The 72,089-nt window shown below is 34.0% G+C and overlaps 2 protein-coding genes across 30 annotated transcripts; one reads left to right on the top strand and one right to left on the bottom strand.

Moving 5' to 3' along the window:
- Positions 1 to 22,407: 22,407 nt before the first annotated feature.
- On the top strand, positions 22,408 to 25,545 carry LOC18436835 (Protein kinase superfamily protein). Its single transcript, XM_006847057.4, has 2 exons — positions 22,408 to 23,439; positions 24,620 to 25,545. Exons 1-2 carry the CDS (start codon positions 22,882 to 22,884, stop codon positions 25,178 to 25,180), a joined length of 1,119 nt encoding a protein of 372 aa, XP_006847120.1. The 5' UTR covers positions 22,408 to 22,881; the 3' UTR covers positions 25,181 to 25,545.
- Positions 25,546 to 34,762: 9,217 nt separating this feature from the next.
- On the bottom strand, positions 34,763 to 71,530 carry UBP27 (ubiquitin-specific protease 27). Of its 29 annotated transcripts, none has more exons than XR_016044158.1 (12): positions 71,314 to 71,520; positions 69,782 to 69,926; positions 69,543 to 69,639; positions 62,986 to 63,109; positions 62,369 to 62,469; positions 62,035 to 62,268; positions 61,392 to 61,460; positions 60,555 to 60,686; positions 59,999 to 60,136; positions 59,519 to 59,600; positions 59,114 to 59,422; positions 34,763 to 35,446 (listed from the first exon to the last, which is right to left on the bottom strand). XR_016044158.1 is itself a non-coding variant. In XM_088851584.1 (12 exons), exons 3-12 carry the CDS (start codon positions 69,633 to 69,635, stop codon positions 35,414 to 35,416), a joined length of 1,296 nt encoding a protein of 431 aa, XP_088707710.1. In that variant the 5' UTR covers positions 69,636 to 69,639; positions 69,782 to 69,926; positions 71,314 to 71,524; the 3' UTR covers positions 34,763 to 35,413. The 29 variants fall into 29 exon arrangements, 18 of the variants coding, with proteins under 18 accessions (XP_088707710.1, XP_088707711.1, XP_020524496.1 ...); XM_088851584.1 differs by having other exon boundaries at positions 59,519 to 59,581; positions 71,314 to 71,524; XM_088851585.1 differs by having other exon boundaries at positions 59,519 to 59,581; positions 71,428 to 71,515.
- Positions 71,531 to 72,089: the final 559 nt, after the last annotated feature.

Genomic DNA, 72,089 nt, shown 5'->3' with positions numbered 1-72,089 from the left:
TTCTTTATATGCTTTTCATATTTTACTAGATTTTTTTTTGGTACCTTTTTTATTTTTTTAATATTTTTTTATCGTACGGGACTTGCTTGATTGGAGTAGTTGAATCAGCCAGTTTACTGGTTAGGCCGGTTAAATATATTCCGAGCCCATGTCCGATTGACCGTTCTGATTTGATTTTGCAAACACTGATCTTAAGGTTATATGAGATAAACTTAAAGGCAGTTTATATATAAGTTTATCTTTGTAAAAGGCTATTTTTCCTTTATTCAAAGTAACTTTTTGAACATCAAATGTTATTTTGCCAGAAATAGCTAAAAATAGTTATTTATTATTGATAATATAATATATTTATTATTAACTTTATGTATAGGATATTAATTTAGTAAAATGTTTATATAAGGTTGCAACAATAAAATGAAGAATTAAGGTGCACCTAAAGAATCTATAGTAAAAGGCTTGTTTGAAGTTGGGACCCCTCTAATTGACCATTTCGATATCAAGATGTATGAGTATAAATTGAGTATCAAAATTAGTGCATCTTGCAACACATTATCCAAATAGTCTATTTTTAAGATTTTCATATATTTATAGATATGTTTGATTTAAACTATTTTTAGAGTTTAAGTTTTTTAATTAAAATAAATTATCATACCATCATAGGACTTTTCGACACAAAAATTGTATCTCATGACAAAGTTTGGGTATGTACCGTAATTTTATGCAAACCACACCCATTAACTTTAGATCCGATCATATATCTCACATGCAATCGGTTGTCATCCAAACATGCCCCAAAGGAATTTAAACCACCATGTATTTATTTACCATGACTAAACAACTTGCTTCTATTTCCAATTAGAGGAATAGTTTGATTAAGTTGGTCAATTTAGGGCCTGTTTGTGTACCTAGATGGGACTCTCCAGGATAAGACTTTTCAAGTATTGGGCCCTTGTTTGGATAACACATTCACACATGGATAGTTGAATCCCAGAGAATGGCCAATCCACGTTTTTGGGCCAAAAGGGTGGATAATGCTATTCCATAGTTTTTTAGATTGACCAATCCATGTTGGATCCGAAATTTTACAATTCATTTAAGTTAATTTGAACCATTGAGGTCCACAAATCACAAAGACATCTTACTTATATTATATATTACGTATAATATAATAAATATTTATATTATCTATAATAAAAAATATATTAATAACATAAATATATAAATATGTAATATATATACCACAATATAATATGTAATATAATGTATTTTATATTCATTTTATTAATGTATACTTCTCACACTCCCTAAAGAGAAAGTAGTTTTGTTACATAATATAGTATTTTTCTAATATAATATATGATATTTTTTATATCATATATGATACAAATAATAAATAGATTATATAATGTATATAATATGTATATTATATATATATATATAAATATATAATATTTATATGATATTTATATCTTGTATGTCATATATATATATATATATATATATATATATATATATATATATATATATATATATATATATATATATATATATATATATATATATACACACACACATATAGTAGTATATAAATATCATATATTATATAATACAATTACATTAATAAAATAAATATAAATATATAATATATATACTAAAATATAATATAATACAAATTATATTATACATAATGTATACTATTATATATTAGTATTATATTGTACTATTATATTATATACATTATATCATATTATATATTTTCTCTAATGTTATATACTATAGTATAATATAAAATAATATATAATTTATATAAAATATTGTTTATATATTATATATTAATTATTATTGCAATATAATTTATACATTAAGGATAAAATGGAAAAGAATATGAAAAAAATAAGGATTTCATATTTGTTAAAAAATAATATTGAAGTTTGGTATCAATGAGAGAAGTAAATCAGTATACAATTAAATGTAGGGTAATAATATAAAAACCGCAACTGAATATCTATGGATTCACATCTTTCATACAATCCAAACAGGGGACAAGCATATTCCATGTTTTTTATCAGGTGCTACCCAAACAACATACAGCCACATCAAGGGACAAACCAATTGCCAGGATAGGCTTCTCCAAGTACGCAAACGGACCCTTAGTTCGCTTGCATGATAGTGGTTTTTTTCTCCTTAAAACATTAGCATGATAGTGGTTTTTTTCTCCTTAAAACACTAGCCATGCTAATCCCTAACGAAGATTTAAAAGCCACCTGAAGTTTGGAACCATTTGAAAGAAAAGCATAAATATTGTCCTAATTATTAATTCGACCAAGGGTTTAAAAATACGGTTCGGTGTTGTCCCTTCAAAATTCAGTTCGGATTAGCTATTTGGCCTAGTGAACTGGCGAATAAATTTTTTAATAAAATTGAAAATAAAAAAATTGATTTAGGAAATAAAAAAATTGATTTAAGAAATAAACAAATTGTAAAAACGTATCAAAAAAATAAAGTGGTCTGATTCTCTAACAGAACCAACCCATTTTGTCAGAGAACCGACCAGTTCACAGGGGGATCGGTTGGCTCCTGATCGGCTTGACCGATTTCCATTTTAGATTGGCCGATTTTAATCCATATCACCCGTTTTTAAAATATGATTTAAACATTAAAATAATCACTTGCACATCCAAATCTTAATCAAGTTGAAATTTATTGAAAAGTTTGAATAATTGACAGAAAAGCGGATGACATTATGGAAGGTCATCGTGACTAATGCCCAAAATGGTTGGATTCAGACCCTTGTATGTGACACTGCCGGCCTATTTATCAGTTTTGAAATAAGTAAGACTAGAGAGTGGATATAGCATGCCCCTATGGGATCCCCTGGACAAAAAGAAACACTTATGAAGATTTTTTCAATACGAAATTTTGGGATCTATCTAAGAATTGTCAAATAATTATTTTAAAATATATATTTAAAGTTTGAGGTTTTAATAATTAGATTCTATTGTCCAAAAATGGGATGATCTTTATTCAATCTTAGAATGTTATTTCCCTATACATTGTTAGACTTTCTTTTTGGATATTGGCATTTAGGCTGCAAAAATTATAGGGAAATTTCATATAAAACCTTAATTCCTTGTATTATTTCATGATAGATCCTCTTTCTGTTTTTCTTTCAACGGCATCAGAAAATCATAAAAATCATATTTATAGAACCCTAAGTCCTCATATTATTTCATGATAGATCATCTTTCTATTTTTCTTTCACCAGCATAAGAAAATTCTCTTTTACCGTACCCCCTCATCTCTTATCTCCCTCTGTTATTGACATTTAACTATAAAAATTAGCCACAACAAATCTTTTTATACCATTTCATCCCAAAAAAAATTTTAACCCTCTTTTTCCTTTTCCACTCATGAAAAAAAGTTTTGGGTTGAAATACTATAAAAAGATTTGCTGGGGCTAATTTTTATGATCAAAAGTCAATGAAAGAGGAAGATAAGAGATGAGAGAGTATGATGAAATCTTTAAGGGTTTTCGTATGCCGCTTGAAAGAAAAACGGAATGAGGGGGTCTTCTGTGAAATAATATGATTAATTAGGGTTCTATACGAAATTTTTCTAAGATCATATGCCCCAATATTTGGGGACCAAAGAATACTCCAAAGTGGGTTTCAACAGAAGAAACAAATGAAGGAAATACTTTCGCATATAATCCTTTGGCAAAATAAAATAATGATTAGCTCTAAAATATTTTAAATATATATATATATATATATATATATATATATATATATATATATATATATATATATAATCTCTTTAAACTAGACTTTTCATTGATATTGCATTTCGACTCACGCTAAATATGGTCATAGCTTATTTGGAGGAACCATGTAAATCTTTATGTTTATATATATGGGTTTGTCTAGAGTTAACAAACCCTAAAAATACAAAGATTAAAGTTAGAAAGAGTTGTGATGGGTGTTTTTATCAAAAAGATAATTACTTTTTGTTCAAAAAATTATTTTAATAGGTAACTTAGCCATTAAGCAATGACAAATTTGAAATTTTTACAAAAGTAGAATGACATTTTGGAAATTAATGCTTTGGAATTTTGTTTGTAGAGTGCCATTGTCTTTTAATAAAAATTTTAACCTTATCTTTTATGAAGATGACAAAAGTACCATTTGCCTTGTAATAACATTTATAAAATTACTCTTATTTAATGATAAAGATATGACTAAAAGCAATTTTTTTAAAAAATAAATTATAAAATTAGTAAATTCACCCTTCACAACTCTATCTATCTTTAACCTTTGTAATTTGATGGTTGTGAAGTTTAGATTATCCTATATATATATATATATATATATATATATATATATATATATATATATATATAAAACAAAACAATTTATATAAAAATGCAACCTTAAAATGTAGAATTAAATAATAATTGAGATTTGAATTTCGGATCTAAAACCTAAATCCATACCCAGATCCAAATAGGATCTGAAATTCGGATTTCAAATTTGAACAGGGTAAATTCTCAGCCTTAAGTAAAACATCTTCCAAAAAAATTTTGAGGTGTGCCTTAATTTTAGATTCTCGCACTTATATAAACTATTCCTTTTTCATCCCCCAATCTCACGTTCCAATCCACGTAAACTTCGTCTCTCTCTCTCTTCCCGATCCACTTACTCCCCAGTCTTCATTGTCCAAACCCATTTTTATAAACTTGTCTTTAATTTCAAAATTGAAACCACATAAAATTCCTATTTCTCTCTATCTTCAAAATTGAAAACATGTAAAACTTTATCTCACTTTCTCATCCTCATCTACTTAACCCTCATTTTAATGTTAATCTCTCTCTTAAAACAAGGGCAAGAATCAAGATAACAAATTGAGATGCAGCCTGAATCAAGATAACAAATCGAGATGCAAAAGGCTGCATCGTTCGAATACGAGGGAGAGCATCAACCGTTGGATTTGGACATCTCGATTTCGTGTCCTGATCTTACGATAAGTTTAGACCGCAATACAATACGTACAACGCCCTATTCCCGGCTATATTCCTTAAGACTTTGGTTGGAGAGAGACAGAGTGGAGAATTCAAAAGGTTTTTTGTTCTTTTCTTCTTCTGCAGTGGTAGGAACAGTTTTATTTATATATTCTTCACCATCCATAAAATTAAGCGTTCTTTTTGCTACCCCTTCCTCTCTGGTTCTTGTTTTTTATATATTTCTTTAGGTTCTTGCTCTCCCTTTGATTTTTTCGTCCACCCATTTCTTTATTTTTTTTCTCTCTCATTTAAATAAATAAATTTCTAAAATATGGCCACACATAGAATTAAGAAACTTATGCAATTGCTATTGTTGCAGAAAGTTCTCAATGGGAAAGGTAGTGAAGAGAAGGTAATGGATCAAATATTTCAGCTCAAGCTCACCTCCAAACCTCTAGTTCGCCAAGCCAAGCAATGCGAGCTCGATGAGAAAGCAGAGAAAGCGAAGATAAAGAAGGCAATTGAAAGGGAAAACACAGATGGTGCTAGAATCCATGCCCATATTGCTATTAGAAAGGAAACAGAGCAACTCAACTACCTTTGCTTTGCCTCTCGACTCGATCTCGTGGCCTCTCGTCTTTGTAGCCAGATCAAGCTCCAAGTGCCATCAAAAACCAATGGCGATCTTTGTAGCCCAGCTCCAAGTGCCATCAAAAACCAATGGCGAGCATTGTTAAGTCACTTGAGGGGCGTTGTGAGTAGGAAACATGCAAAAAATTTCTAGACATGTTCGAGAAGCTTTTCATGAACATGGAGGTAGAAGCAATCTTGGTCGAGTATTTGATGGTGGGGATTTCCTCTCTCTGGTAACTGGGTTCTCTAATGCAACAAGTTGGAGAGGACAGTGCCATTGAAAGGAGGAAGTGAGATAATCAACTCATCGAGATTCTCAACTCAGTAATGCTACTCTACCTCCAACTGTGCCTGACCTTGTTGAACATTAACCTACCTGTGTTGTGGTGAACCGAATCCATCATAATGGGCACCCATGCTCAGCAAGGCCTTATGAACCGCACGCCACAAGAACCACATCTTCAATTCATATAAAAAGCCCGAGAGCATCATCTTTCTAATTTTGTTATGGTTATGCATTTCAGCGATGGGCTCCAATTTCGCTGAGTGAAAACATGTCATTGAATAATGGAAACTAACTAATCCATTGGTTATCTCTAAAGTTACATAGACTGTTGATACTTCTACTCAGTTAGAACCATGCACATCCATTGGTGACAATAGACACTTTAGTGCTACCAATGAATATGGGTCATATCCCTGGATCTCCAACGTAGGTGGTGATCCTGTTCTGAAATCTCTCTTTGGCCCTATGGGAAAGAGATCCCGACTTTCAAAGTTTGGGATTTTGATTCCCACTATTAGGGATCCAAATTCCTGCTGTTAGGTATCTCGATCTCAACCTTAAAGACAAGTAAAACAATTAATCTGACGATTTTCTTTATTTATAGCCAGCTAGCAACACAATTATAGTTTTAATAATTGTTAACTTCATTAAAAAAAACACAATTATCTTTTTAATATAATTCAATTGCTTATTGGCTGTAAATAATGACATATTTAAAATATATACATATAGCTCATGCTCACATTCCTACTTCTTGTTGCTGATTTGACATTTAGCTGACCATGAATACAATCTTGGGCAGGAACCTAAAATTTGAGGTTCCTAGTTCCAAATGCGAGAAGGTTCTTAAGGACACTATAATTGGTAGCGACCCAAATGTGCATATGGGAGTGAAAGTTTGTGTTTTTGATGAAGAAAGTTACATAAAGTTGGATGGATTTTGCCACAAGGTAGAGCTTTTTAAGCATGTTGATAGCCGAAATCACCACCCATATATTTTTCTAAACACATTAAAGGTATTATGATATTGGAAGAAACAAAAAACTTAAGTTTTCTTAAGGAGCAAGTACAAAGCTGTAATGGTATCCGTATGTGGGGCTAAATTAGAGGTAATACTCATCCCTCTAGGTTCATCCTATAAAGAGAAGCACTTCCAAAGGAGAAAGGTGGTTTTCCCGTGGGTTTTGGGTGGAGAAATGAATTCTAGTGTTGCTCTTAATATTCATCTAGTAGCGATGTAGGGGTAGGAAAAGAGAAGCTGATCGGTGATGTTGTTCGATCAAGAGAGTGGGTTTAGAAGAGAAAATCAGTGAGATTTGCATATGGAGATAGAGGAATTTTTCTTGTAAGCCAAAATTAGTTTTAGTTGACAATGGATTTTGATTTGTTAAGGTTGCGCAGGGTCTCTTTTGGGAGAACCATGTTAACCTTCATGTATTGTAGTATGTCCCATTTAGCCTACTATATACCCAAACTATGTACTCAATCTTGGATGGGCTTTTGAGATTCCTTCTCATAAGCAAGGGCTTCCTAAGAATCATACACAAATAAATTTAATCAGCGGAAAAAAAAAAAAAAATAGAGAAAAAAAAAATGACCCAGTAAATTATGGTTCCATTATGATCTTATTCCGATTGTTTGGAAAAACTTTGAAAAATTTCGTGAGGCTTCACATCCTTTGAACAAGGTGTTTAAAAGTGACATTACACCATTATAATAGCCAAAGGCTGTTACCATTACAAATTTACAATTGCTTTCGTAGATTGATAATGACCATTATATTAAGGTTGCGTTTCACCATAAAACCTCGTCCAAAAAATAATTTGGATTTGAGAAACTCCTCTAAAATCTATTTTGCGCACTGATTATGAAATTTATAAAATGGTATAGATCTGTGAACACTTGAAAATAGACGGTCTAGATAATATGTTATAGTATGCACTATTTTAGGCTTGAAATCATTTTTTCTTTTCCTTCTACATCCATAATAGTCAAAGTTGAGATAATAAATTTTAAGTTTTTCAATACCAAATCTGCAATATTCATGAGATTTCCGATGGCGCTTTACTTTTTTTTTTGGCCTTATTTTAACCTTCTTATTATAATAAAATATCATAATATGATGTAAGGGCCAATGCCCATTAACTTTTGTAACATTGAAAATTTTCAAGACCTTGTTTTTAACAATCTTTAAAGGCAAAAGTTTATATAGAGTCGAGGCTCTAAACAATCAAATTATAACCCACATAAAAAATTTCACTAGAAGAGGTTGATTTGATGCCCAAATATCCTCAAATTCATCATCTCAATATCAAAATACATGGACATGAGAAAAAAAATAGTGCATCTTGTAATGTACTTTTGAACTGTCAATTTTCAAGATTTTCAAGTTTTCATAGATCTGCTCGATCTACACTATATTTGAAGCTTTAAATTTTATATATAAAGATGAAAATGTATTTTAAAGCTATCACAAAAATTTTAAGTATTAAAACCACTATCATCGATACTATTTGAAGGTATGATCTACTTTGATCGTTTAGAGCCTCGGCTCTATACAAACCGCACCCATCTTTAAAAAGCTCTACATTTTGTAAAACCAACTGTTTAGAAAAAAGTATTCAAGGAGCAAGCACTTCGACAAAAATAAAAAGGCAGTGTTCAAGAAATGACTCCTAAATTTAAGTAAAGCAAAAGTGAGGGAGCCTTTTTAAACAACATCCACAAGTTAATTGCACTCCAAAACTTAAAGACTAAACAGTTTCCATGGAGTCTTTTTGTTAATGCCAAATATGTCCCGAGGCCATACATGTACATGTTTCCATCTATTTTACAAAGACATTGTCCACTCACCTAATGGCCATTTATACCATTGGAACTCTAATCCCAAAGGAAAAAAATTAAATAGGGGTATGGTTTGCATAAGGTTTCAAACTTAAATAATTCAAGTAAGGTGTATCTCCAAACTTTGTCATGGGATGTGTCGAAAATTATTAAGATGGCGCAAGAATCTATTTCCATATCTAATTATAAAATTTTAAATTCAGAAAGTGGTTCAAATCAAGCAAATATCTAAACGCATGAAAATCTTGAAAATGGATAGTTTAAAAAATGTATTACAAGATGTACTATTTTTAGGACTTGAAATATTATATATATATATATATATATATATATCGATGTTGAGATAATCAATTAGATATTTTTCCAACATCAAAACAACCTTTTTCAAAGGATTTTTGAGGTGTACTTCAATTCTATATTAAAATTTCAACCTTATATAATCTTTTCACATTACGTATTGCTTTCTATATGCCTTTAAAAGAAAGAAATATTCCTATTAAAATAAGTAAGGCTTCATGTCAAAATTCACCAAAGATTGTAGTTCTAATGTCGAAAAACCTTCAAATTGACCATCTCAACCATGATTGTTATTGTTGTCAAAATAAATTTGGATTTCAAGCCCTAAAATATTGTATATTGTAACACATTATATAGACCTTCTATTTTGCCCTAAAAATAAGTGAGTCGGTGTTGAAAATTGATTTTAGAACCATCATGGAGATTTGTGATGCCTAAAGTGCTTTACGGATGAGGATTCAAGGTGAGACTTTACTTTGTTTTCATAGAGGCTATGCATTGTAGAACCTGCACGCTTAAAAGAAAGGAAAACGGTTTGATAGGGTTGCAGGCCTATCAAAGTAAGTAAAGCCTCAACTCATAACTTATTGAAAATGGCAATTCAAGCATTGAAAAACCTTTAAATTGATCATCTTGGCTTGAACATTATGGTTGTAAAATAAAAAAAGATTTCAAGATCTAAAAATATTGTATATTGTAACAAATTACATAGCCCATCCATTTAGCACTAAAAATAAGTGTTCATAGGTCCAAAATATCTTATAATTTTTTAGTTTCAAATTTACCGTCAGTGTTCGAAATTTATTTTTGAGCCATTAAAGAGATTTCCATTGCTGAAAATTATTCCGGACGAGGATTTGAGGTGAGCCTTTATGTTGTTTTCATAAAGGCTAGCATTATAGAACCTTCCTCCTAAAAGAAATAATGCCCTAATATTGAACAGAGATCATCCCATTTTTTGAGGGTGAGTTCTAAGCGTCGAAGAACTCAAAATTCAAATCCTTTTAAAAACTAATCTTGTGATTCATAGGTAGATCTCAAAGTTTCAAGGGATAATTATACAATAATGCTCCCACAAAAGCCTAGTGGAGTGTTTTGCTTTTTAGCATTATTCTATATTTTTACTAGCTTTTTTTTAACATCATTATGAAGTGTGTTTTGCTTAATCTTACTTCGACGATACATTTCTCTTTTTATTAAAAAATTAAAATTAAATTTTTTTAATAACTTTTTGACTTTTTTTTGCTGCCACAGTGCCCGACACCAATCGGGCTGAGTTTCTCAGACTTGGCCCAAATAACTAGCTTGGGTTAAGACCAAGTACTTTGTCCGAGCCGCACTTCCTATGACGGTGAGAATAAAACTATGGACATGCGCCGTTCTATATTGAAAAATTGCATCTTCTTATATTGAAAAACATTTTATATTCATTCCTAACCCCATCGCATTTGCCATTTTCTTGCACTCACCTACGACCCTGCGCCAGATGCAACCTCTTAAGCTGTCATTTGTTCAACGCGTGGAAAATATCTCTCTCACATATGGAAGGTTACGATTGTCTTTCTTGGCTAGGCCTGCTCTCAAAGTCAAGTGAGAGCATGCAAAATTCTTACAGGAAATGTTGAATGGTGGAGTTTATCATATTGAAAGATTTTCACAAAATATATGCTATTCTTCTAAAAAAAATTTTAAAGCTCGAATTTGTTACGTTGGAAGAATTTAGGGGTGGCAATAGACCCGCACCCAACTCAGACCCGTAGGCTATACCTCAAACGGGTCTGGGTATGGGTCCAACATTTGGACCCGGTCTGGGTCCAAAACCTGGTCTTGAACACTATTCGGGTCTGGTTGGACCGACCTATACTTGACCCGTACCCATAAACTGTTGGAGATAAAATATTTCAAGCCCTATTCATTTGAGTGGGTTAAAAATTGTGTACAATAAGAATTCGTAGTCATCCCTAACTATTAAACGACAAATCAGATGGCTTGAAATCTAATGGCGGATGACTGTGATCTACTTGCCTATAATATAGGTATATGATGGTAAAAAAAAAGCAGGAAAAAAAACGACACTCATAGTGATGGTGGCAATGGACCACCCAGTCAGACTCGGGATCCGACAGAATAAACCCGGGATCCGACAAGCACGGGTATGGGTCCAACTTTTGGACCCGACGGGTCGAGTCTAGGTCCAAAACTTGGACTCGAATACTATTTGGTCTGGGTCTACCCAAACCATTGCCACCTCTAATTTTTCAAGAAAATTTTTAAAGATGGAATTTGTTACATTGGAAGAATTTCTTTAAAACAAAAGTCATATTTTAAGGTAAATTGTTTCATAAAAACCGTGTCCATATTTTTAAGCCATCAACAAAATAAAGTAACATTTTGCTCGAAAACTAAAACATTTTACTTTTACTTTCAAAACAATGGATGTTCTGGAGCATATAACGCCCCAGTCACCTCCACACCATGAGAATATCCACAAGAATATGATCCATACAGCTTGGACATTTACCCCATTCATTTCGATGAATGATCGAGAGCTTGACCAAGTCTACTTGGACCCCACTGAGTTAATCGGAATCAGCTCCTTGCCAAGCCGAGTAATCATGTGCGACTTAGGCCATCTACAAAATTAATAAAAATTGTAAAATCCATTTACAAAAATTTTGAAAATAATATTTCTATGTTTTTCTAGCCTTTGCACACTAAAATTTCTAATTCAGGGATTACAACAGACATGATTTCCATTGAGAACTTGGGAAGCTCAACCCCACTTGCATATGACTCCAAATTAGGCATCAAATTTGTTCTTTGGGCATGGGGTCCGATTTCCGACGAAATTCAACAAGCCATGAGTGTTGGGTGAGTGTGCCCATTAAAGGCGAGTACTTGTAATAAACATTTTGAAATAATAGAACATGAATTCAGTGGGAGTGTGGTCATTCATGGACTATACTAAGCAACTAACATTTTCTAATATCTAACTAAGTTTTACGAACTAGACCAGACGGTTGGAAAAAACCTATGTTATCTGAGCATAGAAAACTATGTAATAAGGGTTTTAATAGGTCATCCCTTGATGAAGTCGGAGTATGCCCGGATGAGCGAACCAAGAGACAATGTTCATTTATGTGTGATGGTGGCATTTAGAGACGGCGGCTAAAGCCTCATCCGCGTACCATCACATGACATGCCTATATGATAGTCGTTTCGAGAAAACGAACCACATTTCAGGATGAAGCTGAGATACCCCCTATGTATCATATGAGCTGTGGTTGCATTAGGTCTGGGTGACCGTGATACATCTCTAGGAGAGAGTTAGAAATCCACAAACTGAGATTACGACCCTTTGCCATTTCAAGGTGAAGCTGATGCATGTACGAGAGATACCTCGTATGCGTCATATGAGTTGTAGTCGCATCAGGTCTAGGTGACCCTGGTACATCTCTAGGGGAGAGTAAGAAATCCACAAACTGAGATTACGACCCCTTGCCCATTGATTAGACTTCGGTGACCCACTAATGAGCTCTTACATGGACTATAGGTCATGGGTAACACTAAGTCGATTTGAGAAAGCAAGTGTGGACTGTAGTCGATAGTTGAAGGTGGAGTGCCTCAATATTTATTTATTTAATTCTTAAACCATATGGATCATTTTCCCATCTCATAAATTTAATTATGTTTGTTTTAATGATATATGATTTTTAGAATTGTTATTTTAACTTTTTTAGATCTCTGGACATTTTATTTATCGAATTTGAATTTATAAAAATAGAGTTATTGATTTTAGAATGATTTAATTATTTAAATTGAGGTTTCATGAATTTCTAAAAATCATATAACATTTTAATTAATTTGATATTACATGAGCTGCCCAATAAGTTATATGGGCCTACTAGTGCATTGTGGGTGGGGCCCATGAGTGCCATCTTGGGTGGCACGCCCCACTCTTAGGACTTTCCTCATTTTATGAGATCAAGCTTTGGCTTGAAGGAAAAGGTTTTTGATGTTTTAGAAAGCCTTTGCCTTGAGGAAGCTTTGAATGGATTTTTGGAAAACATGAGAAGGTTTGTGCATAATTTAGGTAAACACACAATCTTATGAAATAAATTATTTTATTTAATTTTTATTGATGGGAAAATAGTTTAAGAAGTGGGGCATAAATGTTCTAGCATATTCTATAAGATGTTGATGACCCATCTATGGAATGAAGGGCTCAAATCTCTCACCCCAAAAGTTACCTAAGATCAATGGTGCATATTCAATCTCACACGATGAGGCAAGCCATGAGAACCCTAAAAAACCCTAATCCTATTTTTACACTATAAAAAGAAAACCTATGCCCATAAATCTCTATACCAAAAAGCTCTCTTTTTTCTCTAATAATTCTCTCTATCTAGAATGCCAAAATAGGGGGCAGGCCCCATTTAAGAAAGAAAGCTCTCTCTCTCTTCTGGAAAATTAGGGAGCACTCCCTACTTAGATAGAACTCTCTTTCTCATCTTGCTTTGTGATGATCTAAGGGTTGTGTAGAAGTAAATAGATGCACTCTCTCTCTTAAACTAGATTTTATGGGGTTATGCCTAAGTTTGAAATTTGTCATTAAGAGGAGTTCAAAGTTCTATTAGTGTGCTTTCTTTAGATTGAGATTGAAGGTTAATCATTGATCACGCGTCATCGGATGGTGGTAAATCAGTGTGGGGTGTAATAAGTCCGGTTGCGGCAAGCTCCGATACTTTTGCTTTGTTTTTTGTCATATTTAATTATATTGTCTTTATATTCACAAGAATATGAATTGCAGTTATTTTTTTTTGTTTAAAGAAAATTGGTTAAGTGACATCAAGGTTTTAAGAGCTTAGATTTGCTAGTTTTATTTTCTTTGAAGCAAGAATTTATTGTAATAAGACTACTAGTAAATGATCCTTACCAAAAGAAAAATAAAAAGAAAAAAAAATGGGTGAAAAAAAAAGAAAAATAAAAAATATATATATCCCGACAAGATCACATTAGTCTTTCTTTCAATGAGTATTAACGAGATTTTATTCCAACTTAAAAACAGGGAGAGAAATAGTGAAGCTGTTCAACTAGCAAGATTGGAGCTCTCAGCTGCAGGCTCTCTCTTTGAACTAATTTTGACTTGCACCCCTTCTCATCCGTCCTGCTATGGTTTTGTTACTGTTCGGGGGATGCGATGCGACTGGATATGTGTTCTTGTATATCAAGATTGTACACCTCATTCTGTAACTTCGAGCTTATGGTCGTCACTGTGTGCAGTGAAGCTATTTAGCTTTAATTTCGAGTGCAAAGGTGTATGCTTACATCGTTCTGTACATCTCTCTCTCGTTGTACAACAATTTGACATTATGATGATTTTTCAGCTAACATTCACAGTTAACAGAAATAATTCAAATTGCAAAAGGGAAAACTTCAGAAAAATATGCCTTGTTTTTCGATTAAATGGTACTAAATTTTCTTCATCATAGTGTTAGGGACGAATTGGGTGGCCTGAAATCCTTACCAGGGCTTTGTTTTCCCCTCCTCAAACAGGAGCCTAAAAGGGTCCATATTGGTCAGCTCATGTATAATGGGCTATGGACTATGTTAAGCCCTTGTTGAAGAAAAGTAGCTAAAACCACCATGAACATTGAAAAAGGGAAATTATGTAAATATCTCTTATATATTCTGAAATTTTAAACATCTTTAGTTTTTTGTATTTTACATTTAATGTCTCATCCTTGAAGAGCACATGTAGTATTTTAATTTTATCCTTTTCTCTATATATTAACAATTAAAGAACAAATATAATTGTCAAAAGATCTATACAAATTTTTTAAGGGCATTTTAGTCATTTTATTTATTTACAATTATTATTTTTATATTTTTTACAAGTACACTCAAATTTTAGGTTCAATCCAATTTATAGAGAATAACTAAAGTTAAAATACAATAAATGCTTTAAAAAAGATATGAGCGTAAAATATGAAACATTGAGAATAATTTTAAATTTCACAAATAAAAGGGATATTTACATAAACTTCCTTACAAAAATAATTTGAAAAGGGTGAAGTTTCTATAGAGCTTAGGCTATATGAAAACAAAATAAAGCCCCACCTCAAATCCTTGTCTGGAATGCTATTGACAACGAAAATTACCTTGATGGCTCTAAAATCAATTTTTAAGATCAACAATAAATTTTGAAATTAGAACAATGGCATAGATCTTGCGGATCTATGAATACTTATTTTTTAGACGAAATGGGCGGTTTAGAAAATTTTTACAATATACATTATTTTTGGAGTTAAAAATCCTTTTTTTTTTTTTATAACCATAATGTTCAAGTCATGATAATCGATGTAAAGATTTTCTAATGCCTGACTACCAATTCTTGATGAATTATACGATAAGGCCTTACTTATTTTAATAGGTATGCAACCCTATTAAACCATTTTCCTTTAAAATATGTGCAATGACTAACTCCACTTTTTTTTAATAGAACTGTTGGGCTGTCCAACTCCAAACAAGGTCTTAATGCATCTCCATCTCAAGATCCAAAAAACCGTACGAGTACTTCTATTTTAAAAGCCTATGTATGATTTGAGCAACATATGTATCTTTAGCCGTCGATTAGATTGCATCCGAAAAGACTGCATGTCTAAAGAGACTGCCATCTAATCGGCCGTCATAGAAATGCCAAAAAAATGAAAAGTTTTAATGAAAGACTGCCATTTCGGAAAGGGACAAAGTTTCTATAGAGCCGAGGCTCTAAACAATCAGATTAGAGCTTCCCTCAAAAATTTCACTAGAAATAGTTGTTTTCATGCCCAAATATCATCAAATTGACATGAGAAAAAAAAGGATGTTAAGTTTTGGAAATAGTGCATATGTAACGCATTTTTGGACTGTCAGTTTTCATAGATATGCTCGATCTACACTATTTTTTAAGCTTTAAAATTTATAATTAAAGATGAAAATACATTTTAAGGTTATCACAAAGATTTTCAGTATTGAAACCACATTTCGCAACAAGGTGCATTTTACTTTGATTGTTTAGAGCTTCGGCTCTATACAAACCGCACCCTAAAGGGAAAAAGTTTATAAAGGACTAAAGCTCTAAACAATCAAATTAGAGTGCACCTCAAAAACTTTCACTAGAAGAGGTTGTTTTCATACCCAAATATCCTCAAATTGATCATCTCCACATCAAGATGCATTGATAAGAGAAAAAAATGGATTTTAAGTTTAGAAATAGTGCATCTTGTAATCCATTTTTGGATCGTCAATTTTCAAGTTTTCATTGATCTGCTCGATCTACAATATTTTTAAGCTTTAAATTTTATAATTAAAGATGAAAATATATTTTATGGCTGTCACAAATATTTTCAATATTGAAACCACATTTCTCGACACTAGGTGAATGTGCATTTTACTTTGATTGTTTAGAGCCTCGATTCTATACAAACCGTACCCATTTTGAAGAAACTGTCATCTAATTGGCTTTTATAGAATGGGATTGTATACTATGATGCCAAGGCAGTCATATTTGTCAAATTGAATGGCTTGAAGTGTGACACAAAGTTTGAGAATTTTTTTAAAACTTTGTGTATAGTCAATTACATACTCATAATTACTCGATTCGAAATATAAAGGACAAAAGCAATTGTGTTCTCCGCTAAAAGTAAATAGTCTTGGGCCACAGATATAATGACTGAGTAACACAGTCAAGTCATGTACATAGTCGGACAGACTTAAAAATTGGAAAAAAAAAAAAAAAAAAGTTTAAGTAAAGTACATTAACGAAAACTATAAAAGTGAACCAAAACTAACATGAATCCAAAGAAGCTGAAAAAATATAAAAGAACATGGATCTAAAAAAAAATTGATTTATGGTTAGAGATGTTTAAGAAAAATCCAGAAAAATAAAAATATAGTATTCGACAATAAAAACTCACAAATTATTAAAAAACACATCTAAATTGCATGTATAGTCTTTATACATCAATCCTACGAGTTTCTATATTTTTATTTTTATTTAGTTTTTAATAGATCGTTGATGTCCCAAATTCGTATTATGCAGCCAACTAAGGGATTCAAAAAAAAAAAAAAAGTAAAAGAAAGAGAAGAAGAAGAAGAAGATATATGGTTTTGGTTAAGCACTTGTGTACAGTATTCTTTTCTCAAATTTGCATATCCTTGGAGAGTATTTTGTGGGCTTTTTTTTAACCAGTAGGAAACTTATCCGACTCTTCCAATTTTCCTATCCTATTCGAAGAAACAATATATATATATATATATATATATATATAAGAAAGGAGAATAAATAAAATACTAGCTAATATAAAATTCCGAAAAAAAAAATTTGAATCCATTCATGAAAGCCCACCGACAAAAGTTGAGAGGCTTTACTTTTTCTTTGTATATTTTGTGAGGTGATCGAAGAAAATATTATTTATATATATATATATATATATATATATAGGGGTTTAAAAGGAAAACTGTGTTGGGAATCATACATGTCATAACTGACCAATTATTGACAATCCAGATTGAAAATCACCAGGTTTAAGAGCATTGCTTTGATAGCTGAGTACAGCACATATGACGAGTATCCATGCTTAAACATAAAAGAATTTCAAGTATGTTATGGGTTAACAAATTTGTTTTATCCATTTGATAGCATAGAAAGCCTGGGTCACTAAATCTCTATGTATATATTAATATATGAATTGTTATTATCGTCAAAGCTATTTTTCAACTAATTACGATTGGTTACATGAATTTTAATCCGTTATTCTACTTTATTAAGGGTCATAACTTCAGTGAGGCCATAAATTAACATGTGTATACAAGTCAATACACTATGATAACACGTATGTTATGTTTGAATATTTGTCATATGGAAATTGGAAGTTACAATTCATTTCCACCGGTGGGGCACAAGATCCCTTGATTGATGCATAGCATATACTTTGCCTTTCCAATATGGACGATTAAGATGCTCCGCGGCATCCATATCAGCCATCTCATATTGTGTACTCCATATTAATTGTGGAGTATACTATTTGGAAGCCACCCCACTCCATAAATGTATTGAAAGGTTTTATGGTCCCATAGGGTATTTCCCACTTCTCGCAGTTTATTAAAACCACGTGATTTCCTATTTAAATGGATGATCCAAATGGGGAATTGTTCAAGACCCAATCGCTTTTGGTATGGTATGGGTTTCAACCTAGTTCCTTCTAAAAACTCATTTTTTTATTTTTTTTATATTTAAGGTTTATCTAATATATTTTTAGGTACTCTCATAAATCTCCACTCCATAAACCTTCATTGTAATTTACTTTTATTTATTTATTATCTGATACACTGATTTGGATCGATTTAAATCCAAATATCCAACATGGACTTGTGGGGGTAAATGATCCATCTTATTGATCCTACACTGCTTGCTGAGGTAAGTCTAAGCGCATGAGTATTTTTAAGCTCTCAAATTTGGATTTTAAAGAAATTGGATTTTATAATTCACAACACAATTTCCTTTAAAAATAATATTTTTTTAAGGGAAAAGTTTATATAGAAGCTAAGGCTCTAAACAATCAAATTAAAACCTATCTCAAAACATTCACTAGAAGGGGTTGTTTTGATGCCCAAATATCATCAAATTGATCATCTATCTCAAAACATTCACTAGAAGGGGTTGTTTTGATGCCCAAATATCATCAAATTGATCATCTCGACATCAAGATGTATGGACATGAAAAAAAAAATAGATTTTAAATTTTAAAAATAGTGCATCTTGTAATGCAATTTCATACTATCAATTTTCAAGTTTGCATATGTCTACATTATTTTTTTTAATTTTAAGTTTTTAAAGTTTTCTAGCTTTGAATTTTATCCCTAAAGATGAAAATATAATTTAAGGCTATCATAACAATTTCTAATATTGAAATTATATTTCTCGATAGTATTTGAAGGTGGGCTCTAATTTGATTGTTTAAAACCTCGGGTCTATACAAACCGCACGCGTTTTTTACTTCTTAGGTAAATCTCAGAGTCTCAAATCCAAAAAATCCTCCGTGATGACTATTAGATCTGAAGGAGTAAGTGTACATTATGATCTGCGGGAGCACGGTAGACTCATTTTTAGTGACCAGGTCGCGCAGACAATGGGCCCAGACGACTGAAATGTAATAATTTAGAGTGTGACATCATGGATCAATTGAATAAAGAGTACGTCCCATTACAAATAATTCTACATTATTATAATATAATATGCGATTGAAACTCGCTGATTAATTGACGATTTCATTGCTTATAAGCCGAGCCGAGCCAAGCCGGAGCTTAACGGGGCCTATGTATTACTGAGGAGAGCACAACTCTCGGTTCTTTCCAAAAGCGAAAAGATATAAGATAGTATTTAATTTTGATACAATGAGCTCATAATTTTTATTGACCGTTAGATTTGAAATTAGGTGGTTGATTATGTGTCATTATTAAAGCAAAGTTTCAAAATAAAAATTTCTCGAATATTATGATTCATGTATTGGATTTCACATCCAATAGTTAAAAATAATTGTGACATTCTTGTACAAAAACTTAATAGTTTCATAAAATCCCTTAAGATATTCTACTTGAGCAGAAATAGGGTACTTATTTACTCTTGTGAAACCTCACTTATAATTAATTTTAGGGCATCAAATATTGAGGATGTTACATTCAATTGATAGATTAATTTCAATAAAAAAAAACCTTTTTAATTGTATCCAATCATTATCATCTGAGCATTTTTTCAACTAATTAAAGTCGGCTTCCTAATTGTATCCTATATGCACTTAAAAAAAACAATGTCTCGAGATTGAATAGACCATCCAGTTTTTAAATGGTAAAGTCTATGTCTTAAAAAACTCCAATAATATTGTTTGTTTTTTTGAAAATAATCAATTAATAATTCTTTAAGTAATTTCTAAAATTTCCGAATGTAAAATCTTCCGAAATAAATAGTCTGACCTAGGGAGTAGAAATAAACTATGCTCCCGAAGGAGCATAGTACACGTGCTATTTCCATAATTACATACCATTTTTTGGTCCACAAAATACATTTCTTATGTATTCCATTTGTAAAAGTCGATATGGTCACTTTCAAAGTTTGACCACGAATAGAATAAAGACTTTAGAAGAAGTATTTTGGAATTTTATTTAAATTTTTGGGTATACGAAGATTAAAAGTTGACCCCGCTTCTCTTGAAATATCCTTGATATTGGTTTGGATAATCAAAATCGGAAGGTGAATCGTAGGCTAACTAAAAGTGCCCCCGAAAATTTTACGACCAATCATAGAATTGTTTATGAGATTTTATACAATGAGATCATTTACTTTTGGTACAAGAAATTCACAATTACTTATACCCATCTGATGTAAAATCTAATATTTAAAGTGTGCTACAAAGTTTTAAAAAAAATTCTTTTGAACTTTGAGTTTGATCAACGGAATAACTATAACCACCCAATTTCACATCTAATGATCAAAATTAATTGTGATTACTTTCTATCAAAGGTAAATGATCTCATCGTATACTTTTCATTTGCTGTATTTTATTTTATGAAATAACTAATGTGGTTAAAGAAAATGTCAAACCTATGATGGAGAGAACTCTTTCTAGTTTCCACCAAACAATTAGGATAACAACCACACCAAAAAAAAGGTAGAAAATAAGTAATTTTTATAGGAAAATACCCATTAAAAGGATAAATCATTTTCCAAAATCATTGAGGTGATCCTATCATCTTGTTAATTCGGAGTGTTGCTTTCAAAATTTTATTTTTATTTAAAGTTTAAAATGTATACGGAAAAGTGACCAAAATGACTTCGTTCAACATGAATATGAACAAGTAAATGAATATGAACAAGTAGGGGCCTTTTCGCTAGTTAGTATGAGTCAATTGGCCGAAATCAAATAATAAAAATATCCCCAATTGTTTGGTTATGAAAATGGAACTGCCAAATAACAAAAATGCCTTACTTGTCTGGGTTAGAAGCACAAAACTCACTTTGTTAATTGTAAATTTTTGTTAATGTTTTTTTTTTTTTTTTGGGGTAAGTCAGTATGACGAGCCCCCACGGATTTTTTAAATCATTTAATGTGTTAGGTGGGAAGTCTATTTTCAAATCTTGTTTATGTCAACCAATGGTATTTTTGTCATTTGCCCATACTTGTACAGAATTTGCACTCCCAAACAACAACAATTTGACCCTCTTTGCCATATTTGTTTTACAAAAATACATGAGCGAAATTTAAAATAAAAATACTATTCATAATTTTAAGAGTGATTTACATACGAACCCCAAAACTTTACCGAAAATACAAAATGACACAATTTTGGATAACATGGAGGGTTGGTCAACTCATCTGTTTATTTTTTTCAAAATTGCCCATAAGTTCAAGGATGCTATCATTGAACCGCATTTTAATTTTTTTTTAGTTTTTTCATTAGTAGAGCAATGCCCCAAGCTTTAGGGTAGTGGGCATGCTATTTGAGGTTAGAATTGTCAGACTGGCCTCTGGATTGAGTAAGCTTTAGTTCCTTAGCAGTTTGAGGTTCCCACCGCTCTTTCTTTCTTTCTTATTTTTTGATAAAAACAATGGTCCGAGGTCCCCATCTTTGGACTGCTGCTTTTCTTAAAAAATAAGAAATAAAGCATAGCCTGAGGATGGGGATCTCGGACCACCCTAAAATTGAATTCTTTTTTTTGGGTAAGTAACCCTAGAACTGAGTTCTAATAAGTTCAAAGAGCGGTCCGAGGTTCCCGTCCTCCGATCGCTCTACTGGGGTTTTGTTGTGGTTGTAGGGCGGTCCGAAGAATTTAACCTCAGACCGCTTGGCCACTACCCCTAGAGCTTGGGGCACTGCCCTACTAACGATTTTTTTTAAAAAAAATTGAAGTACGGTACGAGGATAGAATCCTAAGGCCGAAAGGAAATTTTCGAAAAAATAAAAAAATACGGGTCAATCGACCTTCTTTGTATTTTCCACCTATAATCAGATCAATTTGTATTTTAGGTAATTATTTGGAATACACAAATAATTTACTCTAATTTTAAATGAGATGATTTAACCACCTTAATAAATTTTAAAAAATAATATGATTATTTGACTGGTATTTGACCTTTTCTTTCTTTCACTTGGTTGGCATAAAACCATAAAATTAATTTTGGCATGGCAGATTGAATGTAATTAGGTTGGGTGGATTTGAACCGAAAAAAAAAAAAAGTCAAAAAAATTTGAAGCACCATTGATTGATATCTAAATAAAAACCCTGATACAACCAAACCGCGCCGAGCGAAGAAGGCATGGCAAGACACGAGAGAAGAGTCAAACATATGAAAAAGAATATCAGTAAGAGTTTTGAAGAAGAACGCCCGAAGCAAATGGTTGATGGCTCGACGTATTCCACAAGGCTGGGTGGGTTCTTCACGCGCTTTTCCAAATCCTTTTTCTTCGTATCCTTAGTCCCACCACATTCTCCTTTTTCTCCTGTACCCACTTCTCCTGTACCCACCCTCATCTTTCAATTTCCACACCAATAACCTCCAAATTGCAATCTATTTACTTCTCTCTCTACCACACTTTCTCTCTCTCTCTCTCTCTCTCTCTCTCTCTAACCATCCTAATCCTAAACCTCATCCCCATCCCAATCCCAATCCCAATCCCAATCCCCCCTCTCTTTCTCTCTTACCCAGTTCCCATCCTTCTCACTCTCAGACCCAATTCATCTCTCTCTCTCTCTCTCTCTCTAAAACCAGAGGAACCACGTGCCATGGCCTTTGCGCAGCTCGGACCTCCTGTCCAGGCCCTTCTGGCCGCCCTCGCGGGCTTCACGGCCGTGACGGTCATCTTCGGTCTTGCCTTCCTCCTCTGTCACCGCAATCCCTTCTCCAAGAAAAAGACCAACAAAAACGATACCCAGCTCAGGACCATTACACAGGATCCAGCTGAAAGCTTCCAACCTGTTGCGGCCTCCTTCGACCCCTCCGTCCCCTTAATATCGATGCCCGACCTCGTCACAGCCACCGACAACTTCAGTCCTTCGCGCGTCATCGGGGACGGAGGGTTCGGTCTGGTTTACCGTGCCCACATCCCTCCCAACGGCATCCCGGTGGCCGTGAAGCGCCTCTCGCCACATGCATTTCACGGCCTCCGGGAGTTCCACGCCGAGATGGAGACGCTGTCGCGGGTGAAGCACCCGAACCTTGTGAGGCTGCTCGCATACTGTGTATCCGGGCCAGACCGCCTCCTTGTCTACCCCCTGCTGCCCCAGGGATCGCTCTATCGATGCCTCCATGATCCTGATGATAACGGGGATATGCAGCCTCGGGTACGTTTCAAAAACATTGTTCCTTTGTTATAACGGCCGTTATACTAAACAATTAAAAAACTAACGGCCGTTGTATTATGTTGTGTCATGTAGCGGCGACCGGTAAACTGGCAAGACACTATGGCCGCCGCCTTTGTGCACTTGACCAATATACACAGTGGAAAACACGGGTGGGAAACTAAAAAATGAGCCCTTGTTTTGGCACCCACCCGTGTTTTGTTTGTCTCTATTGTTGTACTTTTTTGCCATGGAACCCACTTGATAACGGGACCCTCCACCATTTATGCTTTTCAAATGGCCCCTACTTTTTTGTGTTTTATGAACCCACTCTTGAGTTGAAAATTAATTTTCATAAAAGAAGCAATAATTTCACTAATTTTTCCAAAATGGGAGGGACTTTGTCGCTTGAATTGTTAGTTCCATTCCTAAGTTTCACCGACTATTCCCAAAAGGGGGGTTATTTCCCCAACATTCGCATGATTTTGCATTGTAAAGGTAAATTATATAACCACGTGAAGGTCGAAAATTGATAAAAAAAAGGCGGGCATTGTATCGTCAATGATGCCATCGTGGCCGTTATTTTTTGAGTGATTTACGTATAGATCCTAAAATTGTTTCTAAAATACGGAATGCTTTGTCTATCGGTAGAAATTATAAACCTGCCGTTTTTTTATATTTTTCAAAATTTCTTTTCGGTCAGAGGATTAAATCTTCGGTTTGAATTTATTGATTTTTTTTTAGTTTTTTTCATTAGTAGAGGAGTGGCCCCCAAGCTTTTAGTGTAGTGCCCTATTAACCAAAAAAATAAATAAAATTAAAATCCGGTTCGAGGTTATCCTCAAACAAAGGGGCAATTTTGAAAGAAAAAAAAAAAGAAAAGAAGGAGAAGTGGGTTAACCAAATTTTTTCGTAATTTCCCCTGCATTTTGTATTTTAGGATCCATATATAAATCCCTATTTTTTTTTTTTTTTATTGAGGGGCGTGTTGTAATTGTGCTGTTATACTTTTAAAGTTGTAATGCCTGTGTAGTTAAAATGGTGTATCCCTTGGCCCCCCCCCCCCCCCGCTTTTAGATCGATCCCTTACCCGGCGTTATTTCTGCTTTTGATAACGTTTGTAGCAACGTTATTTGAAGTGGCCGTTATAGTAAACCATAAGGGGTTTCTGAACATGATACAGGACAATACACAACCCCACCCCCTGTCATGGGGGACGAGGGCGAAGATCATTAGAGGCGTAGCGAATGGTCTGGCGTACCTGCACGACGGCCAGCCTCGCATCATTCACCGCGACATAAAATCCGGCAACATACTACTCGACTCCGACTTCAACGCGAGCATAACCGACTTTGGCCTTGCCCGGCGCATGAACCCTCAGCACACACACGTCTCGACGCAGGTGGCTGGGACGATGGGTTACATGCCCCCGGAGTATTACGGGGGGTTGTCTGTGGCGACGGTGATGGGAGACGTGTATAGTTTCGGGGTTTTGACTCTGGAGGTGGTGAGTGGGAGGAGGCCAGACCAGGCAGTGGGGGATGAAGGAGAGAGGTTAGGGGAGTGGGTGAAGCGGCTTATGAGACAGAGTAAAGAGAAGGAGGTGGTGGCGCCTGGGGTTGAGGGGTTGGTTGAGGAGGAGGTTAGGGAGTTTTTGAGGGTGGGGTGTATGTGCATAGCTGAGACTCCTAAGGAGAGGCCATCTATGAAGGAGGTAGTCCACATGCTTCAACACCCACAATAGCATTTCATGCATCTTCTCTCTCTCTCTCTCTCTTGCTTGAGGTACATGATTCTGCCTCTCTCTTTTAATTGAGAGTACTATGCATCTCTCTCTCTCTCTCTATTGAGAGGATTATACATCGGCCAGTCCTTCTCACCCCATCCGTCCTGAGCCTGATAAACCATGTCCTGATTCTCCTCTGTCAAGAATGTAATGTACGGTGATTTAGATCGGAAGAAAATTTTCAGTGGGGTATGAGCAATTGGGGTTTGAGGTTTTCTTTTGGTGCATTGTAAAGTTTTGTACATTATTGGATATAAATTGTTGTGCTTTCTATGGAAAGGAAAGACCGGTAGATTGAATGATATCATACTCCTGTTTGCTTACTCCCTTGGTAAATATGATTGGCAGGATTCTTTGGATATGAAATTTTGGATTACAATGGCATATGTTCAGAGAAAAACATTTGTTTTTTTATTTCTTGAATAATCTTGGTTCAATCCCAAGCATTATTTTCCGTACTGTAAAATTCATGAAAGTTTGTGCTAAATTGGGGGAGTTATCCTTTTCTATGTGACCCCACCTTCAAAAAAAAAAAAGTTTATATGATCATCTCCACCTCAAAATAAAGCGCACCTCAAAAATTTCATTAGAAGAGCTTGCTTTGATGTCCAAATATCCTCAAATTGATCATATCGATATCAAGATGCATAGACATGAGAAAAAACAATAGATTTCAAATTTTGGAAATAGTGCATCTTGTAACGTATTTTTTTATTGTTAATTTACAAGATTTTCAAGTTTTCATAGATCTATACTATTTTTTAAGCTTTAAATTTTATAATTAAAGATGAAATATATTTTAAGGCTATCACAAAGATTTCCAATATTAAAATCACATTTCTCGATACTATTTGAAGATGCACTTTACTTTGATTGTTTAGAGCTTTAATTCTATACAAATTGCACCCTGTAAATAATAGGAATTGTCTATAAAGAGACCACCTATCTTTTGTACATAAAGGTTACAATCATTATGGTCACTTAAATTCCAAAATCGGTGGTTGTAAGCGTGTTATTGAATGAACACAATTTAAAAAAAAAAAAAAAATCTCAAACTTTGTGACTCACCTTAAGCTATCCAATTTGATATCTAATGAGTGAGAATAATTGTAACATTCATGTACAAAATATAAGTGATCTCTTTGCAGACAATCTCTAAATAATATGACCATACCTCTTAGCTATTTTATATGAATGGATGGCCAGGATTGCGCATGTCACAATATTGTGTCAAATATTGTTTGATTTTTAATTCTTTTCTATAAAATATTTTTGAGTGAAATTTGAGGCATTCCATCCTTTTATTGTGTCGCACCTAGCAAAAATAAGAAATAAATATTTCTCATGAAAATCATCATCATCATCTAAGCCTTATCTAAATTATTTAAGGTCGATTATGTGAATTATGTTCCTGCATTCTTTTTTATCAATGGCTATACCCTCAGTGAGACTAAAAGTCATATTTTCTTACTGTTTATATTCATGTCCTTTTGGGTCTTCCTCTTTCTTTTTTAGAGCTTTCTACGCGAACCAAATCATACCTCCTAACTGGTGTTGTATTAAGTCTATAGTGTATATGATTAGCCCACCTGAGTATACTTTCCCTCATTTTCTCACCTATTGAAGCCACATCTAAGTTCCCTTGTACGTCATCGAAATTATATCTTTTCTTATCTTGTAACTCATCCATCTCAACATCCTCATCTTATCTATGCTCATCCAATATATTATTTTTTGACTGGCCAACATTCTATCCCATAAAGCATGACTGGTCTTACAACTGTCATATAGAACTTTCCTTTCAATTTTGATGGATGCATCGATCATATAAAACTCCGAACCCACATCTCCACTTCGCTGAGCTATCTCTAATTCTATATGCAACATCTTCATCAATCTCTCTATTCTCCTGTATTATCGACTCTAGGTATCATTTACATTAATTATCTCCTCCCCCAACACGAGTGTGATTAATTAGAGCATATCATCTACTCTCTTGACAGTCACTACTTTATCTTTTAACTCTTTATCTACTATTATGCTTCCATCATTTCTATTATTATCTTTTCCTATATACCAAAGTTTATATCTATCAATTTTTTTAGTATTTTTCCTCTTTCCACTTAGTTTTTTGTAGATAAGCTATGTTAACTCTTTTGCTTGTATCCACTAACTTCATGCTTTTACCTGTTAGTGTTCCTACATTCCATGCGGCTAAACGGATCTTACTATCTTGAACTAGCTTCTTTACCTACGCTTATCCAGAATGACGCGGGAACCCTTGCCTACTTATCATTGTAGCTAGGCATTATTATGGGGCATTGTTTTGGTGGAACACCCTAGCAAACCCTTGCTTATTTCTCACTGCACCCATGTGGTGCAGCGCATTGCTTCAAGGGGGAAGGCCTATCACAGGTGAAGGATTCATTAAGATATGTTATTTAGTTGGGAGTGAAATTTGTGTACAACGCCTTCCTTTTACTTTGGAAGTAACGCACACTTGTAAAATTTGTTTGGAGATATGGTTATAGTGTTAAAAACAACCTTATGATGGCTTGAAAAATATTTTTATTCTTTGTTATTAAATTTAAAATTCAAAAATTTGTATAAATCGAGCATATCTATAAACAACTGAAAATTTTGAAAATAGATGATCTAAAAACTTGTTTTAAGATATACTAATTTTAGGATTTAATATTCTTTTTCTTTATATCCATACATCTTGAAGTTGAAATGATCAATTGGAAGATTCTCGAATATCGAAACACTCTCTTCTAGAGGATTTTTGTGATGCACTTTACTTCAGTAGTATAAAGTTGCAACCATATATAGACTTTTTTCTTCTGTTGGCCTTGCTAATTATTTTTTAGAAAAGTATACTATGATACCATTTACCATTGATATAACGTGGTGAAAATTGACAAGTGGATGTAAATTGAGTGGCTTCATTTATTCCATTGACCAAGTTCAAAGTTCAAAAGAAATTTTTGGAACTTTATGACACACCGAAGCTATTAGATTTCATGGTTACAAATAATTGTGTCCTCTTGTACCAAAGGTAATGGTCTTGTTGTATACCATGCCTAATCTTTTTTTCTAGTAATTAAGTAACTGCGTTAAAACATAGGCAAAATAGAGTTAGCCATGTAATTGATGTTGTATCTCTATACCTGTGACTTGTTTTAGATGCGTGAGATACTCTTTATGAGTCGTAATTAAATTATTTGAAGTACCTATATTTTGGTTGGTTATATCCCGGGTCTTCGGATCAAATGGACCTTTATGTTGATGGTAATGTGCTAGATCTTTGGTATTGAGCTGGGTAGTGAATTTTAAATTATCTGTGATTTTTTTTCTTTTCTAATTTTTTTTTAAAAAAATTTATATAAATATCAATTTTATATTATTGAAATAAGGTGTACCTCATAAAATATCTAAAAGAGATCTTGACCTCGAAACATATACATACAAAGAAAAAAGAAATTTCGACCGTCTACGCCGTTGCCCTAAAGAAATAGCATTGAACAAATAGTAATTGTTTATTGACTTAAATATTAAACTAAATTTAATATATTGATTCTCTAATTAAAAAATTTCTGAATTTTTTAAATCCAATCTAGAGCATAGCGTCTTGCAACACACGTTCCGCTAGTATGAATTATGTGACAAATTCAAATCCATGATATGAAGGTCACGCTTGATTTTTCTCGACCACATTTTTTTTTTTGGGGTAATTTTTTTTTTTCTCAGCCACATGATTACATACAATTGCGGACCCCGACAAACGTTTAAATGCAGGTTCACTACAGCTATTGTTTGACCAGACGTGAATAAAAAATAGTGCGTCTTGTAACAAATCATTTCGATTGTCTATTTTCAAGATTTTCAAGTGTTTAGATTTTCTCGATATATACTATGTTTTAGAATTTTAAATTTCATAACTAAAAATAAAAATATGTTTTCAAACCATCATAGAGTTTCCAACATGAAAACTACAACCCCACACAAAAGTTAGATGTGCTCCTACTTCTACAGAATAAGGAGGCGCCTTATACAAACTCACACTTTGTTAAAATATATCTGAAAAAATAGTTCCTTGTGAGAAATTTCGACAAAATGAACGTTTTAGTCCTAATTTTCCTAAACTTTTGCTCCTAATTTTTCTAAAAACATTTCTCAAACGAACGATACAATAAATAAGAAATCTCGCCGAATAAGAATTTCCATCAAAACAACTAGATATGCAACTCTATAAATTGATTCCCAATATTACAAAAATAAGAAAATGGCATGAATTTTAGAAAGAGCGTGTATAACATGCTCCTGCGAGAGCATTACTGTACAACAACTCACTTACTTGGAAGGAAATTTTTTTTTTTTCTCTTTTTTTTTTTCCCAGATTTTGGGATCAATCTCAGTATAGTAAATGATTATGTTCAAAGAAAAATGTTTGTATCTCAAAAATTTGGATCTTTAAGTTCTTGAACATCTTGATCATTCTCTCTAAAAATTAGACATTTTTTATACAATGGGATGTCAATTTTTAGAAATTTAGAGAGTGATAATTATCTTCTTCTTCTCCTTTTTTTTCCTTTGAGGTTGGTCATGGGGTTTTAGGGCCCGTTTGGGTAGCTGGGAATAGGTTTCTCTTAGAATTGGGTTATCCTGGAATTGGTTTGTCCCTAGATAGGGATGTCTGCTGTTTGGACACCACCTGATAAGAAATATGGAATATGCTTGTCCATTGTTTGGATTGCCTAGAAGATGTGAATCCATGGATATTTAGTTGCAATTTTTATATTAATACCCCACATTTAATTTTATATTGATTAACTTCTCCTATTGATTTCAAACTTGAATATTATTTCTTAACTAAGATGAAATCCTTTTTTTTTTTTCTTATTATTTTCTATTGTATCCTTAATATATAATTGTATTATTTTTAATATATATAATATTAGAGGAAATATATAATATTATAGTATATAATACATAAATATATTATACATATTATATAAATATATACATATATAATATTATATAATATATATAATAAAATTGATATTATATTGTATTAATGTAATTGTATTATATCATATTCGATATTTATGTACTATATATATATTATGTGATATAATTAATAGTTATATTATATATCTATATAATATATATTATATAGATAACACACACACACACACACACATACACACACACACACACACACACATATATATATATATATATATATATATATATATATATATATATATATATATATATATATATATATATATATATATATATATATATATATATATATATTATGGAAAACTCTTCCCAACGCCTAGGCAAAAATGAACAATGATTTCGCCTACCCTCATCACCATCCAAACTTCATCGTACGATCACAATTGTTCGGTAGTGTTTCGATTTTCATTTTTTTTTTACAAATCCAAATTACTTGAAATTTGGAGAGTATGTACATCTAGCGATGCGCGCCTAATAAAAATATGAAAAAATAATAATTCGTAAAATATAAATTAACCAAAATACCCCAAAAAATTTATGGAGGTATTTTAGTCAATTTAAATTTTATGAATTATTTTTTTCATATTTTTATTATGTGCGTCTCACTAAGATGTACACATGCTCTAAATTTCAGATCATTCCGATTAGTAAAAAAAAATGAAAATTGAAATAGTACCAGACAACTGTGACCGTACTATGAAGTTTAGATCGTAATGAGAGTAAGTAAAATCATTGTTCATTTTCTCCTATAGGCATTTTATAGTGTCTTTCATATATTATTTGTATTATATATGATATAAAAATATCATATATTATATTATATTATATATTATATTATAAAAATGTTATATTATATTATGTAACAATACTACATTCTCTTTAGGGGATGGAGAAATATACATTAATAAAATAAATATAAAATACATTATACTTCATATTATATTATATTATACATATTACATATTTATATATTTGTATTATTAATATATATTTTATTATAGATAATATAAATATTTATTATATTATATGTAGTATATACTATAATAAAGAAGTGAGATGTCTTTGTGATTTGTGGATCTCAACGTTTCAAATTAACTTAAATGAATTGTAAAATTTTGGCTCCGACATGGATTGGCCAATCCAAAAAACCGTGGATAGCTCTATTCCACCTATTTTGGTGGAATAGCATTATCCATGATTTTGATTTTGCCTAAAAATGTGGATTAGCCAATCTCTAGGATTAAGCTATCTACGCGTAAATGTGTTACCCAAACTAGGGATAAGGGCCTAGTACCTGGATAGCGTTATCTTGGAGAGTCCAATCTAGGTACCCAAACAAGCCCTTAGATATTACATCCCAAAATTTGGATAAAAAAATAAAAAAATATTCCTCGCATGAATTTTGCCAAAGGAAGTATTTGAACAGCATACTCCCGCAGGAGCATGAAATCCTTTCACTTTAAAAAATAAAATTGAATGCAATAAATCAAGCAAACTTAGAGTAAAAAATTAACTAGCCCCTTGCCCTAAAGAATTGACTTAAAAATTAAAATAAAATTAATATATTGATTCTCTAATTAAAACTATTTTCTGAAAATTTTTAATCGAAGCTAGAGCATTGCATCGTGCAAAACACGTTCAGGAAGTATGAATTATATGACAAATTCAAATCCATGATCTGAGGGTCACACTTGATTTTTCTTAGCACATGATGACATAAGATAACACAAACCGCGGATTCAGACAAGCTTTTAAATGCAGGTTCACAGCTGGTGTTGTTTGGCAAGACGCTCGTGGAAATTGACGTCACAGATTAACTGCTAAAAATCGCATAACCTTGCTTACCTAATAATTCTCAGCTAGAAATATCATAGACACATAACAATTTGATAACGGATGTCAGGTATTGAAGTGTTTTAAAACCAAGGATGTAGGATATCGATCACCGATTCGGATTTCGGATATAAATCGGTCAGGGCCGAATTAGTTTCTGGAAGCTATCGGTCTTGGTCCAAGTTCTCCTTAGAACTCCCTTATACCTATATATTTTTCTTTTTTGAAGTTTATTTAATGTTTTTTTAGGTTGTCTCTAAATCCCCATTCTATAAACTCTTATTTTAAATTTTATTTATTTTTAAATTTTTTTTATATTATTGATTCTATCGATCCAGATCAAATCTAAATTGCTGATCCAACAATCTAATGTGGATATAGAGTTGAACGATCTGCCCCACCGATTGGATTTAAAAGGGTACTTGCAATTATGATCAAATGTTCCACTTTTGTGTTGCTGACCAAAGGCCCTGTCATATATAATGTAAAATTGCATATGCATCTAGAATTAACAAAAGGAAATTGCATATGCATCTAGAATTAACAAAAGGAGATTAGTTTCTCCACTAGTCGTACATCATTTAGGAATCTCTACGACCGATGTGATTGATGGTGTGGTTCCTAAGGAGAAAAAAAAAAAGTGGGGGAATTAAGATAGCCCTTGGACCCTACTTTCTAGGCATATCCCACCAATTTACCATCTAAGCTCCTAAACGTGCCAAGAAAAAAGTGTCTCGGACCAGCCTAGAGAGGAAAAAATGTGATAGTGATAAATAAAGAGAAAAATATGGGTTGAAAGGGGGTAATTTTATCCTAAAAACAACTTTTTTACTTGGGCTTAAGTACAAGAATAAATAGTATAGGGGTCAATGAATCTTTAAACATAATTTTTCTTTAGATCCCTAGGGTAAGAGGAGGTTTGCGGGGTGATTAGAAAGTCAGGTCATCGGGGTATCTATAATAATAATAAATAAATAAAATTACATGGATAATGTTGCCTTATTTAAGTGCAAGCTCATGTGTGATCTAGGAGGTGTGTCTATTTTCTTTTAGCTTCTGTGGACATATCAAAGTCATGACATATATGCCGGCCTTGTACAAGAGAGAGACAACTCTTGAAATGTAGTTTGGATAGAAAGGAATAATAAAAAAGATATTCATGATCATACTCTATTTTAGAGTGTAATTTGGATAGAAAGGAATAAAAAAGAAATTCATGATCATACTCGATTTTAGTTTTGGTAGGCTACTCTTTTCCCTCAACTTACTGAGCATTCACTCAACATTTGCTTTACCCTTATATTCTAACACAAAAAATATTTTGTGAGGGGTACTTTTTATCATTGGTGAGGTGTAAGTTAACTACCTGAAAAGGGGATTGTGGAATATCATTAGTTGTTAAATGTCAATGATCGCACGCACTAAATTGATGACATTACATTCTATGTAAGTGATCATTAAATTTCTAATACAAAAATAATTATGTGAGGGCTCTTGTTTATCATTAGTGAGGTATAAGATAACTACCTTAAAAGGGGGTAATAGAATATGATTAGTTGTTAAATGTGAATGATCTCACGCACCATATTGATGATATTACATTCTATATAAGTGATATTACTCTCTGCTATAGTTGATAAATACTTTTATTTCTAACAAAATTTTATACTTTACCTTTTTGATTAATTACCTAAAATGTCTAAGCAAAATTGACTGCGTAGAAGAGGAAGCGAAGTATTTGTAAAAAAATGTAAATAGAAAGAATATTCCATGAGAGAGAGAGTAGGAAAAGGAAAATGACCATATATTCCATGAGAGAGAGAGTAGCAAAAGGAAAATGACCATACCTATGGTAAAGTAGGGGTGGCAATGGACTGGGGGCAGCCCGACCATAAAACCTAGGGCGTTGAGGGCCGTGGTAGAGCCGGGCAACCATGGCCCAAAGGTAGGCTAGGCCATGGCCGTACTGGTTTGGCTTAGCCTTGACCTCAATTTTTCTTTTTCATTTACTGTTTTTTGATTTATTTGGCATGACCTTCCTAGCCTGGCTCAGCTCTGATAGGGCAGGCCTAGGCTAGGGCCAAGCCTACACTAGGATTTGATCATGGGTAGGGCAAGCCAAGTCTAGGGCCGGGAGGCTTAGTGATGCCCGGCCTAGTCCCGGATAAGGATCTTGATGAAGGGGTATGGGTCCATGTTGTCCTTCGGTGATTTTTTTTTTTTTTGCCAGATTGGGAAGAAAGGGGTGTACATTTTGATAACTGATATTGGATACGATGACATATAAAATTACCATCATAATGAAACTGCATGTTATATGGGATTTATATTAATATTGATCTAGATAAGTTTCCCAAATTAGTTAGAAAATCCTTTTAAGTTTCCTAACCTTAATTTCATAGGTCTTTCTTCTTATCTCTTTTTTCTTGAAAGGAATCTCTCTTCTTATCTCGTTAGCAGTTTAGAGAAAGAAAGGAACTGCATAATCTATTTGGTATGGGATTTTACCAATCTATTTAAGGAATAAGAGAGAAACCAAATTAGTATGCTCTATGGCCATCTATGTAGAAGGTGGTTTCTTATAAAGAGAGCAATGACCTCTTGCATAAAAGAGGTAGGGCCTACACAGAGAGGCAAGGCCTCCACATAGTTATAAGTCGTCAAGCATGAAAAGAGATGGGTGGAAAAATTTGTAAATGCATTCACTAATAACAACATGTATACGTACAATCATGAGTAACTTACACAATAGGTTAACTTATATAGTAAGATAGAGCACAATAAGTAATATACATATTAAATATTACACTTTTTATATATGACATGATACACAAAGTAATTACAAGATATTCAACGATCTTTGTACTCCCCTTCAAGCCAATGTTTGAAAAGTCGGCGAGTCGAACCGGACTCGCCCGGTTCGATTCGAGAATCGCCACCCCTATACCTGTTAACTTGTAAAGTAAGATAGAGCACAATAAGTAATATACATATTAAATATTACACTTTTTATATATGACATGATACACAAAGTAATTACAAGATATTCAACGATCTTTATACTCCCCTTCAAACTAGTGTTTGAAAAGTTGGCGAGTCGAACTGTACTCGCCCGGTTCGACTCGGGAATCGCCACTCCTGTATCGGTTCTAGCAAAATACGCAGAATTGCCCATGTCTAGAGAGAACCGGGCGATTTTGAACAGTGAACGCCCATATGACGTCATAAACCGGCGAGAACCTCCCGAATGACATCACGGATCTCTGGTTCTCAGCAACACGTGGCACAACCTCATACCCACAGCATCGCGGCTACGCGTGGCACCTCCTCTCAAACGTCGGGCTGCCCCCGCACTCTCACAACCTGGTTGGTTATTACATAGGCATTTATAGAGGAAAATATAATACTCATCATTGGATGTGGATAATTCCCACAAACATTGTGCGTCCATTAAATTAAGACAGAAATTGAATATATACTATTAGAGTAATGATCCTATGAGACCCTCTCATACCCATGTGTGTAGGACCCCAAAGGATCACCATTAAATTTGGCACATATCTCTATAAAAGTCAAGTCCCACACCCATGTGATAACTTTTCTAGAGATCTGTATCAAATTTAATGGTGATCCTTTAAGGTCCTACACACATGAGTGTGGGAGGGTCTCATAGAATCATTACTCATACTATTAATATGAAACATAATGTCATACACTATGATGTGGCGTTGATGGTTATCACTTCCACTTTCTCCTTGGACCTCTCAAGGTCGAATCGCTGCCTAGGCGCTATCTGCTTTATTTTTATTGTAAAATAAAGATAAAAGGCAGAAAATAATGTCGTACAAAAAAATAAAAAATAAAAAAGTTTATTCTATTTGAAATCTCTATCTTTTTACTAACAATCTCTATCACTAAATTTATTCTAGAAACCCAAAAAATTAAATTTTTGAAAAATTAAAGTGTTATTTCGAAATTTGGTACGCTTTCTAATAATTTCTACATTGATAACCAAATCTTTTATTTTATTTATTAATTTTTGCATTATAAATCATGTAATGTACTATTTTTCTTACAATTGTCAATAATACATTTTAAATTAGATGATATTATAAAATATTTTGGATTTATTACTATTTGTATAATAAAATAATTATAAAATATAAACCAATAATTTTAATTTTCAGTATATAATATTATAGTTAGTTAGGATGTAATAATTTTGGAATATAGTTAGTTAGGTTGTAATAATTTGGGTTTTTTTAGCGGATTAGGGTTTTCCGCCAATTCGAGATTTTAGTGGCAATTTTTTCATTGATTTAGTCTACTCTTTATTGTAGTCCATATATGATTATATGCTTTATCCATGATAATTCTATGATTTTTCTTTTATGTGATATAAATTTAATGGTCAATATAAGTTTATACAGGGAAAGAACATCTCAATATTCACAAATTGATAAAAAAAATGAAAGTTAATAATGTAGTACTCTCATTTCTGATTAGATTCCTAAAAATCAACATTTATAATGAATTTTAATAAAAAATTTTGGATTTTTTTTAAAGCTTAATTCGATTGATTCGGCCCATTCTCGATCCGGATTGCCGATTCACCAATCCGGATGGGTTTTTAGAGTGCCCGATCGGGGGCACCAATCTGGTTTTTAAACCACTACTTCAAACTAAGGTTAGTTGAACAATATCAGTTTGTCAATGAGATAATCATGATGAGCTTGAGTCATTACCTTGATAAAAATATCTGCAAGTTGTTGTTGTGAGGCAATGTGTGGGAATATAATATGTTCAGCTAGAAAGTTTTTACAAATGAAATGACAAATAACTTTTGTATGCTTTGTGTGCTCATGAAACATTAGATTGGAGGCAATATGCATAGCACTCATATTATCAGCATATAACAGCATAGGAGATTGACAAAGAATATTTAGGTCATGTAAGAGACTTCTCGACCAAGTGATTGCACTGCAAGCTAAGGATGTGACTCGGTATTTAACTTAGGCAGAAGATTTTGACACAGTTGTTGTTTCTTACAATTCTATAATATGAGAGAATCTTCAAGAAATACACACCATCGAGTGGTCAAGCGTTGAGTATCTGGGCGTCCTGCCCAGTCCGCATCAGCATAGACTCATAACTAGATAAAAGAGTTAGAGGTAAGAACAACCATCTATGATATGTGCCCACAGATACTGAATCATACGGTGGACAACGGAGACGTGGATACAACAGGGATCTGCAACCAACTGTCTATACAAAGTGGACAGCCAACCAACTGTCTATACAAAGTGGGATTTGGAAGTTTGTCCCATCAATATTTTACATTCACCTTCATTAGTGTAGCCACCCATTTATCATCAGTTAAGTTGGCTAGTTTGATCAAATATTTGGTGTACTTCTTTTGGTTAACTATATATCCATCAAGGGAGTAATAAATCTCTAGGCTAAAAAAGTAAATCAGTGGACCCAAATCTTTCATTTTGAACGAGTAACTGAGAAACTCTTTTAAGTAATGTATATTGTCATGGTTGTCTCATGTGATAAGGATATCATCAACATATTAGAAAGAATTGTTATCGTTGAAGAACAATGATGGGTAAATAGCGAATAGTCATGAGCATTAGGTGTCAACCTAGCATTAAGAATGGCTTATCAAAACCGTTCAAACCATACTCTTGGAGCTTGTTTTAAACTATACAAGGTTTTCTTCACAGGACAGACCATAGACTTATCATGGCATTACCCAGGAAGAGGTCGCATATATATTGTCTCTTTCAAATATCCATGAAGAAATAAATTATTCACATCCATTTGAGAAATAGTCCACTGATGCATAGCTAAGAGAACAATTAATGTACGTATGGTGGTCATTTTAACAATTGGAGCAAATGTTTCGTCGTAGTCTATACTATACTCTTGCTCATAACCTTGAGAAACTAGTAATGTTTTATATCGCTCAATCCCTCTATCAGATTTAAGCTTCATAAAAAACACGCATTTACTTTCAATAATAGATGTGTTAGAAAAGCAAGGTATAAGATGCCAAGTGTCATTTTTCAACAAGGCACTAATTTTTGTATCCATGGCCTCCTTCCAACGTCGTATAGTAGAAGTTGCTGGTAGGTGGAAGGAATATCAATTAGGGACAAACAATGATCTAGATAGTAAACAAAGATCTAGGAGATTGGAAGGAATATCAACAATATCAATAGATGTAAACAAAGATCAAAGGTGTGATAAAAGTTGAAATCATCAAGGAAAAAAATATATCAATCAAGTGGACGAGTTACACGTGAAGAACATCGTAATGGCGTGGATTGGTTTTGTTTGCACTATTATTGATGCATCAAAAGCTGTAGTGATTTATCAGTAGAACAAGCATATGAGAAATCTAATAAGAAAAGGACTTGAAGAATAATCAAATAGGTTCTTTTTAGAAAGACAACATTGCAAGAAACACATACATGACACGCTGTTGGATCATAACATAGAAATCCCTTTTGATCTGAACAATAAACCCATAAAAACATGATTGCTTGAACAAAAAAAAATTTCATTTCATGTGCAGAAAGATGAACTATACAAACACATCCATAAACATGCAAGAGAGAATAATCAAGGTGTGTCATTTCTAATTATTTATGATTTAGGCCAGTTTCTACTTATTTAAATTCCAATTTCTTGCTCAAAACTCAGAGGAAATAGTTGTAATGGCCAATAGTCCTTCAGATTTGGCCGTAGTTATGATAGGGGTTATTGAGGTCTCCCCATGGTTTTGTACCTAACTTCAACTACTCAGTACTTTGAACCAACTATTTGAGATGTCATACTTTACCTAATCGCACAAACAATGTTTTGCCCCGCCACAAACTCGCTATGTCCATGGCGATTTATTGAACGGACGGCGCAACGTCCGTGACACTTCCACATGATTTTTTTACCGTCACAGATTTAATATGTTTGTTACAATACAATCACGAACTTGCTAAATCCGTGGCGATCATTTTATCCACGCCGCCCAATTTTTTTGGACGATGATGATTCTATCGATGAAAACACTGTTCATTTTCGTCCATAGGCATTGTGTAGGTGCTTCCTTTATAAAAATATCAATTTCGAACCAAAATATAAAATATTTTTGCATCAATGGGCTCAAACTCTATCAATGTGAGTCTTGGCCATGGTTTTCTAATAAACAATGAATTTCTCTACCATTTCTCAACCTTCTTTTGAAAAATTTGTCTCTACGACTGGCAATCAAGACCCTAGCAAATTCAGATATAAGGCATAATATTGTCGAGCTTTATAGACCACAAAAGCCTCTCAAGAGAGTGCAATTGTAAAAGTTTTTTTGTAAAAGTTTTTTTAAGTGTTTCACTCAATCCAGTTTTATTCCGGGAGTATATTCGCCCAAGGCATGATTGCACCATAGAGAGTTTTTGTGTCTTTGGCATTTATTACATTGAAGATGGCACGAACATCCTGTGACTCTATGTCCAATTAAACCACAAAACTTTGTTTTGTTTTGGGTAATTTTGTGGGGAAAGCAAGCCCTACTCGTTTTTTCACGTAAATTAGGAGTTAACTTTTTGAAGGTATAAGTAGAGTGGTGTTAATGGTGGGAATGAAAACCACAACATGGTAACTAAAGTATGGGGTGCTACCACCACGACTCAAGCCCCTTGCTTTATAAAAATTCACATTGCCCTACAATGTGTTCAATGATTCGTAGAGAAGACGCGGTGTGACTCTAACAATCATTATTTCATTGATTTTGTTTATGAGTGGGTTGGCTTCTAAGTGGTCTTCCTCAGTTCGAGATTTCATCTCTGTGCTTGCCGAGGCTTAGAAAGCTCATTTTGACCTTGTTAAGGCACGAGACTCAAACATTGGACTGTGAACTAGTTTCTCAGCTAGTTGAATGCTAACTGAGCATCACTACCGAGGTTGAGAGTAAAAAACTGACTCTGATTGTATGCTTAATTAAGATTACTCAAGTCCAGCCTCTATTTCATTGTGTTTTAAGCTTTCTTAGCACAAGTTGACTGGAAATAGTCAATTCAAAAGTGAACAAAGAAGAGAAGACTCCAAAAAACTATAATAACTAATAAAAAGGTTTAAACTTTGACGCTTCTAGATTGACAAAATCAGGTACTTTGGAAAATTATCTCTAAAACTCTGAAGCACAAGCTTAAACCGACATCTATTTATAGTTCAAAACTTAGCCTGAACCTCAATAATTCTAATACTAAATATAAATCGAACTCCTAATTACAACTTAATTTGTGATGATACCTTTGCCAATGAGAAAATGTGATCAAACAAATGCGTCCTAAAAAAACATGAACTGTTAGATCAACTTCTAGAAGCCATAACTTTTTGCTCTGAGGTCAGAAATGACCTCATTCTAGAAACAACATGAGCTCTATAATGCCAAAATATGCAAAGCAAATATTGCCTAGCTAATTTGGCCACAAAATATCTTTGAAGCCTTGAACGCACCCTTGAAATTTGTTCCTCAAAGTCCATCAACATCACCAGTGTCATCATCATCATCGTTAGAGCTTTTTATCAACTATTTGGGGTCGGCTATGGTAAGTCAATCTGCTCTATTAAGGGTCATACTCTTAGTGAAGTCATAAGTAATATTTTTCACTACTTTCTACCATATTTTTTCGGGCCTACCTTGACCTTTTTAACCTTCCACTTGAACCAACTAACACCTCCTAAAAAGTGGTGTATTGAGTCTACGATATTTCTTCTAATCTTAGCCTATTGTAGTGACACCTAAGTTATCCCAAATGTATTCATTTCGAATTTTATCTGTTTTTTGTATTGTCACTCATCCACCTCAACTACACTCACCTTATGGGTATGTTGTTTCTTGACCACCGAACATTTCACCGCATAAAGCAAAGTTGATCTTACAGCTGATCTATAGAACTTTCCCTTCAACTTCATTGGTATGCGATGATTACATAAAACTCTGGTTGCACATCTCCAATTTAGCCACACAGCTCTAATTCTATGTATGACATCTTCATCAATCTCTCCATTTTTTTAGATTATCAACTCAAGATATCGAATGAGCACTATTTTTGGTATTTCTTGGCCATCAATCCAAACTATTTCATCATCTCTACTCCTATTACTACTCAATTTGCATTCCATATACTATGCCTTAGTCCAGCACCTACATCACTAGTGTCTAATATCAAAACTTCAAAATATGGGCAAATAGAATCATCCACTTTAAGTGATTTCATGCAATTGTGGTCTTGATAATCTCCATTTAAGAAGATTGTTTCCAATAATTTTGTAATTCAGCTTTGACCCTAAAGCCAACAATTGTCACCAATAGGGAATTCTTTGGGAACGGTTCTCCATCACTTCCTGATTCTTTGTTTATGTGGGTAAATTGTAATTCTAAATTTCTTTGACAGCTCCATGTTTGATCCGCATCATTGTAGGCTCTCTGTTATGTGGGAGAGTAGTAGTTCTAAATGTCCCAGATGATTCTGAATTTCATCAAAGCTTTATTCGAGGTGCCATGGGCAAGAGGCTTTACCAACAGTCCATTAGATATCTTTTTAAGTGCTCCATTTAACCAATAGGTGTATTGTACTTGCATCTAGTAGCCTCATTCTTTGCAATGTGTGAGCTGCTGCCTCATTGCAGTCATGGAGGTGAGCAGAGTAAGAAAGAATTTTTCGATCTAAATGTTCTATGAGGAGGCCCCTCACCTCAGCTGGCCACAGTTTGTCTCAAGCACATCGAAACCGAGCACGACCATACCTTCAAGTGGAGGAATTCACCAGCCCGGCTTCCTTGCAGAGGGATCTCTGCAGTTAACTGTCTTTACTATGTTCGTGAGAAAATTTCAGGACCTGTAACCCCTAAATTTGTTTTTCCTTATTACCTAAGAGTTCATAGAGACTTAATTGACATGCAAACTCGTTCAACACTCCTCATAACATGTAATACCATTGCTTTCCTTTCCAGCCATATATACTATGGAGGTATCATCAACAGCAGCCTCAACAGGATCACTCCCTTCTTAGACAGTTGCAAACTGAAACCATTGGGTAAACATATAACTGATCGAGGCAGGGATCACCTAGGGAAACCCAAAAAGACCTAACATAAGGATCTCACCTCTCTGGGACCTACAATGGAAACACTGGCGACTAATGTCACTTTCCTTACACAAGGTAGATGTTGGTGAGGGGAATGCCAGGGTACGTGAAATGGTTGACTATGATAATTTTCTCGAGCAATACCAGCCAAAAGAAAGAATGTGCCTAGCAAGGCCCTGGAATTGAATGGGATTTCAGGCCACAAATGCACTCGCATCAGCAGCAACATCGCGGGCAATGAAACCATACATAGAGCACTCTATGAATAGGCCTCGGCCAAACAATTGTATCATCACCCATTGGGTGGTAATAAAACTGCTGAAAATTACTGAGGAGCAATGTTAAGGCCAAGATCTCCATGTCATGAATCCTACGATATCTCAAGGCAGAAGGCTAAACAGACTTGCAGCGCTTCCAGTAACACTCTCAGTGACTTGACGTGTCTGTCCCGGAAGCAAGGGCAAAGGGCCCAAGCACCTCATCCTTGAGGGTCGAGTTCCGAACAATTTGTCTAACTAGAATCCCTTCTCCCTGCCATCATTACCCTGAACTCTGATACATTTGATGAAATTATCTCTGCAGGTGTTGATACCCCTCCAAACCCGAGAGAGTATGGCCATGCTACTTTGTATCTTCACCAGAAACCTCGACTCATATTTATAAAAGACCGCCCTTTCCACAAATGCATCTGCAAAGAACCACACCACCCCATTCATCTTTCTAGTCCTTCTTAGGCCTAACCTCCTCCTTTCTTCACCTACAAACCCTTGGAACCTCCGCTCAATCCCAACCTCTAACCATGCGAACGTCATTAAGAACTGATTTTTGTTAGCTACACTTGCAAGGATGATGTAGAGGAGCATAATGCAGTTGCAAGGATGATTTTTGTTAGCTACACTTCCAGCATATGCATCTTTTTCCACTGTAATCGGCACTCCATCCCCCATAGTTTCAGTCAGGCAGTTGATAGCTTTACGCTCTTATTTGGCTTACCTTAAACCAGTGCTATCTGGAACATCAATTTTATGGGTGGTCCAATCAAACAACACAAATGGGGCACATTTGAGCCGGATGAGCCCCATACTGTTTCATTGGACATGAATCTGAATGGATGGTCTACATGGACCAAACTTATGGAGAGCCACATGAGCCTGGCTGATACAATCATTTCAGAATATACACTGTGAAACACAAGAATCCGCATGACTAAAGGAAATAGTCATCACCAACCAACAATTAGTTGGATAGTGATGGAGACAAAGTAGGACTGACCAGGGTATGAAAAAACCAAGGATGGTCCCACTCACAGCTTGTAACCCATCTATTGGAAAGTGATGACCTTCATGGCCGCAGACTTTCTATGCTCACCAGGATCATATTATAGTTTTCCCTACAAAATACAAGATAAAGCTTTATAGCAGAGACAAGAATGAGATTGGGATGATGGCATGTATTGGTCACATTGTTCACTATTGCAGCACTACATCCTGGGTTCAAATCCCAAGCTGACCAGCTTGAAAAGAAAAAGTATACTCAAGAATTCTTATGATATAGATGTCTTCTCATAGAAAAGTAAGCTCGCTTCTGACGCCAAAACTCTCTCGATCGGCACTCTCAGGACATCAGAGTCTGATATACCATACCAATACATCTCAGCTTTCTTCAGTTGCTTCCCTTCATCTCCACACTGCCCATGAATGAGAGCTTCTTCATCTGAGCCAACCAAAGCTCTCCGATATACTGTATAATGACCACTCCCTGGCCTTCCATGGTGCTCCACCACTGAAGTAAGACTGTAAAAGTATCCTTTTGGAGCAATAGAATCACCATTTCCGCCTCCCTACACCAAAGCAAAAGGTTCCAGAAAGAGAGCCATCCTATTATACAACATACACAAAGTTTTTGATCCTCGAGCCAAGAAAAGAAGTAGGGCTATTTAATAAGGACATGGACACACGTGTCATGCTCAGAGTGGCCACAGTGTCTGACATGGTAGCTCCAAAAATCATATGTCACATACATATTCATAAAATTCTGAGATGTCAGGGTATATAACATGGCTTTGCAAGTAAAATTAAATTAATTAGCTAAGAATAGAACTGACTAAAACTATTACACAGGTGAGCAGTCTTAGGCACGGGCTCATAATGATGTACACATGCATCTGGAAGCATGTGTTCAGAATTTGGACGTGTCTTATTGAGACATAATGTGTATCATGACTCAAAAGAATTTCAAGACACCATGATACACCTCCCAAAAGCATCAGAAAAGTCTCCCGTGTCAAGACATGAGTTGGACAAACACCTACGTGAGACCACCAAAACATGCGTGTCTGACAGGCTTATCATTACACAGGCTCGTTACATAAGACACACACTCTCTCTCTCTCTCTCTCTCTCTCTCTCATAGGTGTATATATAGAGGGTGCAGTTTATACATGGCGTCCACCTTCAAAAATCAAAGTAACATGCACCTCCAAACCTCGCTTGAAGGTGCAGTTCCAATCCCAAAAGCCCTCATGTTGCCTTGAAAATCTATTTCCACTCCTAATTATGAAATTTCAAGCTTCAATAGTGGTGCAGATCATATACCGATATATAAACACTTGAAAATGGACAATCCAAATAATATGTCAAAAGATACACTTTTTTAGGACTTGAAATCCTTTTTCATTTCATATATATGTATCCCGAGGTCGACATGATTAATTGGGGGATTTTTTATCAAAGGAATAGCCTTTTCCAATGGGGTCTTACTTCTATAGAATAAAGTTGACACCATATATAAACTGAGCTGATGTAATAGTATACGCCCAACAGCCCAGATTGAATCTGGGCCGATCAGACTGTCACGATTGCATTTTGTATTTGAATTTTAGTTTTTATTGTGTAAATCCAAATCACTTGAAATTTGAAGCATTTACTTTTCTCATTAAGCCAAACCTGATATAAATATTTAAAAACTAATTTACAATAAATAAAGTAAAAAAAAAACTCTAGAAATATTAGGGATATTTATTTTGGGAATTATTTTATGCATTTTTATTGGGTGTGTTTAATTTTCAAGAGTAGGCGCTCAAAATTTCAAATAAATTGGATTTGTATAAAAAAATAAAAATTCCAAGACGATACGTAATTGTGGCCATTTGATCGGCCCACATTAAATGAGTGTATACTATTTACATTAGCCCTTCGACAGACAAAATCTATATATATATATATATATATATATATATATATATAGACCATCCATTTGGTGAATTTCAAAATCTTGGCCTTTATAACTTCAAAATCATTTTTTTCTTTTTTAACATTGTTAATCAAATAATAATAAAGCTATCCAAAAAATTTGGAAGGGAAAAAGATCCTTCTAAGGCTTAGATCTAAGCATCGCATTAAAATGGACGGCCTATACTAATTGGGCTAGAAAAACACTTTGTGGGATGTGTTTTCAAATTTTGCTTTTTTGTTCTTGTTCATTAGAATGTAAAGAGTTATATTTAAAAATTTGAGTCAAATAAATGACCCCAATATGGTTTTTGAAGATTGTTTCATTATATTATAATACAACCATTACATGACATCACTCCCCATATATATATATATATATATAGGGAAAATATGGGATTAGCCCACTAACTCATATGAACATATGAGCCCAACGACCCAGATTGATTCTGGGTCTATCTGACGATCACAGATGTCCGGTAGTGTTTGAATTTTAGGTTTTTTTTACAAATCCAAATCACTTGAAATTTTAGGCATGTGTTCATAAAAAATAGGTGAATCTTCGAAAAATATCAAAAGAATATTTTACATGAAATAAATTGACCAAAATACCCTCAAAAAGTTTCGGGGGGTATTTTGATCATTTTGTTTTTCGTGAATAATTGTTTTTATATTTTTATTAGGTGCGCCTTGATGAGAAGAACACACACCTAAAATTTAAAGTGATTTGGATCTGTAGAAAATAAAATAAAATTTAAACACTACCGGACATCCGTGATCGTCAGATAGGCCTAGATTCAATCTAGGTCATTGAGCTCATATGAGCTAGTGGGCTAATCTCATCTTTTTCCATATATATATATATATATATATATATATATATATATATATATATATGAAAAACACTGCGCAACGCATTTAGACAAAAATGAATAGTGATTTCACCTACCCCCATCACCGTCTAAAGTTCATCGTGCAGTCACAATTGTCCGATAGTGTTTCATTTTTCATTTTTTTTTCTACAAATCAGAATGACCTGAAATTTGGAGCGTGTATTCATCAAAAATAGGAGAATCTTCGAAAAATATAAAAAAAATATTTTACATGAAAGCAATTAACCAAAATGCCCCCGAAACTTTTTGGGGGTATTTTTGTCAATTATTTTCAAGGATAATTTTTTTTAGATGCGCCTCAGTAAGATGTACATACCCTCCAAATTTTAGGTCATTCCAATTTGTAGAAAAAAAAATGAAAAATAAAACACTACCGGACAATCGTGACCGCGTGATGAAATTTGGACGGCAATGAGGGTAGGCGAAATCACTATTCATTTTCGCCTATAGGTGTTGGAAAGACTTTTCCTATATATATATATATATATATATATATATTAACAACTTAATAAAAGTTACCATTTAGAGGTAACCCCGAGAGTTGAGACCAAGGTCGTAGTAGTCCATCGTCGAATTAGGCCAGGAGAGCCGCTGGAAGGCACTGTGACATAAATCTATTGACCCGTGCACTCATCTGTTACCCGATATGGAAATTTTATCAAGACACTATCCAATAGGACATTATCATCATTATCCAGTACACTTAAGATAAAAAATAAAGAGGAAATAATAATTGAAAACATTGACAAGCAAATTCATAACTAGAATATTCCAAAAGTTCCTATTACAAATATCTATAAAAAGGGTACTTTTGAATTTAAAACCAGTTATGCGATAAAAACAGTTGAACAAAGTATATCAGTCAATAGTGAACTGGAAAGCTTTTAGCTATTATCAAATAAAATGATTCAAACTCATAAAAATAAGGAATATAAATACCTACATATAGGTCTTATACAGATAGCTGTTAAACCCCTAACTAGATTAGGACTAAATAACTCTATATTACTATGCCTTAGAGATAGTAGGCATAATAAGTTTTTTGACTCGCTATTAGGAGTAGTAGAGTCTAGCTTATGTAGTGGTCCTGTTTATTTTAATTGTTTTCCCAATTACTCGGTCTCGTTAATGGACCCCAATCTTCTTAAAGTCCTCACTCTAAATCGAAAAACACAAGGGTTCGATATAAGTCCTGGTTCCCAAAATATTGCTCTAATCTACAGAATATGTTATAAAGTCATGAACACATTAAGTCCAAATGTCTTACAAATGGATACCAAAGGACAGACAGTATTTTTTCAAACAAATATAGAAACATCAACACTGTCATCCCTAAATCAATAAATTGATATCAAGTAATACTCCCAGAAAACTGGTCTGATCATAATGAGAACCAACAGTATAGAAGCCCTATTAATAATGAGCCGAATCAAATAATTCAATATCCAGATGGGAATATTGACATCCAATTCAGTTCTAGCCGAAGGGCAAGATTGAATTTTTCTGAAGATATGATAAGACCTCCAAAAAGAATGCCTGCACCTTTCAGACATTCTTCTTCATCAATACAGGATAAGCCCTTAATACAAGGGCTAACAAGAACAAATAGTAACATTAATATACCCGTATACAAGGCTTATGATGGTTAAGAGGATAGTGGCATTTTCACATGAGTGAAACTACTAAACAACAGATATTAAACGCTACAATACAATGGATTGTAAAAAATGAATACAATCAAGAGATACCTCATAGTGAAAGCGATACAGTTAATACACTCATCTATACAATAACCTTACATTTTGTAGGAAGTACTTCCTTATTAGATGCTAGATCGGAAGACCTATTATCTAATTTAAGATGTTCGACATTATCTCACTACAAATGGTATAAAGACGTATTCTTTTCTCGCCTGCTGTCCCGAGAAGACAGTAGTACAGATCATTAGAAGGAAAAATTTATAGCAGGTTTACCTTATCTATTTTTCGAAAAAATAAAAAATAGATTGAAGAATAAGAATGGAAGAATAATCCCATACTCCCTTTATACTCTAGGAGCACTATCTGTAGAGATTTGTGCAGAAGGTCTTGCCCTATGTACTGATTTAAAGTTAAAAAGGCAACTCGATAAGCAGAGAATGACGGGCAAGAAAAAATTGGGAGATTTTTGCGAACAATTTGGCTATAATACTTTACCTTTATCGGATAAATCTTATAAAAGAAAAAACAAAAAGTCTAGTCAAAAGAAGATTAAAGACAAGTTTACTTGAAAGTTTGTCCCAAAACCCAATCTCAAAAGGGGAAAAAGAAAAATTCCAGTATGTTATAATTGCGGGAAAGTAGGACATTACAAAAACAAATGTAAGATTAAAAAGAAATCAATGCCCTACAGATTGAAAAGGAGATTATAAATCAAATATATGATATACTTCAAATAGAAACTGATAATGACACATCAAATTCTGATTTTGAGTCTCTAGATGGAGAAATACGTGATGAAAATTTAATACTAAGTAGTTTAGATTCTGATGAACAGATGGAAGATTGTTTCTGCAAAAATCTTAATACTCTCACAAATGAAGAAAATTTAATCATAGATTTAATAGATAAGATAAGTGACCCAGAAGCAAAAAAGGAAGCCTTAACCCAATACATCCAAGTAGCTAACTCAAAAAGGAAACCAGCCCCTCTTGTAAAAACACAAGAAGAATATAGTCTAGCCGAAATACTAAAAAGAATTAATAAAAAAGATACCTCTTAGAAAGAACCATCCATTTCTGAACTAAAACAAGAAATGAATGAAATAAAAACTGAAGTACAGAATCTTAAGAATAGAATAAAGACATTAGAAATGGCTGCTGAATTTTTTGATAACAATACAAATAAAGAATTTGATAGGCTTATAAATAATCATAAAAACCCATCGTTTCCAATAGAAGAAACTCCGGAATCATCCAACTCAAAATAAGAAGATGATTCTATGCAAAACAAAAATTTTGTAAACCTATTGGATAAAGTCATCACTTAGAAATGGTTTACCTTAATAAGAATAATAGTAAATAAAGAATATAGCTTTCAGTCCCTTGAACTAATAGACTCAGGAGCGGATCTTAATTGTATAAACGAGGGATTAGTACCTACTGAATACTTTAGTAAAACAACTCAGATACTCAATACAATAGATGGTAGTAGGTTAATGATCAAATATAAACTTTCCAATGCTGCAATATGTAATAATTGTAATTGTTTCGAAATGCCCTTTATTATGGTGAAAGGATTAAGTCAAGCCGTTATACTTGGAACACCTTTTCTAAATTTACTATATTCTTTGAAAATAGATAGCACAGGAATTGAATCAAACTTAGAAGGTCATAGTGTAAAATTTGATTTTATAGACAAGCCAAAAATCAGAGAAGTTAATAACATCAAACAAATCATAGAAAATAAAGAAAGATTTTTATGTCATCTAAAAGAAGAGGTAAAGAACAGAACAATAAATGAAAAACTTTCATTTCTAGAGAATAAGAAGATTATTGAAAATATTAGAAGAAAAATACAAGAAGAAATTTGTGCTGATCTACCAAACGCCTTTTGGAATAGGAAAAAGCATATAGTAAGTTTACCTTATGAGGAAGGTTTTAATGAAAACAAAATACCAACTAAAGCTAGGCCTATTCAAATGAATCCAAGGCTTCTTGAAATATGTAAAAAGGAAATTGATGAATTACTCTAGAAAAAGTTAATCAGGAAAAGCTCATCCCCGTGGAGTTATTCAGCTTTTTATGTCGAGAAAGCTTCAAAAAAAGAACGAGGAGCACCAAGACTGGTAATAAACTACAAGCCATTAAATCAGGTACTCAAATGGATTAGATATCCGATACCTAATAAAAAAGATTTACTTGATAGACTTGTAAACGCTTGCATATTCTCTAAATTTGATTTAAAATCAGGTTATTGGCAAATACAGGTATCTGAAAAAGATAGGTATAAGACTGCTTTTAATATCCCCTTCGGACGATATGAATGGAACATAATGCCATTTGGGCTAAAAAACGCCCCTTCAGAATTCCAGAAAATAATGAATGATATTTTCAATCCTTATATGAAATTTATGATTGTTTACATAGATGATGTCTTGATATTTTCATAAAGCATTGAGCAACACTTTAAGCACATAAATGTATTTATAAATGCAATCAAAGCGTGGGGCTTGGTAGTCTCGGTTAAGAAAATTAGTCTTTGCCAAACCAAAATTAGATTCCTAGGTCACAATATTTTTCAAAGAAGTATTATCCCTATTGATAGAGCAATAGACTTTGCAAATAAATTTCCTGACATTATTTTATATAAAACAGAACTCCAAAGATTTCTAGGGTGTCTAAACTATATTTCGGATTTTTATAAAAATCTAGCCATTGATGCTAAACCATTATTTGAAAGGTTAAAAAAGAATCCACCCAAATGGACTGATGAGCATACTTTGGCAGTAAGGAGAATAAAAAATAAGGCTAAGGAATTACCTTGCCTAACACTGTCTAATCCTAATGCCTTCAAGATAATTGAGTGTGATGCCTTCGAAATAGGATTAAGAGGAATTTTAAAACAAAAAATACAAGAGAAAAAACAACTAATCCGCTTTACATCCAAAGCATGGAATAAAACTCAGCAAAATTATTCAACGGTTAAGAAAGAAATCTTAGCCATTGTCCATTGTGTCACAAAATTTCAAAGTGATATTCTTAATCAAAAATTCTTAATACGGACTGATTGTAAAGCAGCAAAGCACATCTTGTTAAAAGATGTACAAAATTTTCAAAACAAATTTTTGCCAGATGGCAAGCAATCCTTTCCTCCTTTGATTTTGATATTGAACATCTAAAAAGAAACACTAACTTCCTACCTGATTCTTAACTCGTGAATTTTGCAGGGAGGACAGAGATAGGACCAAGAGATAGGCGGGTAATAATGAATACTAATATTAATAAGGGAAAAGAAAAAATGGACATTGTTCCATTACCATCCTCAAGAAAGCCTATAATAAAATACCCAGAACCTCCAAACCAACTCATAAAACGACAAGCTCAAGAGCTTATCTCCTCACCCAGTTCGGTAAAAACTCCAACATCAGAGAAATCCCTGTTTATAGAAACTACTTTTTTAACTGATATTATAATAGAAGATGAACACTAGAATTTGGATCCAGTAAACATTGCCAATCTATATCTGATCAATAATTTGAATCCCTCTAATGGTAATAAAACAAAGGAATGGTACGAAGCAATTCTCCTAGAAACAGGTTCTATCACTTTGGTACATTTTTACCAAAGAAATACAAATATAGTTTGCTTATTCAAAATTCCAGATAAGAAAAGTGATATTCTATAAAGAATGGGCCTTAGATCACATGAGAAGCAGAAAGTTACAGGCACTAGAATTTAATAATAAATACTACAAATATTCTGAATATATCGATGCCTGGCACAAGGTTTTCTCCCTCCAAAATAGTAATACTTCACACACCTAGTTTACACAAGTGAAATTGCCAATAGTGGAAAAATTTCCTAACTGGTTTAGAAACTGGTTCCAGATTTGGGGATCCGGAACAGAAATCCTTCCTCCTAAGATCCAAGCTTCTCAAGCCAAGTTTGCAGAATTCAATAATAATGACCCTCAAATAGACCAGCATCTATACTTTATGGCATTATATCAAATCCCCTGGATTATGAAATGGACTTTTGCAATATCCGATAATTGTACTAATGATTGGGAATACATTCCGAAACTTGGAAAAAATATATATATTAAATGGTGGGACGTTTATGAAAACAAGCTTATTGATCCAGAAAATATTAAGCTGAAAAAGGTCCCAACTCAGTTGCCAGAAGAAAGTCCAAATAGCTTTGCTGAATATATATAAGATGAAGAAGCAGAACCCTAAAGCAACAAAAGAAGAATTAAAAAGGCAGTTGCTTCAAATGTTCGAAGAAGAAGGAGAAGCAATGTCAACCTCGTCGCAAAATGATGAAGACTATGCTACCGAGAATGAAGATTGCGGCCAGGTGCAACCAACAATTGAATTTTCTCAATAAGAGCTCGAAGAAAAAGCCCAATAAAACTCAAATATCCAGCCCGATGAATAAAGATGGATAGATCTCAGTTGCTGTCTGCCACCACCAGAATTATTAAAGCCACCTGCCACCAGATGCCAGTTGTCCCTAGCTGGCCGACACTTTGGAGCCACTTGATATTCCCAGATACCCACTAGCTAATACGACAAAGCCACCGACGACTACTGTCCAACTTTTACTATTTGGAGATTCTACCGACAAAATACTATTCAAGCCTTTAGCCAAATCAAAATACTGTGCCATCACCTTTTGATAAATCAACATATTGTTTCAACTTTTAGGTGGCACCGACCTATAAAGGAGAGTTAATAACTCTTTGAAGTCCGAGGCCTATAAAAGGAGGAGGCCTAGCTTAAGTTCAACACCGGGAAGAAGAGTCTTCTCTCTGCTCTCTTCTATCTACCTCTCTACTCTCTTCTATCTTCTTCTTTAACTCATATTCCTGCTCAAAAGGCCAAGTTCAAAATTTTTACAGCACTTCCTTTCTCAACTCTAAAACTCCACTCCAATCTCGAGTAATATTCTAAACATTCTAATAGTTCTCAAATCCTTGCTTTAGAACTCCCAGTTTTCTTTGAATAAGTTCTGAGCCTTCTTGTTCTTCCTTCCATGTTTATTAACACATCTTAATAATTATTTAGTTCCATCTTCTCCTCTCCTGTTTTTCTCTGCTCTTATTCTTCTCTGTCTCTTTCTCTATCTTCTACAAAAGTACTGTAGATCCAGTGGTATATCATGAACCACTTGGAAAAATTGAGTGAATGAGAGTTTATGTGTGACTGTAATATTAATAGTTTACCAACCTACTGTCCTGAGGAGTGGAAGCTCTTCACCAGTTTCTGTATATGTAATATGTAAGTTCTTTCTAATTTTTGCAAGTTCCTTTTGTAATCTGCTGATACTTCTTTGATATGCAAATAAAATTTGTATTCAGTATCAAAATTAGAGATATTACTTATACTAATTAGATTGTGCTTGATATTTCTCCTTTTTCCTTTATGAAAATATCAAGACATCATCTATGTAAACAATCATAAATTTCATACAAGGATTGAAAATATCATTCATTATTTTCTGGAATTCTGAAGGGGCGTTTTTTAGCCCAAATGGCACTACGTTCCATTCATATTGTCCGAAATGGACATTAAAAGCAGTCTTATACCTATCTTTTTCAGATACCTGTATTTGCCAATAACCAGATTTTAAATCAAATTTAGAGAATATGCAAGCGTTTACAAGTCTATCAAGTAAATCTTTTTTATTAGGTATCGGATATCTAATCTATTTGAGTACCTAATTTAATGGCTTGTAGTTTATTACCAGTCTTGGTGCTCCTCGTTCCTTTTCTGAAGCTTTCTCGACATAAAAAGCCGAACAACTCCCCGGGGATGAGCTTTTCCTTATTAACTTTTTCTAGAGTAATTCATCAATTTCCTTTTTACATATTTCAAGAAGCCTTGGATTCATTTGAATAGGCCTAGCTTTAGTTGGTATTTTGTTTTCATTAAAACCTTCCTCATAAGGTAAACTTACTATATGCTTTTTCCTATTCCAAAAGGCGTTTGGTAGATCAGCACAAATTTCTTCTTGTATTTTTCTTCTAATATTTTCAATAATCTTCTTATTCTCTGGAAATGAAAGTTTTTCATTTATTGTTCTGTACTTTACCTCTTCTTTTAGATGACATAAAAATCTTTCTTTATTTTCTATGATGTGTTTGATGTTATTAACTTCTCTGATTTTTGGCTTGTCTATAAAATCAAATTTTACACTATGACCTTCTAAGTTTGATTCAATTCCTGTGCTATCTATTTTCAAAGGATATAGTAAATTTAGAAAAGGTGTCCCAAGTATAACGGCTCAACTTAATCCTTAAACCATAATAAAGGGTATTTTGAAACAATTACTATTGTCACATATTGCAGCATTGGAAAGTTTATATTTGATCATTAACCTACTACTATCTGCTGTATTGAGTATTTGAGTTGTTTTACAAAAGCATTTAGTAGGTACTAATCCCTCGTTTATACAATTAAGATCCGCTCCTGAGTCTATTAGTGCAAGGGACTGAAAGCTATATTCTTTATTTACTATTATTCTTATTAAGGTAAACCATTTCTGAGTGATGACTTTATCCAATAGGTTTACAAAATTTTTGTTTTGCATAATATCATCTTCTTATTTTGAGTTGGATGATTTCGGAGTTTCTTTTATTGGGAATGATGGGTGTTTATGATTTTTTATAAGGCTATCAAATTCAAATTCTTCATTTGTATCGTTATCAGAAAATTCAGCGGCCATTTCTAATATCTTTATTCTATTCTTAAGATTCTGTACTTCAGTTGTTATTTCATTCATTTCTTGTTTTAGTTCAGAAATGGATGGTTCTTTCTGAGAAGTATCTTTGTTATTAATTCTTTTTAGTATTTCGGCTAGACTATATTCTTCTTGTGTTTTTACAAGAGGGACTGGTTTCCTTTTTGATTTAGCTACTTGGATGTATTGGGTTAAGGCTTCCCTTTTTGCTTCTGGGTCACTTATCTTATCTATTAAATCTATGATTAAATTTTCTTCATTTGTGAGAGTATTAAGATTTTTGCAGAAACAATCTTCCATCGGTTCATCAGAATCTGAACTACTTAGTATTAAATTTTCATCACATATTTCTCTATCTAGAGACTCAGAATCAGAACTTGATGTGTTATTATCAGTTTCTATTTGAAGTATATCATATATTTGAGTTATAATCTCCTTTTCAATCTGTAGGACATTGATTTTCTTTTTAATCTTACATTTGTTTTTGTAATGTCCTACTTTCCCGCAATTATAACATACTGGAATTTTTCTTTTTCCCCTTTTGAGATTGGTTTTGGGACAAACTTTCTAGTAAACTTGTCTTTAATCTTCTTTTGACTAGACTTTTTGTTTTTTCTTTTATAAGATTTATCCGATGAAGGTACAGTATTATAGCCAAATTGTTCGCAAAAATCTCCTAATTCTTTCTTGCCCGTCATTCTGTGCTTATCGAGTTGCCTTTTTAACTTTAAATCAGTACATAGGGCAAGACCTTCTGCACAAATCTCTGCAGATAGTTCTCCTAGAGTATAAAGGGAGTACGGGCTTATTCCTCCATTCTTATTCTTCAATCTATTTTTTACTTTTTCGGCAAACAGATAAGGTAAACCTGCTATAAATTTTTCCTTCCAATGATCTGCACTATGGTCTTTTCGAGATAGAAGGAGTGAAAAGAATACGTCTTTATACCATTTGTAGTGAGATAATGTTGAACATCTTAAATTAGATAATAGATCTTCCGATCTAGCATCTAATAAAGAAGTACTTCCTACAAAATGTAAGGTTATTGTATAGATGAGTGTATTAACTGCATCGCTTTCACTATGAGATATCTCTTGATTGTATTCATTTTTAACAGTCCAGTGTCTTGTAGTGTTTAATAGCTGTTGTTTAGTGGTTTCACTCATGTGAAAATCCCACCATCATCTTAACCATCCTGTAAACCCACAAACAATAGCTTTGGCTACTTCTTGGTCATGATTACCGGCTACTTTACAAGCCGTGGCATACATGGTCATATGCTTCATGGTATCAACTATTTGATGGTCAGACATACCATCGTTCTAGCCGAGTAGGATACAGTACTTGAAATTAAATCTTCTTCGAACTGTATATCTACTGGGGTCGGCCTAGTATGGTACATCTTTGATTGGGCAGTAGGACTCCATTTCCTTCCATAATCTATCCTATTAATATTTGAACTAGATTCTTTGAACGCTTCCTCTATTTTGAATATCTCATCATTATTTAATGAGTCTTCTTGAAGTACCATAGCTTCTGATTCAACTATTACCCTTTTTCCCCTCTTTATCTTTTATGCTTAACTGGGATAGTTTCTTTACTAGTTCATCAACCAATTCTTTATTTTCTTCCTTTTTCTTTATCCCTTTTAGGCTGAATCTTTCTTCATTTATCTTTGGAGGGGTTTTGAATAATACTGCCTTCTTTTTATCTTGTTTTTTACTAACTTCACCTTGAGGTTTTCCTATTATATTTTCAATCCTAGTAATTTGTTTACCAATAGACTCTAGACAAAGGTTGGTATAATTGTTTTGTTCTATTATGTGTGGGATCATTTCTATTTTATGGCTATGCTCATTAGGAACCATCTTATAGGGAGAGGCTTTTGTTTCAGGTTTATCTTTTAATATTCTTTTTATTTGAAGGCTTCTTTCCGGAGGATGTATACTTTGTATTTCCTCTCTTTTTATTGTATAGAAGATTAGATATTGATTTTCTAATGTATTCAATTCAAAATTGGGAATAGGAATATCTTTTTCTTCAAGAGTTGATTTTAACCAGTTAAAGAATCCTATATTTTGTTTATTCTTTTTTATAAATTTATTGTATCTTTTATGAAAGGCGTCTAACAATTCTTTTGAGAACTTTGCTAGATACCATTCTCTTATCCCTTTATTAGTTTCAGAAAGATAATCATTTTTTAATAATTCTAGGTCTACATTGAACTTTTCTTCTTTTTGGAGAGTCAAGATATTAAAGTCCAGGTCAGAAAATGCTGGTTCACTCCCTGATGGACTAGGATCATAAGCCTTGTATACGGGTATATTAATGTTACTATTTATTCTTGTTAGCCCTTGTATTAACGGCTTATCCTGTATTGATGAAGTAGAATGTCTGGAAGGTGCAAGCATTCTTTTTGGAGGTCTTATCATATCTTCAGAAAAATTCAATCTTGCCCTTCGGCTAGAACTGAATTGGATGTCAATATTCCCATCTGGATATTCAATTATTTGATCCGGCTCATTATTAATAGGGGTTCTATACTGTTGGTTTTCATTATGAATAGGCTAGTTTTCTAGGAGTATTACTTGAGACCAATTTATTGATTTAGGGATGACAGTGTTTAATTTTTCTATATTTGTTTGAAAATATATTGTCTGTCCCCTGGTATCCATTTGTAAGACATTTGGACTTAATGTGTTCATGACTTTATAATATATTCTGTAGATTAGAGCAATATTTTGGGAACCAGGATTCATATCGAACCCTTGTGTTTTTAGATTTAAAGTAAGGACTTTAAGAAGATTGGGGTCCATTAACGAGATCGAGTAATTGGGAAAACAATTAAAATAAATAGGACCACTATATAAGCTAAACTCTACTACTGCTAATAGGGAGTCATAAAACTTATTATGCGTACTATCTCTAAGACATAGTAATATAGAGTTATTTAGTCCCAATCTAGTTAGGGATTTAACAGCTATCTGTATAAGACCTATATGTAGGTATTTATATTCCTTATTTTTATGAATTTGAATCATTTTATTTGATAACAGCTGAAAGCTTTCCTGTTCACTATTGACTGATATACTTTATTCAACTGTTTTTATCGCATAACTGGTTTTAAATTCAAAAGTACCCTTTTTATAGATATCTGTAATAGGAACTTTCGGAATATTCCAGTTATGAATTTGCTTTTCTATGTTTTCAATTATTATTTCCTCTTTATTTTTTATCCTAAGTGTACTGGATGATGATGATAATGTCCTATTGGATAGCGTCCTGATAAAATTTTCCATATCGGGTAACGGATGAGTACACGGGTCAATAGATTTATGTCACAGTGCCTTCCAACGGCTCTCCTGACCTAATTTGGCGATGGACAACTACGACCTTGGTCTCAACTCTCGGGCTTATCTAGGGTAAACCTTACAACAACTGGCCAACCATAATGAATAGTGTATAAGTGAAATAAGAGCCATCAAATCTTCATCATGCGGTTCAGAATGCACATCACTATTTTAATTTTATTTATTTTTATATAAATCTTATTAATATGAAATTTTGAGTGTATATACCTAACACTATTGCGCACCATATAAAAAAAATTATTTTCAATAATTTAAAATGACCAAACAACCCCCGTCATTTTTCAGGGGTATTTCAATCGTTTTATATTTTGGGAAATATTTTTTTTATATTTTTTATTTATGCACCCTATTTTAAAATTAAAACAGTGATATGCATTATGAACCGCATGATGAAAATCTAACGGCTCCCATTCCACCTATATTACTATTCATTATAGCTGGTCAGCTATTATTAGCTTTTCCCATATATATATAAAAGATCATTCTGGGATACACCATACTAATGGTGAAATTAGAATCTCTCACTCTAAAATTTACATCAATAATAGTTTGGTTGAAATTTACATCAATAATAGTTTGGTTGAAAATTTCAAGAAGGGCATTGTTGTAACTTTGAAATTGCTTTTAAAAGTTCATTCATTATTCAAAAATTCCAAGGAAACTTTTTATGGTCAAAAATCATTTTTGAACATATAAGGCATTTTTTGGTCAAATGTTTTGAAAAAGTAAATTCTAAGTTCACAATTAGTGTGGTGTATTCTAGAATAATCTACACACACATATAGGAAAAAGTTCATATGCAGGCATGCTCGCATATAAACTTGAGCAACGGTGGTGATTGAAAGACTATCTTTAAATCTTGCGGGCATGTAGGCATGCGTGCATGGTAACCCTGTCCATATGCAGAGAAGGTTCTAGATATGGCACAAATAATAAATTTACCTTATCTCCTGAACCTGAAGCATTGGTACAATAGGAATGGCTAAATGGTTCACAAATAGCCATATCCACACCACTTTCATAAAAAGCAGCCATGGATGTTTGGTCTTCAACATCACTGAAATTATGATACGGAGCTTGGCCTTCTAACCGCCCAGAATGGAAATCCAAGCATGGAACGACTGGAGTTTGCTGGCACATCCGATGCTTGAGATCAAGTACCATATTTCTTTCAGGGATTTCTGATCCCAGGCTCACACCTGCAGCTGTGTAGGGGAAGAAGTGCAAGATAGGAGGAAAAGAAATGTGGCCCTGAAAGCATAAAATAACCAGCATTATGAATATGAATGGGCCCCAAACTCACTGAGAAATGAGAAAATGGATCAATGAGTTTTGAGGTTTTCTTACCAACAGTTTGACTGAATTGCCATACTCATCCACTGATGCACGTTGCAAATGGATGCACAAAATCTGAAATCAGATCGTTACACTGAAAGATATGTTCAGGGTTTAAACCAACATGACAGTTTGTCAGGTGAATACAGCAGACATCAGCGAAAGAAACTAACATGGTAGAAAGAAATGAGAATAGGATAAGTACGGGAGAAAATAAATTAGACTTTGCAAAAATATAGTCACTGGGTCATCCTTGTCAAATGAAATGATGGATCGTGATGAAGAGAGGAGGGGCCAACAACTCACACATGCGCTTACACACAGAGCTAATCATGTCATTCAGCAATGATGACTTCAAGACTATTGTTTTCCATAGTACATTGTACATTAGATTATAGTATACTTCCCCATGAGAATAAAAAAAACATATTCTTTTTTTTTTTTGAAATGTAGAAATAAATAAAATATCCAAGAAAACTCTAATTTTCGAACCTCTGGGCAACGTCCAATGCTCAATTGCTTCATCACACATGAAAAATTGGTAAAACAAGGTACCCCCTTCTGTAGAAGAATATCTTTGCATTTACACTCATCGTAATTAGTGCAACTCCTTAGTTTATGTATCAATGCCTGAAACAAAACAAAACAGCCAAGTTGCCAGGCAAAAACCAATGCTCAACTTCTTGCTTTTCATTTCTCTATACATCTCTGAACAATTTTGGAAGCCCACGCACGAAAAGGCTGGCCAGAGAAAAGACAAGGAAGATGTGTAATATAATCAATGTGGTTATAATAACAATGAACATGTGGTTTATCACCATCCAATCAATGGTTGGAAGATGATGGAGTGTGAGTAGGCATGTTAAACTCATTCAATAACATTTTTGGCAGCCCAATTCCCCACTATTACCATCCAACCAATTCATGGTATGGTGAAAATATCAAGGTCATGGAGTTATTATGGCCATAAAGATCATATTATAAGGGCTCAAAAGAAAATATTGTTTTAATGAAGAAACATTGACAAGTTTAAGTTGACAGAGAAGACCTCGTTCCCATCCATTTTGAGACCAAAATATTTTATAGCAGCCATATGAAAGCAATGGTTGCAATGGTAATTTTCTATCTGTTCTGCAGCAATAAGCTTCCTAAGGCAGTCATCAATGGTACATCCCACCACCTACATGCATTTCATAGGAACAGTAAGAAAACAAAAAACACAAAAAAACAAAAAATATATATTAAAAGGTAATTATGGTTCACATCCTCATGCTTTTACACCCAATCTATTTCTACCAATTGACCAGGATCTTAATAAATCGCTAGGTTATCTGCAATAAAATAATTATCAAAGGCAAAGTATATCATAACCCAAGGAGTCTACAATATGGTTTCCAAAAGGGCACCACCCTCCATTCCTGATTATGGATACATGGACGGTGGAGAGGCTCAACAGTAAATTCACGTTCAGTTAATATCAACTATCCTTGGAGTACCACAAACTATACTACATTGGATTATGGTATGCTTTGTTTGTTTCCTATTTCATGCTTTAGATACTCTGTACATAGTAGTGGTAGATACAATCTCCTAATAAATGAGTAGATGCAAACAAAAAAGGGTAAGTCAGTGGGGATTTGGGCCCCTACGCTTTGGTGAGAATGGAGTCAAAGACTTCATCATAGGGCTCGTTGGTACTACCGCCAAGGCCCCAGCCCATTCTCGCTAGAAAGGTAAGTCAGTGGAGACTTGGGCCCCTACCCATTAGCGAGAATGGAGTCAGAGACTTCATCATAGGGCTTGTTGGTACTACCGCCAAGGCCCTAGCCCATTCTCAAAATGAGTAGATACAATCAACTAATAAATGACATTAATCAAAACATACAATTTCCCCATCCATATCCAGCACAGGTGAGAGCGGCAAGCAGTGGAAAAACTCGAAATCAATAGAAAGCTGCAAATGTACAAACACAAGAGACATGATTCAGCAGCTATTGTTAAAGGGATAAATGTTTGACTTCAATAAAATAATTGCATTACGCCTAACTTCATTCAGGAATGCCACTTCTATCCACCCACATTAATAGCAATTATTAACAATAAGTTATTTGTCTCGATATCCAGCAGAAATAAGTGTATTGCATGCATGAAGTACTTGAGGCATCAAAGTTGTGAAGTTCATTGTTGTTTTCTATGAGCAACATTTTTATTCATTAGGCTATGCTAGAAAATTTCAATATCCACAAAACACCCCCAAAACCAAAATCAAAATTATAAAAATAAGCAGGGAGTGCTAGAGATCTGCCTATTTCTGAGCTTTTTTTTTTTCTCTTGTTTTATATGTGATCGGTAATTACATCTCTGAACTACCAAAAAGAGAGAAAGATGATGGACCTTCCCAATTCCAACATATTACCAACACTTAGATAAGAAGGAAAAGAAATAAAAGAACAAAAATGGAACACCTTTCCAACCAATAAATTTAGCAACATTTAAAAGAGAAGCAGTCTATTCTTAGCACTTTTGACCTGAAATGAACATCTTTTACAACCCAAAAAACTGCCAAGGGTTCCATCAAAGGGACCACGGAAATTTTCCTGCCACCTTTGCCGATCATGGTGGCTCTCCCTCTCTTTTGAGCTCAAATGTAAACGATGAGAAAAAGAACATATATCTGCCAGGGAACCACCGTCTGGTTCGCAACTTTCGATATATTCCTCTTTCAAAGCAGATAATAGATACAGGAGAGCTTCTGCAGCATCCTGCATGTGAGATGATATGAACTGTTTAGCCATATTGTATATAGATGCACAAGAAGAAACCAAGCGTACTGGGTAAAGTTAAAGCTCTGCCAGTTCTGACCTGCTGTCTTGTTAAGTCAAAACTTGAAACATAAAGGCTCATGGCGTGCATCACCTTTAGTGGACTAGAAATCGTTCTTTCTGCTCGAAGGGCAGATAGCTCTATAACAAAGAAAAATAGTATTAGAAATGTAGGAAATCACAAAACAACAGTTTCGAGGTACCTTGGATAAGGTTTGTTCATACCAAGGAGCACAAAAACAAAGAAAATTCAGCCTAATGTAGAAAATTATTATATCAGCCAATAGAATCATGTAAAAGTGCACAAAAAGCACCATAAAAAAGTAAGCAAGACATTGGTGCAGAGTTCATTGTCTTTCCTAACAGATGCAAATATGGGACTGTCAAAACTCAGATGGGTGATTATATGGTACAAACCAAGCTTTATGGAAAACATTTTAGAATGATGATGTTACATGTGTGCAATGGCAGAGCATATCAAACAAAGAAAGGGAGTATCAGCTTGGCCCGTTTCAAAGACAAACACCAAGGGTTTGGACCCTGACCTTCGTCATACAAACCGGGTGCCTTAACATTACAACAAAAACCACTAGACAAAAGTGAGAATGCTATAAATTGAAAAAATGAAATAGGTTGAATCGTTACAACAGAAAATACCTTCCAACAATGTGAATAATGATGCAGTTAGAGGCATGTCTTCTAGTCTTTTCTCCAGTATTGAATCATCCGCATGTATCAGATTTTGTAGGAAAGCATGGAAGCGACAGCAACTAGCCAAGGCCTGTTTAGAATTATCAGTTTCAAGTAAATAAAGATTCTAAATTGAAGATTAGAAATAAAGCTCAAAAACTTTTTAGTAAAGATTGAATTTCTTCTAACTGAATATCAATAGGACTCATATTAGGAACATCATCAGTGTCTCTGTAGAGGTGGCGCAGACATGAAAATGCTTGGTGCGATGCCAATCGGAGCCAGTTCACAACAGGTAAGCAGTCTTTCGCAACCACTCATAAAACCAGAAAATCTGAAAAGAGTAACCTGATTCTGAAACAACCAAGACAAAAGATCCCAGACCAGTTCTCATATGCTCTACTATCCTAATGGTCTATTAAAAAATATGCTTCAAGATCTAAAGATTACAAAATCTCAAAAAAGGTGATCAAGTTCAGCAATTTTTTCGTAGTTAGATGACTTCATTGCAGAATTCCATGAAAATCAAATTTGTGATTCTTTGTTTACTTTTTCTCTTTGTTTACTTTTTCTTTATGGCCGACTCAACTAGCAGAATATTTTGAGTTTTATTCTAAAACTTGGTTTTGATAGAGTTTTTTAGTTGATAAATTAAATGTAGCAGAAATAATACCAAAGAAAATTGTCGGTTAGTATGTAAGCACTACAAAAATAGTGGTAACTTTGGTATACATTCCTCTTTAGATTTGATCTCAAGCTCGAAACCTGTTGTTCACATAACTTATTTTCTCCAAAACTGGAAAACATGTCAAATTTTTTTCTGAGATTGACTAGGTCTAGCTGTGACCAAGTCAGGGACCAAGTTCAAGTTTTTAAAATACTGCTTTATAAATGGGGGCATTAGAATTCAAATTCAAGGGATTGAGATTAACAGCTCCAAAGAAGATGAAGAGGAATGAATTTCTTTGTGAAATAGGCCTGTGCCCATAGCATGTACAATGGCAAAAGTTGCAAGTCATAAGTATCCCTCGTGTATATGTAAAAAGTGTGCATACCTTTCCCTTAACAAAGCTAAAGTCATTCAGAAGTATGTGATATTATCTCCTCATCCAAAGATGCTTTCACGAATCCAAATATGAGGACATCAGCAAGATTGTTAGAGTGCTTTAAAACCCAGCTGTGTGGATTGGGAATTGCCGATCCAAACTGGGAATTGCTTCGGATTGGACTGGTTCCCAGAAAGTATCCAAACCAGCCCAATCCACGGCTAAAACCTTATTTTTCTATTTTTTATTTATTTTTCTTCTTCTTTAATGCTATTCAACAACATTTCTTCAATCTAAGAAACCTAAATGAGTTTCTTCCATTTTCTTTTTTTGTTTTTAATTTGATCTGGCAGATCCAAATCAGGATTAGTGGGTGGATGATCCGCTCCACTGATTCGTGTTTACAACTCTAGTAAAAAAGAAGCAACAAATAAGGAGAATGTCTTCAGCCAGCAGCTTTCCAGTACAACCTGAGAGACAAACTTCATGAAATTGCTTCTTATGAAAGAACAAATTAGAGCTCATCTTCAGTGCACTCTAGATGTAAGAGAGTCGCTGCGACAGAGATACAATGTATGCCCAGATCATGTGATGGGAATTCTACTCATGCAATTTCCGTGAGGCTGTTGGCCATACGACAGTATGCTACTTAAGCAGGAGACATTTTGTTGCATGTAAATACACCAAGATATGAGATAGAGAAAAGGAAGAAGGTAGCCAGATGCAAAATGTATGTCAATGGGAAACCCAGCACAATTGACACCCTAGTAGCCGCAACATGAAGTGATTAAAGACCATAATAAGAGTGTAGCACTCAAGTGATGAAGGACACACTACATTTCCTTCTAAGGCAACATGTAGAAATTATGCTTGTATTAGAAAGTCCTCAATTCAAATGGTCACATATTCTTGCACTGGAAAGTCCTCAATTCAAGTGGGAATCACATAACCCCACACAAATCACTTTGGGAAATCAAAAACCATTCAAGACAAACCAAAAGAAGATAAAGGAATTCTGGATATCACGATGAACAACAAAGAGCCATTCGAGGCAATCAAAATCTGCTTAAGACAACTGCTCTAAGGCTATGAAAAGCTACTTACTGTAATTGCAATATAATTTACGACACTAAAGAGCCATAATATTCTCATAATCCAATGAACTTGCATGCATACACTGGAAAGATAACTGATCAAACTCTAACCAACTTAATTTGGCACCAATGAACTGCTTTGGTTTGCTTGTTGTGAATACAGAAACTTGTCCTTTAGTAAGAAATCACCTTTTAAACTTAATTGACACTGAAAGTCTCTAAGCCAAGAATGTACCAACCGACTCTGAATCTAAGAGAGGCAAAAGGCAACTCAACCATGGAAATCATTCCAAAGGAGTGTATACTGCTCCTATGTTAAATCTAATAAACATAGCATATAACTTGAAGATAACAAGGGTCTAGACTGCTTCCAGATACCAATGGCAAGAGTTGTTGTCATCATCTCCCATGGACAAACACAGCCAGTTTTCCAACTGGTACATGAGTTCTCCAAGGACATACCAAAGCATAAACTAAGGTTGTCAATGAAATAGTTCCACAAAAGTTGCTGAAGCTACATGAGGAACTCACCTATAAAAAGATGTATTCATATCCAACAAAAAACACCTACTTATCATGCTGCAACACTTTGCATGGAACTACTGGCATCTCTTTGAGCCACAAACAAAATTGAAAAGACATTAACACAATCTTCCCCTAACTCGTCATTAAATATGCTCATTATCCTTCAATTTTAATAGAATATTCTTACTTTTTATTTTCCAATAAGCACTGATGTTGCTGGTCCTCTTCTAGAGTTCCGTTAAATGTGATATGGTGTTCATGACATCAAATGACCATGGATCTAACAAACTGATATACCGATTTCACGGAAACAAGAACTACCAAATCACTCGAACGTTGCCAGTGAAGTGTAGTAGTCAAGGAAGACATATTCATTATAAAAGAGCCAATGACATGTTGGATTTTATTCCATTAAGCTATGCAACAAGGAAATAACAAGCTGCAACTGGTGTAGGGTGGATTGTAGAACAGATAGTTCTCCCACTTACTAAAGTTTCTTGCTCCCTAAACTGCCAAAATCAGGTATAGCTAGTTCATATTTGATTCGTTTAATGATAAAGAGCTTATTCGGTGATACAATCAAGATAAAAGAGAACCTATCCGCTGGATTATAATACAGGTTCAAATGGATGAAAGTTCATCATCATCATCATCATCAGAATCTTTTCCTAGCTAATTGGGGTTGGATATACGAATCCTAATCAGCCATTCTACTATGTTAAGGGTCATACCCCAATAAGGTCACAAGTCTCCATATCTTTTCTCGCTACTTCCAACCATATCCTTGTGGGCCTAACCCTTGCCCTTTTTTTTGAGCCTTCTACTTGACTAAACTCGCAGCTCCTAACAAGTGTTGTACTGGGTCTGCGTTGCACATGGACAGCCCACCTAAGTCTATTATCTCTCATTTTATCGTTTATTGGTACCACACCTAAATTCTCTCGATTATATTCATTTCGAATTTTATGCCATCTCGTCTTGCCACTCATCCATCTCAACATCCTCATCTCAGCTAGTCTCACAGTTGTCGTATAGAACTTGTCCTTTAACTTCATTGGTATGCGGCAATCATATAAAACTCTAATTGCATATCTCCACTTCGGCTACCCAGCTCTAATTCTATGTGCAGCATCTTACTCAATCTCTCTGTTTTCTTAGATTATCGACCCAAGATGTCGGAAGTGCGATTTTTTTAGTATTTCTTGCCAGTCAATCTTAACTACTTCCTCGTCTCTAATCCTATTATTATTAAACTTGCATTCCATATACTTTGTCTTAGTCCAATTAATTTTAAAACCTTTAGATTCTAGAGCATCCCTCCAAAGTTCCAACTTTATGTTGACGACGTTTCGAGTCTCATCGATAAAAACTATGCCGTCCGCGAACAACATATACCATGATATCTCATCTTGTAGGTACCTAGTTAAGTTGTCCATACTAAGACAAAGAGGTATGAGCTCAATGCTAACCCCTGATGCAGACAGTAGACATATTGTCACTGGAAACTCACTCATCTCTATTAGTTGTTCGCAAACTGATTAGTGCTCCCTCATACATATTTTTCACCATGTTGATGTAGTGTCTAGAGACTCTTTTATTATCCAACACCCACCTAATCAAATCCCGATATACTCTATCATAAGCTTTCTTTAAATCAATAAAGACCATGTGGAGGAGGTCTTTTTACTTTGTCCTGAACTTCTCAATCAATTGCCTAAGTAGGAAAGAACCTCAGTTGTTGACCTCTCTGGCATAAAACCAAATTGATTTTTTGATACACTCGTTTCATGCCTTAGTCATTGCTCAATCACTCTCTCCCACAACTTCATAGTATGGCTCATAAGTTTGATCTCACAGTAGTTCGCATAATTTTGTATGTCTCATTTGTTCTTATAAATAGGTACCACAATATTTTTCCTCCATTCATCTGGCATTTTTTTTGTTCTCAACACCTTGTTGAACAGCTTGGCAACCAATCAATGCCAATCTCCCCCATACACCTCAAACCTCTATCAGAATACCATCTAATTCTAAAGCCTTTCCTATCTTCAAGTTCTTCAAAGCTTCGTTTACTTCTGATATCCCAATCCCACCAATGCATCTATGACGTCCGCCCTCATTTATGCAACAGTTCCTTCCACTGCCATGTTCCCATTGTGTTCATCAATTAAAAATTTTTTAAGATAAACTCTTCACCTTCCATTGACCTCTTCATCCTTCACCAAGACCCTTTAATCCTCACTCTTAATGCATTCAATATGGTCTAGATCCCTATATTTTTTTTCTCTCATTTTTGCTAAATTGAAGACATTTTTCACCTTTTCTTATTCCATGTTTATTGTATAGATTATTATATATGTTAAGTTTAGTTTTCCTTACTATTTATTTAGTGTTTTTTTAATATTTTTATATTATTCTAAGTTTTGATCATTTCTATTACATTACCGAGTTTTATAATATGATCGATTTTCGGTAATAGCCTTATGAACCTCATCACTCCACCAACAAGGTTCCTTAATGGAATTTCTTTTCCCTCTAGTTTCTCCTAAAACTTTTTTTGCCACTTTCTTAATACAGTTAGTCATCTCATTCCACATAACATTGACTTGATGTTTAGAGTAATAGAGTTTTATTTTCCATATTTAACTAATTTATCCCTAAATAAGTCGATTTTCTCATTTTTTAATTTCCACCACCTAGTTCTTGTACACCTATTAATTTCACCCCTTCTCTTCCATATCTTTATGCAGACGTCTATAACCACGAGCCTATGTCAGATAGTCAAACTCTCCCTTGAGATAACCTTATTGTCTTTACATGATGGTCGATCTATCTTCTTAACTAGGAAGAAGTCTATCTAGCTTTTATCTTATCCAGTTTTATAGGTTCTAAAATGTTCATCTCACTTTTTAAAGTAAGTGTTTGCTAATGCTAAGTCGTAGGCCATAGAAAAACCTCACCCATCTCTTTCTTTCACCAAAACCATATCCCCCATATACTCCTTCATATCCTCTATTATCCTTCTCTACATGTCCATTTAAGTCCTCTCCTAAAAGGGTCCTCTGTCCATTTGGTACGTCTTGGACTAGTTCATCCATGTCCTTTCAAAATTTTCTTAATTCTATCATTTAGTCCTACTTGCAGTACATATGCACTAATTACGTTAATTATCTCTTCTCCTAATACAAATTTAATTAATAAGAGCCTATCACCTAGTCACTGGACATTAACTACTTTATCTTTTAAATCTTTGTCTACTATTATGCCTATGTCATTTCTATATTATCCTTTCATGTATGCTAAAGTTTATACCCATTTATTTCCTTAGCTTTTCCGCGTCTTACTTTGTTTTCTGTAGACAAACTATGTTTACTCTCATTCTTCTTGTTGTATGCACTAACTTCATACTCTTACCTGTAAGTGTTCCTACATTCCATGAGCTTGGGCAAATCTTAATCTCTTGGAGCAGCTTCTTTACCCGCGCTCGTTCAGAATATCGCTATAACCCTTGCTTATTTTTCATCGAAACCAGGAGGCATTGTGGCACGTCACTTTTGAGGAATGCCGCATTTCTCACTGTAACCAAGTTCTGGTACAACGTGTCGCTTATCGGGAAAGCCCAAGCATAAGCAAATAACATAGATTCAGGATTCATGGAAAAGTTTTGGCGAAGTTTTACATTGGCAACCTTCCTAACACAACCCACCTCCTCTACCTGGGCTTGGGACAGAATAAGAGAAAGTTTAAGGTCCTCATCTTTCTTAGACCAAAATGGATAAAAGTTCCATATGCTAAATAAGTAAGTAACAACACTTATAGCTCAAGTGGATATTGGAAATAAAAAGAGACCAAGAGTTACCTGTAAAATTACATTTAAGAAGCAATTGTTGCCCATATTTTGCAGCCCTGGTACAAAGCATAACTTATCCAAAGAATGTTTCCTCCCAGGCATAAATCTGCCCAACATATTCATCCATGGAAAATTTCCATCTTTCAGAGACAAAAACCACCCAACTAAACCAGCACCAAAAATTCCAGCAGTAAACACGAAAACTTGACCAAGCAATACTCCCTTGAAAGGAAATGATATTCGATCACCATGTTTACGCATGTCAAAGAGTCGATGTATATTGAATTTCTCTGCATTTCTCCACTTCACTTCTTTAATTGTCTTCATTTTGTAGACATTTGGGGTTGTCCAATAATCAGCCTTGAATCATATGCGTGAACCTTGAAAGGCAAGCTTCATAATTGAATGTGTAGAATTCAATCAAATAAGAAACAAGACGTTAGAAAAAACACGTAGTTTACATGCTCATGGTATTGAAATAATCAGAGAACTCCATAATCGACAACATGGAGTCCTTACTATACAAGCAAAAATGAAAGCGACCAAACTCCAAGAAGAACAATTAGAGCACCAAAACAACAGCAGATGATTGTATTTTCTCAAAAAGTCTATGATCTGTAGGTCAGCGATATCCTTAGATTTCATGAAATGTAATCATGATATCAAAAATGTGCATGTACCAGTTATTGTCGACTAATTTTAAATACAAAGAAAATGAAAAGTCTTAAAAACGCCTATAGGCGAAGTGCTACAGTGTTTCGTCAGCATGTCCGTAACGGTTTTGCCTAAAAACCGCCACAGACATATGGGAACCATGAGGGTCCCCCCATATTTCTTGCTTCAAATTTGCATAAAAAAATCCCTTCATGGACTTGCTATGTCCATGACGGACCGCCACGGACATGCTAAGTCCGTGACAGTCTTTAATCCATGCCGTCGAAAAAAATCGGACGGCGCTGAACCTATGGGCGAAATACTGTTCATTTTCGCCCATAGGTGTTTTGTAGTCTCATCCCAAAGAAAAAATAACAAAACTTTTTGCCAATTGATCATTAAAGAAAACCGTCAACGATTCAGTTTTTGTGGTAGAGGAAATCAGGGATTCCTTTTAATATGAAAAAATGCCTGAAAAATCCTTTCGCTTCTAAAATAATGAATGATAAACTACCAAAAATTAGCAAAATGGAACTAAGGGAAAGTGATACACCAAACACGAAACTACCAACCCTAAATCAAATTTAGCAGTTTCATTCATGTTTAATCATCAGCTAAAAGAGAATCATTCACATATTCAATTTATTTCTTCACTCGAATCAGGTTAACAAGTACCAGCACAAAAAGCACAATATACTTGCAAAAAGAAGTAATAAGGCAATATGATGGATGATCCACACAAAAACAAAAGAAATAGAGAAATAGACAGAGAAAAAAGAAATCTATCAGAGAATGTTTCCTTAAACTCATTCCTTTTAATATAAAAAAACAAGACATCAATCAATAAATAAATATTCTCCATAGCCACAACTTCTGCACCTGACCAAAGAATTAGGGTTTCTATTTTATCTAGATCAAAGTAGTAGTGGTGGCCAGTGATTACTTTTTAAACTTGTTCTCCAAATAATTCATTTTCCTTTAAAAACCACAATTTTATAAGACAAATACATAGTAGTAATTCACCAAGAACAATTAAAGATGATTATAAACGAAGGATAATAGCAGTGATATTTGGGAAAGCCCCTAAATGGCTACTCAAAAAACAGAACCATTAACAAAGACTTACTACTTAAAATGAGAGAGCTGAAACTATATTGCAGAACCTTTCACATTTTTTTTAAAACCTAACGCGTGCCCGCCAAAAGTAAGCATTCATAAAAGGAGCCGGTTTACCAATCACCTTTATGCCAGGGCATCACTTTTTCCATGTTATGTGAAGTCATGAGTTATGAAATGTTCGGTGAAGTCATGAGTTATGAAATCGAGTGAGACTACGAAGCATGGTAAACCCATGGTTTAAAAAGCTGATCGGTGATCCGGATAGGGCATCTCAAAAACCTATTTGGATCGGCGAATCGGCTATCCGGATCGAAAATCGGGTGAATCGATCAGATTAAAGCTTCAAACAAATTTCAAAAAATTATTAAAATTCATTATAAATATTTTTTTTTTAAGAATTCAATAAAAAATGAGGGTAATCCATTAAAAATTTTAATTTCTTTGCATGAATATGCAAATATTGATATGTTATATCCCTGCATGAACTATTATTTACCATTTAATTTACGTCACACAAAAGGATAATATAGAATTATCATGGAATAAGTATATCAACATACATGGACTACAATAAAGCATACAATTAGTAACATATGATCTAAAAATAAAATGACAGACGACGTCCTTTTTCTTCTTAGTCACGCCGGTGCCATTGATTGAATCCGTTTGATAATTCATTGATTCGATCTAAAAACGAATCATCGATATTAGCAGGCGTCTGACTATATCTAAATCCTTGAGTATTAGTGTTCTGTTGTGTTCTCAATCCAAAATCCCCAAAGC

Source organism: Amborella trichopoda, chromosome 11, assembly GCF_054954075.1.
Source record: "Amborella trichopoda isolate Santa Cruz 75 chromosome 11, AtrichopodaSantaCruz75HAP2 v2.0, whole genome shotgun sequence".
Taxonomy (NCBI): Eukaryota; Viridiplantae; Streptophyta; class Magnoliopsida; order Amborellales; family Amborellaceae; genus Amborella; species Amborella trichopoda.
Note: the sequence above shows the minus strand (reverse complement) of the source record. Positions and strands in the feature narration are given on the sequence as shown.

Coding starts and splice junctions, on each gene's coding strand:
- LOC18436835 (XM_006847057.4), top strand. CDS start 22,882: ATGGCCTTTGCGCAGCTCGGACCTCCTGTCCAGGCCCTTCTGGCCGCC. Junction 23,440..24,619: donor ACGGGGATATGCAGCCTCGG/GTACGTTTCAAA, acceptor AACATGATACAG/GACAATACACAACCCCACCC.
- UBP27 (XM_020668831.2), bottom strand. CDS start 69,860: ATGAAGACAATTAAAGAAGTGAAGTGGAGAAATGCAGAGAAATTCAAT. Junction 60,687..61,391: donor TGGATATGGATGGGGAAATT/GTATGTTTTGAT, acceptor AAATGCATGTAG/GTGGTGGGATGTACCATTGA. Junction 60,137..60,554: donor TCAAAATGGATGGGAACGAG/GTCTTCTCTGTC, acceptor GTTTTGTTTCAG/GCATTGATACATAAACTAAG.